Raw genomic sequence first — 72089 nt, forward strand, 5'->3', positions numbered from 1 at the left:
TTTTCTAAAATTAATTAACTCAGTTGAAATTTGTTTCTTTTGAATAATCGATAATTTAAAAGGAAATGATTTCACAGTCCACAATAGAAGAAGTTTTCGGACTATACCCAGACAAACTAAATGCATATAGTCTAAAGGCAACTTTTTATTAGATCAAAATTAGGAATATTACACAAAATAGTCTGCTCAATTTGATAATTATCATTATATGCCAAATTTCTGAAATTTTCGTCAGTTCTATGTTCTTCATTTCGATCATAGGGAAAACACACACAATTTGTATCATCTACATATTCTCCTTTTATAACACATTTAGTACAACTATAATAACCATTGTAGTATTTAACTTTTAAAATATAAGACTTCGCAGGTGCATTGCATATTATAGCTTTTACTCTAATATGAAATAAAGTGTTATTTAACATAATACCATTATTTATAAAATATGTTACTTCATCACAGTTTGTTGAAGCAAATTATTAGAATTCTTTGGTTTACCTTCACCACAGTAGATTCCGATAAGAAAAACTTGTTTTGTAAGAAAATCGGAACATAAGATAGATCACAAACTTTTTTCACTAGAATGCCCTAAAGAAACACTATCTATGTTAAACATCAGATTTACAGTGCGTGTTTCAAATCCTAATTCTAAATATTTTTCAATTATCGTAATCATTGCTTCTTTTAATCCTAAGTAACAGTACTGCCCGTCATCCATTGTAGAAATAATAGTCGTACGAGGTGTTTGCAATAACGTTCGAGCATCTTTTTGAAAAGGAACTTCTGTATATTTGCGTAAAATTTTAAGCAAAGCAGTAATTGCTGCAAGCGGAATTGTAGAAACAAATTCAACTGCCCAATTTGAAATTTCGTTAACAAATTCTTGTCGACACTGATCTTCGGAAAAATTATCATCGTTCAAATCATCGTTCTCTAAATCTCTACAGTCCAATATTATACTTTCATTTTCATCGAGAAAAGATACGTCATTGTTTATATCTTCTGCATAATTGAATGATTGTGGTGATGACGCTCTTTCATTTGCTGGAAATATTATGTCAACGTCGTTTATTTTTCAAAAATATATTATATATAAATATATATGCCTATTACAATGTAATATATAATACGTGTGTGCGTTTTTATATTCAAATATATTTATATTCATAAATAATGTGTTGAGTTTTAAAAAATTATACTTAAAAAAATACTCTTTAGTTACATATCATATTCAAAATATTTCAAATAGTTTAATAATTATATTAACAAAATATATATATTTTATTTAAAAATAAAAAATAAAATTACTATATAAGTGCAATATATAAAGCGTTTATTTTCACAGCAAAATTAATTAACTATAAATAACAGCTTTAAAGTTATATATTTAAAATTATTTATAATTAAAAGAGTTTTTACTATGAAAATAGTTTGTAAAAATAAATAACTTAACCAACTTACATTCACTTGTATATTGAACTGATTCATTGTTAGTTTCATTAATAGATTGTAAATTGCATAATTCATCATCATATGTTTCAATATTACATTGATCATAATTAGTAGAATTATTTAGCTGTTGTGGCAATTTTGTATGTACTCCTCTTTTCAAAGATAAGCATTCATTATGAATCAAATGACGAATAAGTCTTTTAGAATAAGAACATTTACGATTCATATCTATATGTTAGAAATACAGGGAAATATTTTAAATTGAATGAAATACAATTAGAATTATTAAAAAAAGATATAACAATTTGAGAACAATAATCTGAAAACACAAAATAATATTTAACAATTGCGTAATTAATTGTGTGATAAAAACAATAATTATTTTAGAAAATAATATAAGATTTATCTGATTTCAACACAAATGATTAACTCAATAGACATATTATTATGATATAGATATATTATATAATAAATTAACAATATAAATAATAAATATATATATATATATAATATATATATATATAAAATATATATATATATATATATATATATATATAAATAATAATAAAACAAAATGCAACATTATTACACAATAGCGATTTATTCATAATTTTTAATATCTAGCACGTAGATCTCTCTCATCATTATTGTCAGATTCATTTTTATTAATTACAATTCGTTCTATTACAAACAAGACACAAAAATCAGAATAACAAACTCATGTATCACTCATCATATTCGACTTATTATATTAGTAATTTTCAAAAGCAACAATGATTTATCAATAAGTATTTATTTAGTCGATCACTCTTACAAAAATTATGATTTTAGCTACTCGAAATTTTTATTATATTTTAATTATAAAGCAAATATATATTTTATTTACAACATTCTTGCAACAAAAGAGAAAACAAGAGATAATTAAAAAAGCTGGTATGTCCGCAGAATTCGATCTTGCGACTTATACTTTAGAAGTCTAAAAGTACACACTCACCGATAGGAATGAAGCTCTTGTTCCTGGAAAATTCTCGCTTTGGTTAATCTCCGTAAACGCACACGAGACTTTGCACACTTTCATTTGGGAACTTTTAGGTTAATAAAAAATGACGCATGACAATGCGACAAGAGAGTGCAGGATCACGATCGAACATGTGATTGGGAGAGCCAATCATATGGCTGTTGCCAGAATAACGGCGCCGGCGCGCGTAATCACTTCGCGCGCCATAATAAAAATGCGCGACATTAATTGTTCCGGAACCGTTAATAACGCTAAATTCTGTTACAATGAAAATTTTCTCCCGTCTTGAAAGGAAAGTACGTCAGAATTTTCATCGTTTATTAATTATTTTTAATTTATTTGTATGTAAAATCTTTCATAAACATCATATAAACGTTTCAAATGTTACGTTTCTATGTTATGTTTCTTAGATGTTATAATGACGTTTCAGTATTACTTAGAAACTTTCTTGAAACTTTGAAACGTTCCTGCAATATTTCTCTTGAGTTTTGTGCTGTGTGGGGAGGAGGGAAAGAAGGAAAAGGAAGGAGAAAAGAAGATAGAAGAAAGCGGGTGGACGGAAGAGGAAAAGCGGGGGGAGAAGGAAGAAAAGAAGAAGAAGAGAGAGGGAGGAGAGAAGAGGAGAGAGGAGGCGGAAAAGGAGGAAGGGGAAACTTGGAAAAGTGGAAGAGGAAAAAGAGCAGTTTGGAGTGGAGATTGGATCGTGCGAGAGGAGGAACAGGAGAGAAAAGAGAAAAGCGAAAGGGGGTTAGTGGAGAGGAAGAAAAGATAGTTGAAGCGGGGGTAGAGAGAAGAATGGAAAGAGGAGAGAAGGGGGACAGGAAGAGCAAAGGAAAGGAGGACGGAGGATTAAAGAAGGAAGGAAAAGAGGGTAAGAAGGGAAGAAGAGAGAGGGAAGCGGAAGGGGAGAGCAGCGTTCGATGGATGGTGGTAAAAGAGGGAGAAGAGGATGAGAAGGGGGAAGAGATAGAGGGGGGACAGAAAGAAGAGAGAAGGAGGAGAAAGCGTGGAAGAAGATGGAGGAGAGAGCAGAGAGAGAGTAAGGAGGAAAAGAGAGAGGAGGGAGTTGGAGAAAAGAGAGAGAGAGGAGAGAAAGAAAGAAGGGAGGAGGAGGAGAGGAGGAAAAGAAGGAAAACGAATAGAGAGAGAGGACCAAGAAGAGAGGAAGAGCATAATGGAGGGTATTGTAAGGAGAACGATAGGAAAGGTGGCAAGGATAAGGAGGGTGGAAGAAAGAAAAAGGGAAGGTGGAACGTGGATTTTGTTGGTAGAGATGGAAGAGAAGGAAGACAAGGAGGAGATACTAGAACGAGAAGGGGAGATAAGGAGGAAGTGGGGAGTGTGAGTGGATGAGGACTTGATAATGGAGGAAAAAAGAATGAGGTTGAGGATCGAGGAAGCGGCAAGGAAGGAGAGGGCAAGAGAAAGGAGTGTGATTACAACGAACAGGGAATTGAGGGTAGAGGGGAAGTTGTGGAGATGGATAGAGGAGGAGAAGAGATGGAAGATAGAAGAGGAGAGGTAGAGAAAAAGAGAAGGGAGATGAGATGTTAGAGGGTAAGGAGGCTAGAAGACAGGAAGAGAAGGCTGGGGAGCAGGGGCAAGGGAGCGGAGGGCTGGAAAGCAGGGAAGAGGCGAGAGGATAGAAGAGAGAAAAGGAGACAAACAGAGAGCAAGGAGGGTTGGAGAGAGAGGAAGGGGACGGAGAGAGCGGAAGGAGAGTCGGAGAAAAGAGGAGAGAAGAGGGATAGAGGACAAGAGACAGAGGGATGGACGGAACGTAAGGAAAGAGGGAGGAAAGAGGAAAGAAGAAAGAAGAAAAGGATGGCAGAGGGGAAGGGAGAAAGGTTAAAAGGTCAGAGGTGAAAGGGTGGAGAGAACAGAGGGGGAGTCAGAGAAACAAGAAGGAAGAAAGAAAACGGAAAGCGGGAAGAAAGGGGGGTGAGAGAGGGAGAGGAGATGGGAGATAGAGAAGGGAGAGAGAAGGAGAGGGCGTGAGGGAGGGAGTGGGGAACAATCTGTAATGTTGTATAATGGCCAGGCTCGCAGAGAAGAGGAATGAGGATAGATAACAAGAGGAGAGGAGAAAGTAGCGGGGATATAGAGAGAGGGACAGGGATAAAGTTTGATAGTTGTGATTTGTATACAGGGTGTCCCATGAAGATTGAATCAACGTTCGTGAACAGGTAAAGCGCATTAAACTGAACAGAAAAGTCCTGTACCATTTTGCGATTTTTGGAATAATTGTGGGATAATATTTTCTTGCTATCTATTAAATAGTTAAACTATCCCGAAAGAAAAGGGACACTAATCAAACGGAAAATTAAATCACCTCAAAAAGAAACCTCGCGATAAAACTGCACACACACTAATGTCTTAATGTCTTCCTTTTTTTTTTTTTTTTTTTTTGCCATTTAATTGTCGCGGACTTATGTCGCGCTCTCATGTATGCATACGCGCGTCGCGCATTTCGCTGCCAATCATGCATCAATCATACGTACACACCAATCACGCGTACATAAAACAAATGCATTTTCTCTTTCTCTCACACACACACACACACTTTCTCTCACATAATTATTGAGAAATTAATTTACAAAGATCGGCAAATCCGGCGCGAGTATCAGCTCGCTGCAAAAAAGATGGCGAGAAGAACGGCCCTAAGGACGGTCGCTAAGCGCGCGCAGCGTAAATAGACGCCATTGCCTCGCGGTTATCAGGGGCATAGACGAGAAGCGTTGATAAGAACAATAGATTAGCGATTATTATTTAGCGGTGGGCCGTTTTTCTCGCCATCTTTTTTGCACTGGGCCATCCTTCTCGCCATCTTTTTTGCGGCGGACTGATTTCGCGCCGGATTTGCCGATTTTTGTACATTAATTTCTCAATAATTATTCCGAAAATCGCAAAATGGTACAGGACTTCTATTCAGTTTAATGCGCTCTACCTGCACACGAACGTTGATTCAATCTTTATGGGACACCCTGTATATGTATATATGTAAGGATGAGGAAAGAAGAAGGAGGTTTGTAAGGGGTTTGGTGGTCTCCGAAAAACACTATGTACGAGTTGAAAACCCCGAGGGGACTCAAATAAGCTCTACTACTACTACTACTATTTTCAATATCTTGAAACATATGCTAATAGAAAAATAAATTTGTGTAATATGTATACTTTTTCTACTTCCAATCGAAAAAATTTTTTGATGTATATTTATTCGAATTATCAATTAAATATACATATTAATTAAATCTAATATAAATCTAATCAGTTCTAACGTTATTAAAATTTAATAATCAAAAATATTCTGAACTAAATGCTGGCTGCGTATAAATTCTTCAGAATCATATTCTGCTTTTATATTCGTTGCTTAAGACTCACCTTTGTATCTTAATTTTACATAAATCTTATATGTACATGCAAAAGTATGGAGAGATGAGATCATTGAAAGATAAATATTTTATATTTTATATTTTTTATTTTTATATTTTATCTACTTACGAGATTATTCAAAACTCTCAAGTAGTGTTACAGTGGGGATTCTAAGCCATGGGGCGTTGAGGGGGGTGCGGGGGCGGGGGTATCTGGGAGGCGCGAGGGGTCTGATATTAGGAAAAGGGGGGTGGGGGGGGTCCTACACACGTTCGAAAGTAGATCTGTTTATCTTTGCGGTTGATTTATAGCCGGGGGTATTTTAGAAGTCGTAAAACCTTTTTTCTAGTTTTATGATCATTTTATGGTCATTATATCATTAGGATTTTAAGCGCCGGCGTTCGGCAGCTTTGTACCCTCGCGGAAAATCTCCCATGAAACTGGAGCGAAACATGTTCCATAATTTTTAGGGAAAGAACTGCAACTGCAAGGTGTTTATCTTTGTAGTTGATTTATAGCCGGGGGACATTTTAGAAACCATAAAAGTGTTTTTTTCTTTTTTTTCTAATTTTTATGTTCATTTTATGACCATTAGAATATTATGGAAAAAAGAGATTTTAAGCGCCGGCGTTCGGCAGCTTTGTACCCTCGCGGAAACTCTCCCATGAAACTGGAGCGAAACATGTTCCGAAATTTTTAGGGAAAGAACTGCAACTGCAAGGTGTTTATCTTTGTGGTTGATTTATAGCCGGGGGACATTTTAGAAACCATAAAAGTGTTTTTTTTTCTTTTTTTCTAATTTTTATGTTCATTTTATGACCATTAGAATATTATGGAAAAAAGAGGTTTTAAGCGCCGGCGTTCGGCAGCTTTGCACCCTCGCGGAAAATCTCCCATAAAACTGGAGCAAAACATCTTCCGAAATTTTTAAGGAAAGAACTGCAACTGCAAGGTGTTTATCTTTGTGGTTGATTTATAGCCGGGGGACATTTTAGAAGCCATAAAAGTCGTGGGAAAGCAATAGAAATTTTTGGCCAACGCTGCGACGAACATGTCGGAACGTTTTTATAGATGCAAAAGCGTTGACGTTCGGTAGGATGTGTTAAGACAGCATTAGGCGAAATATAAGAAGAATGAGAGCCCCGTCAAACCATAGTACGATTTGAAAGGGCATAGAGGAAGCTGTGGAAAAAAAAAAAAAAATTGAGTGGTTACTATCAGGCATTAGAATTGTTAGTGACAGTGAATAGTGAATAGTGAATAAATGGAAAATATTAATTTCGAAGCGATAATAGACGAGTCGTCAGACGAAGAGCATGCGTTGTCGGACGATAGTAATTATATTAGTGATTGCAGTAATACCGATTTTGACGACAACGTAGTAGAAAATGAACAACTCCGTGCGCAAAATCAACGTAAGATTTGCGCCATACACTTTTATTATTCAACGGGTGGTGCTCTAGCTCTCTGTGCTTCGTGTATGGACACCTTTCGAGATGACATCGGATTAATATACGAAATACGGAGACATAAAGTTACATCGCCCGATGAGGTGGATATGCGATGGTGCAGTAGCTGTCAAATTTTATTACATATAATAATGTCGCGTAATATGTGTTATGTTTGCACACCAAAATAGAGAGAGAAAAAATGGAAAACGTGCAGCAGAAAGAACGCGACTTGTTGGAGCGTTCCAACCAAGTCACCACATTGGGTGAATATTTTGGATGGCTGCAGCATTGCGAGGAGTTTATCGAAGAGCTTGAAGAACGCAGCCGTGTCAAGCGTCCGCGACTCTCAATCGGAAATAGACAATCTTTGGTGACAAGAATTGCGCGACTCGAGGGTGCAAAAACTCGATTGCAGAGACAGTTTATACCCAGTGGTGGTGATTATAGTAGTGAAAATAACTCGGAGAGACTCATATGGCGAGAGATTGATACGGCGTTTGAGAGCCGCATCTTGACTGGTGCGGTTATAAATTATAATCACATCGAACCTCGTCAATTTTTGGAAGATGCGAGTGACATTGTGCTCGAGCACGTGCGAGACGTTATGCAAAAACATAACAGTGTGAAAGTGAATACAGTGTTTAACGGCGAGTTTGTGGCGGGCGATAAGCATGCCAATAAATCAATCAATACGAGAAACTGTGAACTCTTACATACATCCGATTTACGCGAGTGGTATGAGCGGCGAGTCGTCGAGCCAATCCTTGCATCGCTCGAAGAATTTCAGGAACGCGATAGCGGATGGGCATTATCGCGTATACTAAATTTGACTGTAAATATAAATAAATATAATCCTATGCGCGCCGGATGTTACGTGCAATTATCGCAAAAGATAATAATGAAACGAGCAGTGGTTAACGTGCAATCTAAAGACAATGCATGTTTTGCGTGGGCGGTAGTGGCTGCTCTGTATCCAGCTGAAAGATGTGCACACCGACAATCATCGTACCCGCATTATACAACAGTACTAAATCTCCAAGATATTGAGTTTCCAGTCACTCTTAATCAAATTAAAAAATTTGAAATTTATAATGACATTTCAATCAACGTGTACAGTTTTGAAAACGAAAACATTGTCCCTATTCACCTTACGGAGCAAAAGAGAGACAAGCACGTCAACTTGCTCTACGTGCAAGATGCGCAAGATATCGGACATTTTGCATGGATCAAGAATCTATCTAGACTTGTTAGTATGCAACTCAGCAAACACAAGACTAAAAAATATATCTGCGATCGGTATGTATATTTAATAAAACTGTCTAAAAATATTTAAAACAAGGATATAAAAATTTTAACTTTTATTTTACAGATGCATGCACTATTTTCACTCGGTCGAGAAATTGCAATCACATACAGTAGACTGTGGAAAGATGAACGACTGCGCTATCCGATTACCGAGCGATAAGGATAAGTGGCTCGCATTTACCAACTACAACAGGAAGGAGCGACTACCTTTCGTCGTGTACGCCGACCTGGAGTGCGTTTTGGTGAAAAAAGAAGAAGAAAATTTTTATCAACATCACCAAGTATTTAGTATGGCTTATTATGTACATTGCTCGTACGATAATTCGTTATCCGCGTATCATTCTCGTCGCGAAGCCAATTGCGTTGCATGGTTCACCGACGAACTTAAAAATTTGGCGCAACATGTAGAAAATATTTTAACAACCAATGTCCCCATGGTAAATTTAACGCAAAATGAATGGAAAGAATTTCGAAGTGCGACTCAGTGTCATATATGTGAGAAACCATTCGTAGAAGATGATACGCGCGTACGCGATCATTGTCATTTGACCGGGCGGTACAGAGGTCCCGCGCATTCAAATTGCAATCTAAATTACAAAGAATCTTTTTGCATTCCAATAGTATTTCACAATTTATCTGGTTATGATTCTCACTTTATAATCGAGGAAATAGCCATAGCGTTCGAAGGGGGAATCGATTTACTTCCGATAACAAAAGAAAAATATATTTCATTTACAAAACATGTTAAAGGTACGAAAAACAAACCAGGAAATCACATTAAATTACGTTTCATAGATTCATATAAATTTCTCACAACAAGTCTCGACAAATTGGCGTCTTTTCTGAGCAAGGATAAACTCAAAATTTTACAATCGGAATATAAAAATTTATCCGCCGAAGATTTCAATTTATTAACAAGAAAAGGTGTCTTCCCGTACGAGTACATTGACTGCGTAGATAAATTGCAAGATGCGTGTTTACCATCACGAGAATCATTTTACAGTTCCTTGACAGGTAACACAGTATCTGAGAGCGATTACGCGCACGCTGAGATTGTGTGGAAGCGATTCTCCATTCGAACGCTAGGCGAATATAGCGATCTGTATTTAAAAATCGATGTTTTGTTATTAGCAGACATTTTTGAAAATTTCCGAGAGAGTTGTATCAAGAGTTATGGGCTCGACCCCGCGTATTACTATACTCTTCCCGGTTACACGTGGGACGCCATGTTAAAGTATACGAAAATTATATTTGAATTACTCACAGACATTGACATGGTTATGTTTATCGAACGAGGTATACGCGGTGGTCTGAGTCAATGTTCCAACAGGTACGCGCGTGCTAATAACAAGTACATGCAGTCGTATGACTTATCAAAACCATCAACGTACTTGATGTATTTCGATGTTAATAATTTATACGGATGGGCAATGTGTCAACCATTGCCCTACGCCGATTTTCAGTGGGTCGATAATGTTTCCAATTTTGATGTATCATCGATCGCGCTCGATTCGTCTACAGGCTACATCCTCGAAGTCGATCTTGAGTATCCGCAGCATCTTCACGATTCGCACACTGACCTACCGTTTTGTCCGACACACGACAAACCACCCGGCAAGCGCGAGGGCAAGCTTCTCGCAACCGTATACGATAAGAAGCGTTACGTGATACACTACCGCAACCTGCAGCAATGTTCACGTCACGGTCTTCGTGTTACAAAAATTCATCGTATATTACAATTCACTCAATCTCCGTGGCTCCGTACTTATATAGAACTCAACACAAAATTTAGAACACTGGCAAAAAATGATTTTGAAAAAAATTTGTACAAACTAATGAATAATGCAGTGTTTGGCAAAACGATGGAAAATGTGCGCAATCGCGTAGATGTTAAACTTTTAACAAAATGGGACGGAAGGTACGGCGCAGAGACATTGATTGCAAAACCAAATTTTCATAGCAGAAGCATTTTTTCGGAAAATCTAATCGCTGTAGAATTACGTAAACTCGAGGTGAAATTCTACAAACCAATTTACGTAGGTATGTGTATTCTCGATATATCCAAGACATGTTTGTACGAATTTCACCACGATTATATGGTACCAATGTATCGGGAGAGATGCAAAGTCATGTACACTGATACGGATAGTCTTATATATCACATTGAGTGCGACGATGTGTACGAGAATATGAAACGCGACATCAGCAGATTTGATACGAGCGACTATGCGATAGACAATGCGTACGGTATACCGCTCGTGAATAAAAAGGTACCGGGTCTAATGAAGGATGAAAACAACGGTACCATAATGACTGAATTTGTCGGGCTAGAGCAAAAATGTATGCGTTGCGCGTGGATGGTAAGAAGGATACGAAAAAGGTAAAAAGCATCAAGAGTAACGTTGTTGCGAGAACGATAACGTTTGACGATTACACGCGGTGTTTGAACGAAGAGATTGAAATAACGCGTAGTCAATCGTGTATAAGATCAAAATTACACAAGGTATACACCATTTGCGAAACAAAAATTGCTCTAAGTCCGTACGACGACAAGCGGTATATCGTACCTACAACTATTGATACGTTACCGTGGGGACATTATAAGATATCTTTATAAAATATAATGTGTGTATGTGTGTGTGTGATTTTTTTTTTTTCTTGTATGTATATTTCATATTTTATATATTGTAATGACTATTGGAAAGGATCTATTAATAAAGATTTTGTATATTTCAAATATTTCATATATTTTTTATATTGAATACATTGTATTTCTTATAAAATTAAATTACATGATCCTTATGTACCCAAGAATTGTGCGAGCTATCAAATCCCAACCATTTCACGTAAACCTCGTCACCCCTCCTGCGCAGTACTTTCTCCACGAGATACACATCTGGATAATTCGCGCGATGCAACTCGTGCTCGTAAAATGCTCCAGCGATAGATTTTTTGCGATAATCCTCGAGTAGATATGTTACGGGATTAGTATGTTGCACTTTAACAATCTTAAACACCTCGGTTGTCCAATTTGGCGTGTAACCCTTTTCGAAAAGTTTTTTGTATTTGCTAACGCGTACCAGGTCACCTACTTTAAACTTTGCAAAAGCAGCAATTTTTATACTGTTGTATACAGTATTTAAAAGTCTATCAGCGATCGTGGGAGTAACATCGATAGGTCTCATATTGATAGTGCGATGTTTTCGCGCGTTATATTCTGCAACGAGTCGGGATAGCGCGTCAATCCACTTGTAAGTTCCGTTCAGCGTAAACATCTTCCACATGTCGTTCTTCAGCGTGCGATTGAATCGCTCGACGACAGACGCCTTCAATACCGAATATGTGGAATAGTGATTAATGTTATGTTTCCGTATAAGCCGTTGCACATCGGTATTGTAAAATTCCTTCCCGTTATCAGTTTGTATGTTTTTCGGGCATCTCTTGCTATCTCGAATTATTTTGGCGATTGCATCAGCCGTCTCCCTTCCACCTTTACTCTTGAGTGGTGCAGCCCATGCATACTTGCTCAACACATCGATGACGGTGAGTATGTAGTGGTAACCTTTGTTGAAACGAGAATACGGACGCATCTCGACGATGTCGGCTTGCCACAGATCATCGTATCCCCGCACTATGACGTGTCTTCGGGGAAAATTTTTTCTCGCTGGCGCATGCAATTCGTTCACCAACTGTCGTCTCTCCAAACTATGTTGATTCTTTGCTTTGTCAGTTTTTCTCGATGTCCGTTTGTTGTTCACATTTTTTTCACTCATTTTCGTTTATCGCCTTTAATAGCCGTTCTTGACCTGTTCTTGACCTGTTCTTGACCTGTTCTTGACCTGTTCTTGACCTGTTCTGACCTGTTCTTGACCTGTTCTGACCTGTTCTTGACCTGTTCTTGACCTGTTCTGACCTGTTCTTGACCTGTTCTTGACCTGTTCTTGACCTGTTCTTGACCTGTTCTTGGCCTGTTCTGACCTGTTCTTGACCTGTTCTGACCTGTTCACCGCCGTCCTTCACCCATTCGAAAATCGTTCTTGACCCGTTCGCAGCCTTTTTCACAGTCGTTTTTGACTCGTTCGTAGCCGCTTCTGACCCGTTCGTAGCCTCGTTCAGACGTCTTTTGACCGATCGTAGGAGTTCTTGAGTTGTTTGTAACCTTGAGTGTAGCCGTTAAGAACGTGTTCGTAGCCTCGTTCGCAGCCCTGCTTGAGATGCTGATAGCCTCGTTCGAAGCTGTTGCAGCTGCTGCTGCTAGGTCGTTCACTGCCACTGCCACTGCCACTCATTGTAGTTTAGATAGCAGTTCGATAATTCTTCGTAGCTGTTCGATAATTGTTCGCAGCCGTTCTATAATCCTTCGTAGCTGTTTGATAACCGTTTGATAGCCGCTCCTAACCCGTTCACTGATGCTCATTTAGGTTTGATAGCTGTTTCTGAGTTAGCGTTAGCCGGGCGTTGAAGTTCGTTTAGCACAATCTGTATTGCTCGCACGTCCTTCTCAAGCGAAATCAGCTTCTCGTCTGATTCTTTCTGTTGATTCATTAATCTTTTAACGCAGGACTCCACGTACAGTTTGTTGACGGCATCGGTGTCAGCCTCTGGTTGCGCTACACGGCGAATCTTACGTGACCTTGCATCGAAGTCTGTAACGACGCGACACAAAGCGTTTTCGGGCACATAACTTTTTACCAATCTATCCCAAGAACCGTTTGTGCCGGTTGCATCATTTCTTGGATCGAATAATCCAAATTTGTTGATAGGCATTTTTTCTGATGCTTCGTAAAGTGTCACGCAACGCTGATCGACTGATTAGTTTTGTCGAGACACCATTTAATTTATAATAATTCCTGCTTCACGAAGTTCCTCGATGATCGACTGGATCTCGTTGTCGTGAGCGTTGTGACCAGCTTGGCGCGAAGCGTTGAGCAATCGTAGCCGATCCACTAGTTCGTTGGGATCGTCCCAGTGCACGTAATCAATCATATTGTTGGTTAGCGTCATAGCGCGAGGCATAGATATCTCCCCTCCAAATTTTGTATTTTTCGATTCGAGCGACATCAACGGTGCAATTATATGTTTGTACTTGTACCCCCTGTTACCCTTCAAATGGCCCTGCGCATCATAATCGCGTCTATGCGCGTTCGTCACCAATAATATGCTCTTGTATTTTTCCAAATCGTCCCCCCTCGTGTAAAGTTCGTCATCGGGAATTCTCTTGAAGATCAGCTCGTACAATCCTGGCGTTCCAATGTACCGCACGTCGTCTATGATAATAGAGTCATCTTTGTTGATGTTGAATTGTTTGTTGCCGAGTCGCAGTTCATTCTTTCTGTCAAAATAGATTCCATACACATGATCAATCTCGTGATTTTTGTCGCCACTAAACAAAGCGCCTAAGTACTTTTGCCCAAGTGGCCCAAAGTACTCCCGCAACGTTTCTTGAACTTCCGGCGTTTGTAACTTGTTTCGAACAAACGATGATTCGAGCATGTTGCCCGAGATTTCGAAAACATCTTCGTTTACGCTTGTTGGTGCGGTTAACGACGTAGAGGCTATCGACGGTTCATACAGTAAAACGTCCGATCGTTTCCTTTTTTTCGGTGTCGCATCTTCCTCTTCCTCTTTCTCTACCTCCTCATCTTTAGCCTCTTCCTTCTCATCCTCCTTGTATCGCTTGATTTTAATCTTTGCGCTACTCTCCGACTTATTTTTCACCGCGAACGAGTTGTCGACAATCTTTTGCAGCGGCTCGATAATAGGTTTAAAATGGGTCTTGACCGCGATATCGTCATCGATGTTACCGATCTTCAAAGCGCGATGTTTCTTGCGGATCGATTCGCTCGTTTTCGCAATCTCCTTCGCCATCTTTTCACGCTCGCGAATATTATCGCTCCCAGCCATATCGATAGAGAGTGTTGAACGCTCGCGTTTCACCCCTCACGACAGAATGTAGGCAACGACTAATCATTTTGTGGTATCGCAAACACGTTAAATCCGTTTCTGTATCGCCCGTTTGTAAGCAAGCTATCCTTGTCTATCACGAGAAATCCATACTTTTGCTGCCAACAAGTACGACATAACTCACTGAAATCCTCGTATGACATGTCGGTATTCACGTGATCGTTGTACACGTGTTTCAAGTTGGTGCCATCCTGTTTAAACAAGATTAGCAGGTTCGCATTGTCGCGTAAAAGATGTTTCGGTATTCTCGCGTATGTCTGGCAGAGATAGAAGCAGTCGACGTTCGAGTGGCGTCCCATTGAGAAATATTCTCTTATCGTATTTTGTTTGTCGCACGCCACGTCATCGAAAACGAAAATCGAGTTTGGACGTGCTTCGCTCGGTGGAATGACGTCACTGTTATTGGAGAATGTAAAATAGCCGATTTCATCGATCGACGTTAACAAATTCTCCAAATATTGATATTTTGGCTGTTGCAGTGACTTTGAATACACGTACACATTTTCAAAGCGGACGCCGTGCGGGCTTTCTATCAAACTAATCAACACGTTAGTTTTACCGCAATTCGAGGGGCCGCAAACGATTGCGCGTATAGTATTCGGCAGCATCGTACCGTGTCTACGCATCTCCGCATTGTCACCCATCGAGCGTAATCTGACGTCGTAATTCGTCACGCGTATCGCGAAAGGTTGTCGCACGAATTTCATTTTCCCACTTCCGATTCGGATCGCACGCCTGTCTATTTATAGCTGCGCGGAACTACAAAGTGTTCAGTAACGAAAAAATGTTTGTCCTGCTATCAAGTCCTTACGATATTCTCGATTTGAGTGCCAAACAGTTACAGTTTGTATCTAAAGCAGTTTTATTGCGAATGTGTGGCAATCACGTCCACTACGTGTGGGACAAACTTCCGGAATACATAAAGGCGGATTCGGAGGTTCAGACCTATCGTCGCTGTTTCGAACATTACAATCAACCGTGGCAACAAACGCACATTGACGGTCCAGCGCCAATGATAAAAGATTGTCGTGAATGTCAACGCAAATAAGCAGAGGTCTATTAAATCGTGCAATAAACGCGCTTCCTATCGAATTACATATTCCTGGATACCAGTTTTGCGGTCCGGGCACGCGGCTAGAAGAACGATTGGCTAGAGGTGATCGAGGTATCAACCCATTGGACGCAGCGTGTCGTGAACACGATATAGCGTACTTTCGGAGTAACGATCTTGCCGAAAGACACGCGGCGGATAGGATACTCGCCAAAAAGGCGCAAACTCGCATCACTGCGAAAGATTCGTCTCTCGGTGAGAGAGCCGCAGCCACAGCTGTCTGGATAGCGATGAAAACCAAAACGAAGTTCGGTATGGGTCTAAAGACGAAAACGAAGAAAAAGATGGTGAAAAAACGAATACTTCCGGTAGCGAAACGCGGGGGTGTATTACCGATTCTACCAGTGTTGGGCGCTCTCGGATCTCTGATTGGTGGAGCGGCTGGTGTAGCAAAGATGGTGAACGATAGAAAAGCTACACAACGTCAGTTTCAAGAGATGCTACGTCACAATCGTGCCATGGAAGGTCGCGGATTGTATCTCGCACCATACAAATACGGACGAGGAGTCTCAATGAAAAAGAAGAAAAAAAAAAAACGTCAAAGAGACGCTAAAAATGCCAGAGGGCGTAACTACCAATGTACAATTGCTGCAACTAGCAAAACGTATGCACATTCCATATTTTAGAGGTGTTTTTATGCGTAACTCATTACCGAACGGTGGTATATATCGAAACGAGAGCGGGATCATAAATTTGGATAACGCTAAAGGCTCGGGTACTCACTGGGTAGCGTATGCAAAGAGGGGGAATTGTGCTATATATTTTGACAGTTTTGGCAATCTTCGACCGCCGAATGAATTGGTGCGATATTTAAATGTGACAAAAATAGAATATAATCACACATCCTATCAAACTTATAATCAAAGCATCTGTGGACAATTGTGCTTGCAATTTCTCCGAACGGTCGATGCACGCGAATTTAAAGGCATACATTGCGCTATTTAACTTAGTATTCGTTAAACAGTTTGGCCAACATGTCTATGACATTCACGCTGACTGGAAAGAGCAGCGTTCTCGCGGCAAACTACTTTCCCAACGTAGATTTAAGCGACGGTGAATACGAGCTTGGTCTAGCGGATTTTGAAAGTTATCACACAATATCGAACGTGAATTCCTCGAATAATAAATTTTACTTTGGCAAAGACGATGCGGAAATTACGATTCCCGAGGGATCGTACGAGCTGCAAGCGATACATGAATTTTTGAAACATACAATTTTACGAAAACGTTCGCAACACACAGTTCGTGATGGTGATAAAAAACACACTGACGACGATAACTTTGAGCCTGGAGAATGGCCTATAGTGCTCCGCGCTAATTACAATACGATGAAGAGCGAGATCAAATGCGCCTACAGATTAAATTTTAGCAAGCCTAACAATATTGGATCGCTGCTAGGATTCTCGAACCGTATACTGCAGCCGCGAAAATGGTACGAGTCGGACGTGCCGATTAACATTATCAACGTGAACATTATCCGCGTCGAATGTAATGTGACCGCGGGTGCGTACAACAACGGCAAACTCGTTCATACGATACACGAATTTTCACCGAGGGTACCACCAGGATATAAGATATCGGAAACACCGGCGCACATCATTTACCTACCGATCATCGTGCGGTGCATTACGGATTTAACGTTACGCGTTGTCGACCAGGAAGGACGATTACTCGATTTTCGAGGAGAAGAGATCACCATTAGATTGCATGTACGGCGGCGGCGGTAAAATTAGCGTGTGATGCTCGTGTTGAACGGATCGAAAGACGTGAGAGACAATACAATCTTTACGACGTCAGCGACAACAACATCGACATTTGCTAATATCCAATCATCCGGCACTAAGAAAAAGAAATTGAACGCATCAAACGTTGCGTTTTTACAATCTTTGGGATTCGTGGTGCGAAACATTTAAACGATGACTGACATTCTCGACATCGCGGATGAGCCAATTTTTGACGATCGCATCGTCAAGATTGAGACTCACTCCTATAACCCATTCGCCAACACAACGTTCAGATACAGTGATGAGATAAGAATACCCATACAACAACAGGATCTGTATACATTGCCGTACGAGAGTTTCTTATACATCGAGGGAGAATTAAAGATAAAGAAGCCAGCTGGAGGATTCAATGTGGTACTGCAAAATAATTGCGTTGCATTCATGTTTGACGAGATTCGATATGAACTCGATGGTGTGGAGATTGATCGAAATAGAAACGTGGGAATAACAAATATGCTCAAAAACTATGTAACAATATCATCCGATAGAAGCGTGATTATGAGAAATGCTGGCTGGAGTGAGCCAACTATTGTGGATGGACACTTTAATTTTTGCGTACCACTCTACATGTTATTGGGATTTTGCGAGGATTACAGACGCATAGTAATTAACGCTCGTCACGAATTGATCTTAATACGATCGCGCAATGACAACAATTGTCTGCTTGGAGCTTCGACGCTGGAGCCTGTGATCAACATATTCAAGATACAATGGCGAATGCCACATGTGTTGTTGAGTGAAATTAAAAAGCTGTCTATGCTGCGCGCTCTGGAAAGCGGACGCTACCTCAGCATGGGTTTTCGCTCGTGGGATCTGTACGAGTTTCCGCTGTTGCAGCGTACAACCAAACATTCGTGGGCCATTAAGACCGCGACTCAGCTGGAGAAACCACGATACGTTATCTTTGCTCTGCAGACAGGCCGGAAGAATGTTATGTCCGAAGATGCGAGTAAATTCGACGACTGTAAATTAACAAACGTGAAACTCTATCTGAACTCGGAATGTTATCCGTACGATGACATGAATCTGGATTTCGATAAAAACAGATGGTCGATTCTGTACGACACGTACGCGCGTTTCTGCAAAAACTATTATGGATACGAGTACCTCGAACCGAGTCTCACTGTCTCACTGTTTCTACAGTACGGTCCGTTTGTGATCATCGATTGTTCTCGACAAAACGAATCGGTCAAGAGTGCAACCGTGGATGTGCGATTGGAATTTGAGTGTAAGGAGAATGTGGCTAATAATACGACTGCGTACTGTCTCATCATACACGATCGCGTAATCCAGTACAACCCGTTGACCAACGTTGTGCGCAAAATTACCTAAGTGTTTGCGACAATAATTTAGAGAGAGAGGGAAAGCTGGATATAAATCCGAGTGTTACGAGATGGTTGTCATTCTTCTTAACTGACGAAAAGAGATCTCATCATGTCTGTACCAACGTTTGTCGATCTGCAAGGATTTGTCGTTTCGAATAAATTCATCGCAAAGGAGGTGGCGGTGCTGAGAAGAGGAACTGTTCTCGCACACTACATTTTTCGGAGTCCTATACCATGGCATCTCCTTACAAAATCCGAAAAGTGTCAAGCTTCATGGTTGATGGCGAATCATCATGGACTACAATGGGAGGATGGAATCGTTGCGTACAGCATGGCGAAACGATTGATTACAACAGCTGTAGTTGAAGAAGAAGATGATAAAATGCAGTGTATCGTATACGTTAAAGGATGCCAGAAACGAGAATGGCTTGCTAATATGCTCGGCGACGATGCGAGAGAAAATTTAATCATTGAGACCTTGGATGCTAATTACGACGATATCGAATCTCTAAATAATCTAGATGTTAAAAATACTATACGATGTGAAAAACATGTTAAGAATTGCTCATTACAAAATGTATTCAAAATATTTAACTGGTGGTCGCAACGCCAGAAAGAATTGCAAGATTTGGAAAAATAAAATATTTAAACACTAATATGTTTTATTTCTTATTCCCCCTCCTCATTCCCTCCCTCCCTCCCTCCCTCACGAGTCATTTAAGAATTCTTTTTATCCGAGTATCGTCTCTCTCTCCCTTCTAAAAATTTCAGAGCACTAAAGTATTCTAGAATCTCCCACCACATTTACCACTAATCTCCTACTACTTTGAAAAAACGGGATGTCACGTATATTTGATTCTTCATATTCGATTCTTCATACGGTCAGTGTTGCGTTAACCGTTCGTGAAAGTGGTCCACTTTTGAAATCTGGAAATATGTACTACGTCGAAAGAAGCAGTGGCGGCCCCAGCAGAAGCGTGAATAATTACGTACCGAATCGTTATGAAACTTCATTGTTTGAGAACAAATGTGACAAGTAAGTTTTTGTTTAACTTCTTTCTATTTTTTCACAAATTGTTTTTAAACTAATTTTTTTTTTTTTTTATTTTTCTACAGCATTTCGTTGAAGCGTCGTGCGATTCGTATACTAAGTAGACGATACGCATTGACAACCACAGAATTCAAATTCCTTGAAATTGGTATCAACGTGGGTACACCGAGTTACGTGGAAATTGTCATAGGAGATCATCAAGGAAAGGAACTGGTATTATCTCTCGAAACGTGGAAGGGACTCTACGAGCAACGTCGCAATATTCACGATTTACTGCGAAAGGACTCTAAAGATACCTATAATTTTATAAGCGTTGGACCGCTAACAGTGCGAGTTCATACGATTAACGATACTAAACTTATAAGTCTCGAATCTTTAAACGTACGCATGATGATGATTGAACCGACGTTACACCGTATGTTTAATCTCGATCAATGCATCGATGTAACCTTTGATCGATTGGTTAGAATCACCGAGACAGTCGATACTAAGTTTACACAATTCTCCAATATCGCGTCCACTATAACGGATAATAAAAAAGTGTCAAATGTAATATGCGCCAGCGACGCCTTCAATAAACATCAACTCGTCGATTGCGAACTGGTAGCTTTAGTTTTTAGTCACAATATGTAATAAAAAAAAAAAAAATATATAAAAGAGAAGAATAAAGTTTTTTTAAATTTAAATCATGATATAATTTACTCGCACGCATTTCCCATCCGTGCTTCCTCCCACCCGTAAACAGTCCCAGTTCTCATATGTAGCTCGTTGCGGGAATGACGTCATGCTGGGAAGGGAGATGCGAAGCTAGGGACCGCGAGAGAGTAAGCGCTAGGAAAGAAAGAAATAGCGCGAGGCGAAGGAGAGCGAGAGAGTAAGCGCTAGGAAAGAAAGAAATAGCGCGAGGCGAAGGAGAGCGAGAGAGTAAACGCTAGGAAAGAAAGAAATAGCGCGAGGCGAAGGAGAGCGAGAGAGTAAGCGCTAGGAAAGAAGGAAATAGCGCGAGGCGAAGGAGAGCGAGAGAGTAAACGCTAGGAAAGAAAGAGATAGCGCGAGGCGAAGGAGAGCGAGAGAGTAAACGCTAGGAAAGAAAGAGATAGCGCGAGGCGAAGGAGAGCGAGAGAGTAAACGCTAGGAAAGAGATAGCGCGAGGCGAAGGAGAGCGAGAGAGTAAACGCTAGGAAAGAAAGAGATAGCGCGAGGTGAAGGAAAGCGAGAACGCAAACAGTAATTATTTTTCTTTTTTCTTTTTATAATTTTTTTTCTTTTTTTTCTTTTTATTATTTTTTTTTTTTTTTCCTTTTTATTATTTTTTTTCTTCCTTTTTATTATTTTTTTTCCTTTTTTATTATTTTTTTTCTTCCTTTTTATTATTTTTTTTTTCTTTTTTTTCTTTTTATATTTTTTTTTATATTAAATATTAAGTTATTATATCTAATTATATCTAGTATATGAAGGAAGAAGGATGGGATAGATGAAGGAAGCGCAAGCAAGCAATTATATGTGTTTTAACATAATTTTTTTTATTTAAAAAGTGTGTGTGTTTATTTACAAAAATCTGTGTGTGTGTGTGTGTGTGTGTGTGTGTGTGTGTGTGTGTGTGTGAATTTAAAAATAAAAATAAAAAGAAATAGATATAAAAAAAAAAAAAATATATATAAGAGATTGCACGCCGATGGTCGAGCGGTACGGCACGACGGCGACTGCTGCTGCGAGGCGCTGGAGGGGATGACCGGGCGGTCGTGGTGGCGTCCAGGTAGGGCTCCTGCATAACAGAAAAAAAAAAATTTATTAATATTTTCATAATTTGAAAAAGAATACTTACACATCAAGGATTACTTACAATTACTGATCAGAATCAGTATCAGAATCTGGATCATTATCGATAACATGTTGTAGATACAACATGTTATCGATATGTTGACGGATTTCCCGATGGATTTTTTGTAACTGCTCAGGACATGCTTGCCGATTTCCGCCTGGTAAACAGCAATTCTCGCAAGGCTTTCCCCTTAGTCTGTTGTTTTCATTCGTCCATATATAACTTTGTAGTTTAAAGATCACTGTTGAGGAATTTTTTATGTCAAGTTCGCGATTTCGTTGAAACTCCACCACCGCATTCAATAGTTTTTCGGTCACCATTTTTCACAGCACTTAATCCTAGCAAATGTCTACAAAAGTTTATTGCTGCGCACAAAAACGGCACACATTACATGCTATTACTTGGCACAGTGAGTGTCCACAATTATTACACGAGTTCCAACCGTGATAAATATATTGTCCTGTTTCATGTTTATACACAATTTTACCTTGTGTATATAAATCTTGAACTTCGATGAAACATCCCGAACAAAATTTTTCACTATTTTCCTCGTCGTTGTCATACTTTTTTACTTCGTAATAAAATATTATGTTACACATTTCCTGCCGTTCAGTTATAATTCGTAAATCTGCACGCACTAACGGCACTACTTGTTCATTCAAATAGTCTTCCGGATCACTCTCATAATCAGAGTCATTTACTATTTCCACTTCTTCATCGCTGTCGTCGATAATAACCACATCTTCATTGTCTTCATTGTCTTCGATGACAATCACATCTTCTATATCCATTTTAGCACTAAATCGAAAGACACTCGACGACTGTTGAATACGTTTTAACGCGGAGACAGATTCTCAAATTCGAGCAGCCGAATGTTGGCGCTGGTGCGTTGCATTCTTTCCTTAAAAATTTCGGAAGATGTTTTGCTCCAGTTTTATGGGAGATTTTCCGCGAGGGTGCAAAGCTGCCGAACGCCGGCGCTTAAAATCTCTTTTTTCCATAATATTCTAATGGTCATAAAATGAACATAAAAATTAGAAAAAAAGAAAAAAAAACACTTTTATGGTTTCTAAAATGTCCCCCGGCTATAAATCAACCACAAAGATAAACACCTTGCAGTTGCAGTTCTTTCCCTAAAAATTTCGGAACATGTTTCGCTCCAGTTTCATGGGAGATTTTCCGCGAGGGTACAAAGCTGCCGAACGCCGGCGCTTAAAATCTCTTTTTTCCATAATATTCTAATGGTCATAAAATGAACATAAAAATTAGAAAAAAAAGAAAAAAACACTTTTATGGTTTCTAAAATGTCCCCCGGCTATAAATCAACTACAAAGATAAACACCTTGCAGTTGCAGTTCTTTCCCTAAAAATTATGGAACATGTTTCGCTCCAGTTTCATGGGAGATTTTCCGCGAGGGTACAAAGCTGCCGAACGCCGGCGCTTAAAATCCTAATGATATAATGACCATAAAATGATCATAAAACTAGAAAAAAGGTTTTACGACTTCTAAAATACCCCCGGCTATAAATCAACCGCAAAGATAAACAGATCTACTTTCGAACGTGTGTAGGACCCCCACCCCCCCACCCCCTTTTCCTAATATCAGACCCCTCGCGCCTCCCAGATACCCCCGCCCCCGCACCCCCCTCAACGCCCCATGGCTTAAAATCCCCACTATAACACTACTCTCTCAAAAAATACTGTTTATACATTGTTATAATAATTAACATAAAAAAGAACGATCAAATTCTGTTTTCAATCTGTGATTGTTGTATTTCTCATAAAATCCGATTCTCTTTTAGAAATATCTTTTCTTTGTTTTCCTTTTCCTAGTAATTCTTTTTACTCTTGACTGTTGCCAATCGTAAGTTGGTAAAAAAATGGAGACAATATGCGTTTTAATTATTCAAAAATTGAATTGATATTCATTTTAACTCTTGCTAACTATAGTACAGTTTATCTTTTGCTCATAAGTTTCTCATTAACCAAGGCAGATTTAAGGCACACACACATATAATTATCATTTTAATTATTTATTTTCTTATGATGTTCCCAGTGCTCTATCTTTGAAATATCACCGTCTGATTGATCACACGAGAAATAAAGGAAATAAGATGCGAGGAATATATTTGTATGTTCCGAAATAAAAAAATCACGTAACATGTTTACATATACAATATATATTTTCTCAATAATGTTGAACGTATAATATGTGTAATCATTTTCCCAATTTATCAACTTTTTATATTCTTACATAATATCCGTGTTAATTTTAAACGGCTATTTGTGATTAATTGGGATGAATTTTATATAAAACGGACGAGAAGGACAAAGTAGTAAATCGGCCTTTAACTGCAGATTTTTTAAATAATCTACAGGTTCCAAGTAAAAATTGTGCACTAAAGATGCTATTGTAGCTTTCAACTCCAGCAGAGCGAATCGTTGACCTATTATACAATTCAAAGTTTATCGACACTATCAAAAATTATCGACACAAGCAGAAACGAAAATAACAATTTACCTATACAATTCCTCGGTCCTGCGCTAAATGGTATGTAGGAATATGGATGACGATTCTGTATTCTCTCGGGCAAAAATCTATCCGGATCGAATACTTTTGGATTTGACCAAAAATTGGGATCTCTGTGAACTCCGTAGATATGAAGATGTATGATCGTTCCAGCAGGTATGACATATGATTCTGAAAAGCGTATTATAAAATTACAAAATATTGAAATTTCCCTAAATGAAAATTTTTTTTAAAAAAATGTACATAATATTATATTTTTAAAATGTTGAAGCATTTAAATTTATTTTACATTGGATAATATATACTTTGTGTATGTAACAATATACAACAAAAAGTGGATTACATAATTTTATATGAAATTTGTATGAATCTGAATCATATAATAAAATTACAAAATATTGAAATTTACAAAAATACGAAATAAAAAAAAATAAAATGTACATAATATTGGTATTTTTAAAATGTTAAAGCAATTTAACTTATTTTACGTTTGATAATTTATACTTCGTGGTATGTTATATGTCCAGAAATATATACAGCAAAAAAGTAATGCATTACGTAATTTTACATCTTCGGCAGCTTTTCGAAATATGAAAAACACGCTGGGATACAAACGTAGTGTTTCCTTTAAACATCTCTCTAAGTATAATAAATTTTGCAACGCTTTCATCGTTAGTTTCCCTCCGTTCTCTTGCATCACGGTATTGACTTCAACCCTTACACGTTCCTGTATCACCGATGACATTTAAAGTGTATTGTTTAATATTCTGGTTTTTATGTACGTACATATAAATAAATTCTTAATGAAATCAATTTTTCTTAAAATCAAAATAAATTTTTTATATTTATTTGAAAAATACTTTTTTTCCGATATATATGTAGAAACTAATATAAAGAGTGTCTCAAAATTAAATGTCAAAACTTTAGGACTGTAAAAGATAAATTAAGAAAAGAAGTCTTTTAATGATTTGCTCGTTTTTGCTTCGTTTTGAAGAAATGCGTAAAAACCCATGTTGGAATGTTTAACGAAATTAGAATATCTGGCATATTGTGGCAGATGGTAATTAATTATTTGCTTGTAGACTTCTGATAAACAACTGTAATTAATTCATAATAGAAAGGCAAAAATATAAACATAAATTAAATATAAATTAAAGTAAGCAGATTACAATAAAGAGCAGTCTAATCAATGATATTCAATATTCCCTAAGGTCAATATTCTCTAAGGTCAACTGTGATTGGTTAATTTCTTGTGGTTTACGTAGAAGACTCTGCGGTATCGCGTATATATTTATAATCCTCTAACTTTATTTTAGAAAGATTTTAATTTACTCTCTTTTTTAATCTTAATATTTTATTACTTTTATTTTATGATATTTTTTGATAAACGTAATAATTGTAGTATTGTTTTATATTTTTGGTGAAATCTTTTTTTTAGTTTTTTCCAAAACGAAGCAAAACTGAGCGATATTCTGCACTCGAACTGTTGACATTTAATTTCAAGGCATTTGGTATATAGAATATATATATTGCAACAAAAATTTGATATCTGTCTTATAGATCTGCATTATAATTATCCGTACAATACTTTGAATAAAAATTGTAATTTAAATAATACATTGCAATAATATTGAAAAAAGTACCTGAATATTTTTGTGTTCAGCTAATACTAATAAAGTAAACATCATAGTCCTCGCTGTAGTATCGTAACCCTGTAATCATCATCATTAATTATTGTATTATTGTATTATGTATAACGTAATACAATCATACATGCTTAAATACACTAAACAAAAAAAAAGATTACTGATACGTACTTCAAACATAAAAGTATCGACTTCTTCTCTAATGTCCAAATCAGTTAATAAACCTTCTTGAGATGCCGCTATTAAAAGGTCCAACATAGCCAGCCGCTTTTTTTTAACTTTTTAGAAATAAAAACAACTATTAGCTCAATCTCATTTTTGCATTCTTTAATTAACATTGTTTTTGTATAAAATTCAAACTCTATTAGAAATAATAATGATTTAATTTTAAGACAGACATATGCTATATCATTACGCGTGATTACGTATGTCTACTACAAATAATACAATAATTTTAAATTTCGCAAACAAACTTAAATTAGTAGCTGGTCTCTTACGTACTTCCAAACTCTTCAACATCATCTATCTCTTTGTCACTTTCAAGGTTTTTTAAGTACCGACCATTGGTGCGTTCGTGATAAAGTTTTCTTTCCGCTATGATCTACAAATACAAATACGATATTAATTTTTAAAAATGATTCTTTGTATTTAATAACAGTAGCATATTGTGCTATAGCATAATATTAACGGCATAATGTGTTATTAATATTTTGAATTAATCATGTAATTTTACGGTACAAAGGTTATGAGATTTATTGTAATATTACATAAAAAAAGAGAAATAAGTAAGTAAGAAAGAGGCAATAGGAGCGAGGAGATGTGAATCAAAATTATAAGTTTTTTATATAGGTGATGTGTCGCAGGTATATTGACATTAAGTACATTAGTAACATTCTATAAAAAGACGGAAATTATAATAAAAATCTGAACGTTTCGATTCGTGTTTTGAATCCTCTTCAGCATAATATATAAAATAAATAAGTAAATTATAAATATATAAAAACGAAATTAATGAGAAAGCATCGCATAATAAAGGCGTAGGCAATGTGTGAACTAAAAATCGTGATCGTATTCGCATGATTAAATGGATCAATGCCTTAGAACCGCTGTACATATTTGTCGCATGTTAGTTGTATAAATTACATATATATAAAACGATCCAACTTGTTCGGCTCTTTTATTGTACGGCTTGCATAATAATCCCGTAAGGCAATTCTCCGAGGTTTCCAGACCGAGGGAGAAATGCAATTAGATTGAGGGGTTAAGTCTGTATTAATAAAATGAATATAATAAATACCTGTTTGTAATAAAGTTATTTACCGCTACTTTGTGTATAATGGTGGTGACTCAGAAAAAGTACCATCGGCATAACCACACGTTAAATATCAGTTGCGCGACATATATACCATAGATTCAACAACACGCAAACGGAATGCATATCCTGTAAGCTTTTTCTGAGTCACCACCATTATACACAAAGTAGCGCAAAGTGCCTTACGGGATTATTATGCAAGCCGTACAATAAAAGAGCTGAACAAGTTGGATCGTTTTATATATATGTAATTTATACAACTAACATGCGACAAATATGTACAGCGGTTCTAAGGCATTGATCCATTTAATCATGCGAATACGATCACGATTTTTAGTTCACACATTGCTTATGCCTTTATTATGCGATGCTTTCTCATTAATTTCGTTTTTATATATTTATAATTTACTTATTTATTTTATATATTATGCTGAAGAGGATTCAAAACACGAATCGAAACGTTCAGATTTTTATTATAATTTCCGTCTTTTTGTAGAATGTTACTAATGTACTTAATGCCAATATACCTGCGACACATCACCTATATAAAAAACTTATAATTTGATTCACATCTCCTCGCTCCTATTGCCTCTTTCTCACTTACTTATTTATATTTAATAATTCGGAGCTTTTTCTATAATCTTAACAAAAGAAGAAAGTGTAAAGGATTAAAATAACATAATTTAGAACGTACTTTTTCCGTAAATCCATGCAATATTTTCAAGATTTTTTTTTGCTTTCTTCCTTGTGGCGATAACGAGAATAACAAATTGTTATAGAACCAAGGCCTAAACGTTCTAAAACGTAATTCAATAAAATTATATAATTCTAAAAATAATATAATTTTGTAACAGCTTTATTTAAAGTCAGCGTAAATATTTAAAGTAAACTATAATTGATTATAGCGAATATAAATAAAATTTATCTATGTTACGAAAATATGTAGAATCTTTTAAAACATTAGCCATTTGTTCTAGCTAAATTAGATTAAAATAGATTCTTTGATGTAAGTGTAATTTCTTTATAAATTTTATTGCTTTACTTTATTAATTTATTTTTCCTAACTACTTAATATTTTAACATTTTCAATATTTTTAACATTTTAAAGATTACAAACAATATTTTGACATTAAACATTTAGCACGTACAATATTTTGACACTAATTGTAGCTTCACATGATTATTAAATAATTAATCTATTTTTCAAATTATATTTATATAATCGTATACATTATCATAACATAAAGAAAAGATCATAGAAATCATACAATTATTTACTAAACATAAATTACCTATAAATTATCAGTTCGCTAATGTTGTTAATCGCATTTCGATACTGTTGCTGGGCCTCGTCAAGGTTTTGCAGAGAGATGCCCATGGCAGTTTCTATGAGTGCATTAATTATATAAAATAAAAATATTATACAATCAAAGATTTATTGTAATATTATATTTCATAGATAGCTTTGAGTATAAAAAAATCAAATTATGCCAAGTCTCGTCCGGATGGATATAATATGTAGTGGCCCCGGCCGCGCTATCCTCAACAGGCTTATTTAATCATGGTGAAATCGAAAAAACCACGCGTCTCCGCTCGACGCCACGGTGCGCGGCGTGGCGCGCAGCACGGCGCTGTGCGTCATTGTTTCCTGTTCGTGCGATTCCTCAACAGCTTGTTTTATTAGTGTGTCTAATTATCATATTTCAGTGTCTTTAGGTTTTATCATAATGTCGAAATCAAAGAAAAGGAAAAGATCGCACTCCAGAGATCGTCTCGCAGAGCTCGAGAAGAAGGTTTCAGAGATCTTCGAGATACTAACGAGTGAGGTTAGGCCACGTATAAGCCCTTCCTCTCTACCTATTCTCCCGTCGATGATGCATCTGGGGGATCGAGGGTCACGTATCCGAACAGAGTCAGAGGACCTGTCTTTGGAGGTCGAGTACGATCACCCATCTTCTGAGATCGACGACCAAACAGGCCCATCTTCTGGTGTGTATGTGAATGCAGGATCTGTATTCGAGAAATACAGGCGGCATGACCGACACAACCAATTTTGCTGAACGCAATTTTACTCTCAACTCTGTTTCGTTTACAGTCGCAGTAAGTATCCCTCTTGTTGACAATAGGGACATCCAGTCCCCGCCGGGCGAATTTGAGATAGTCGAAGACTGCTCAGCGTCGAAAACTGCTTCGAATGAGGTTGTAAATCTCCTGACCCAGGAGTTGTTCGGTTCAGATCTTCAGGAAAGGGAACTTCCTTCCTGAAACGATCTAGTTACTAAGAGATGGCAGGATTTGGTCCACAAGGGCCTTTCTAACGACAAAAGGGAGGCGTTAACCAAAAAATACGCTTTATCAGAAGCGACATCCTTTCTTCGAGCCCCTCAATTAAACTCGGAATGCATAGTAGGTTTGAAAAACAGCTCTATCATCAAAAGAGACGAATATCTTGCACGCAACCATAACCAACTGGGCATCACCTTAAGTGCTTTAGGCGAGGCATTCTCTGAGCTCCTTGGCCCAGTTGTGCAACCCTCGTTGAACAGGAGGCTCGTTTAGCTGTTGCCAAAATAAGCGACGGCGCTAAAATTTTAGCGGATATTTTTTACCACCTTTCTACTTCGAGAAGGGCTCAAATCACCTCGGTACTCAATTTGACAGCCAAAAAGACTGCGGATGGCATTTCGCCAGACGACTTTCTGTTCGGCACTTCCTTCGGTGAGGAGATGAAGAAGGCCTCAGCTATGTTGAAATCCTCCCGAGATATTGTTAAGGCTGCACCAACAATTTCGAAGAAGATTTAGCAGCCGACAAAATTCGCGACACAGCCGGGCCCATCCAGATCAGGAAACGACCGGGCCCCTGCTCGGTCCTTCTTCAGGCCACCAATATCGAAGCGAGTAGGGGCATCGAGCAGCAGCCGCAGAGCGTCGCACCGCTCGAGATCTCACTCGAGGAGGAGGTAATCGGCGAGGTAAAGATCGCAGGCAGACTATCTTTGTTCTTCGTCGAATGAAGGCGCATTACGTCAGATTCAAAGATCTTACAGGCTCCCCTTTGTACAATATCCACCTCCTCAGGAAATAGAATCTTCTCCCCGCTTATCGCAAAGGGAGGAGCAGGTTTGTGTTCAAGAAATTTCCAGACTCGTAAATATAGGCGCAATTGAACGAGTGACAAGTTGTAGGGATCAATTTCTATTCTCATTTTTTTGTTATCCGTAAATCTTCGGGAGTTGGAGATTTATTCTCAATTTGAAGCGCCTCAATAATTACATCCTAGCTCCTCACTTCAAGATGGAGAATTGGAAAACGGTAGTTCATTTGTTTTCTCCGGGAGATTTCCTGGCGTCTGTCGATTTGGAAGACGCTTATCTTCTTGTTCCGATACATCAAGAACATAGGAAGTATCTCCGTTTTCGGTTTCAAAACCAAAAATTTACCAATTTAATGTTCTTCCGTTTAGGCTCGCATCAGCTCCTTACATCTTCACCAAAATTCTCCAACCGGTTCTCTTATCTCTTAGAAAGAGAGGTTTCCTCTCGGTTGCTTATCTGGACGATTTTTTACTTATTGTACCCTCTTTTCAGGATTGTCAGAGGAATGTCAGACTGACGGTCAACCTTCTCCACTCCTTAGGATTTCTCATCAACAAAAGCAAAAGCATTCTTGTGCCATCCAAGTCCTGTCGATTTCTGTCTCATCTTCGATTCGGAAGAATTTGCAATATCAATTCCAGCCGAAAAAAGAAGAATTCTTCTTGAGAGAACAGACTGTTGTTACTACGTTAGTGCAGCATTTGTTTTCTTGCGAGCTACATCGGTTCGCTGATCTGTTTGTCCAGCTGTGCAGTATGGACTTTTGCACACTAAATCCTTAGAGAGAGAGAAGTTTTTAGCTCTAGGGGCAGCGGAAGAAAATTTTGAAGCTAGTATGGAGCTTCCAGATTCCATTAGAAAGGATCTTTTATGGTGGAAATCTATATTTACAAACTCATCCTAACGAAATTACATTAGGTCAGGTCTTTTCACGCTAGAAATTTTTACTGACGCTTCTTTGACAAGTTGGGGTGCCGTCAACATCCAAACACATGGCTTCTGGTCAGCGGAGGACAAGCAGAATCATATCAATTACCTGGAACTTCTAGCAGTTTTCCATGCCTTGAGGTGTTTTGCAGCAAATCTAAAAGATTGTGAGATCCTTTTGAGGATTGATAACGCTACCGCCTTATCTTATATTAATCGTATGGGTTCCATTAGATTCCCTCATTTATCGGATTTGGCGCGAAGAATTTGGGATTGGTACACAAATCGAAACATCTTTATTTATGCTGCCTATATTTCATCTGCTCAAAACTTTGAGGCTGACGCCGAGTTTCGCGTCGTTTCTGAAGAAACTGAATGGACCATAGAAGGAAGTTACTTTTCGAATCCCATTTTGGTCACTTTGATATTGACCTGTTTGCTTCAGGTATCAACTCGAAATGTCCATGCTTCGTTTCTTGGCTTCCTGACCCACTAGCCTACGCGGTCGATGCTTTCTCCTTAAACTGGCGTAACCTACGGTTCTATGCTTTTCCGCTGTTCATATTAATTCTGAGAGTATTACGTAAGATTATTACAGACAAGGCAGAGGGGGTGGTAATTGTCCCTTGATAGCCTGCCCAGCCATGGTTTCCTCTTTTCAATCGTATGATTATTGGCAGTCCAATTGTCTTTAGACTAAACATTAAAATGTTGTCTTCACCTTTTAGGCAGGTTCATCCGGCCTGGAACAAAATTTCCCTGGTAGATGCGAAGTTATCCGCCAGGCCTTCTTAAACAAAGGAACATCACCTTCGGCAATGAATACAACCTTGGCCTCTTTGTCGAACGCCACAATCGCTCAATACTCCAAACCTCTCAGACTATAGTGGAACTTCTGCGTACAGAATCGCACTGACTGTTTCTCCTCACCAGTCTCGCGCGTACTGGAATTCTTAGCTCAAGCTCTCTCATCGGTAGGATCATATACTACTCTTAATTCTTATCGATCAGCTTATTTCTTCGGATGAGGTAGGCTCCCATCCTCTGATGAAGCGATTTTGTCGTGGTGTCTCGGTTCTTAAGCCTCAACGTTTGCGTTACGAATTTATCTAGGATGCCTCTCCAGTCATCGCCCACTTAGCTACTCAATACCCTCATGAGACCCTTTCGTTTGAACTCGTGACTAAAAAGCTAGTCACTCTCCTTGCTCTTACAACAGCTCAGAGAATGCAGACGCTAGCAGCTATTCGGCTCTTTAACGTGATCGTAGCAGAATCTGTAATTATCAAAATTCCGGCTAGACTAAAGACCTCTGGAATCGGAAGATCTCAACCCCTTCTGTCCTTCCAACCCTTCCCAGACAACTCCCAGCTCTGCATCTTTTCATTAATAAAACATTTCCTGATGCGTACGCAAAACCATCGGCGAAAGGACTGCGACGCTTTCTTCATCCCGCTTCGTGCCCCTTTTGACCCAGTTTCTTTTCAAACATTGGGCCGTTGGGTCAAAGCGGAATTAGAAGCAGCAGGAATTGATGTCTCCATTTTCTCCGCGCATTCTCGCCACGCGTCTACCTTTCTAGCAGCCACTAAGAGTATTAGTTTAGAGGAGATTCGTAGGACAGCAGGTTGGACCAAATCTTCCGATATATTTGCTCGATTTTATAATCGACCGATTATTAAAAATGCTTCGTATCAAACCGCCATTCTTCAAGCATCTTGCTCTTGAATAGATTTATTCCTTTATTCATTAATACATGTAATCTTTTATGTTTCTGGTATGTTGGTGTATATATTCCTATAGAACATAATACACTCACCGTATATCACAAATCTGAGCTTTAAATATCTACATATTATATACTTGGCATAATTGAAAAATTGAACGAACTTACCGTGAAGTTCGATTACAATTATGCTGTCTCGTCCGGATGGAGAATCCCTCCCACCCACTTTCCTTATATCAGATTTGCGGCTTTAAAAATATGACGCACAGCGCCGTGCCGCGCTGTACCCCCCCCCCCCCCGTGTACCGTAGCGTCGAGTGGAGAGGCGCGGTTTTTTCGATTTCAGCATGAGTAAATAAGCCTGTTAAAGATAGCGCGGCCGGGGCCACTACATATTATATCCATCCGGACGAGACAGCATAATTGTATTCGAACTTCACTGTAAGTTCGTTCAATTTCTCAATTCTATATATATCTATCTGCATTACAGCATTGATATTTTATATAGGAATAAACTATCTTCTTATCTGTAAGCTATGGTTTTTATTGTGAAGATTATTATGAAGAATAAAATCTTTATAAATAAAAAAAACAATAAGAATTTTACAGCCATCTTACCGCATATCGCATTTAATGTATGCTCGCTAACAAATGATAATAAATCTTTTACAACTATTCCTCCAGCATCCTTCAACGATTTTGTCATGCAATTGCTCTCTTTGATCAAGATATCTACAAACTGATTTAATATATTGAAGTGAAATGTAGGAGTTAATATCTTTCGTCGTGTTTGCCACTTAGTGTCTAAAACAGAAACAATATAACGTAAAATTATACAATAAAAAGTTTTAATAATATTATATAAAATTACATTATCATTCTTACTTTAATGTTTAATTGATCAATTTTTAAATAATATATTAATTATCTTAAATTAATTTTTTTATCGATTTTATCCATTATTATAATCTTTTTCTTTTAAATTTCTTTTAAATTTATTAGTTTTTATAACAAAGAAGTTGTATAAATTTATTATTTAATTGTATAAGTTAATATTTAAGTCTAATTGTAACATTTTATTCGATTTTCTGTGATGGAGACAGATCGATAACAGACTGTGATATAGTAAAGAATACGTACGCTTATATGTTAATTTCATTACGTTACCTGTGCTAGTAAGAAGACCCGTGCCCAACCAAGGAAGTAACGAATCATACACACGACTTTTCTCAATGTGCTTGGTGCTACTTAGTATCGTCTGAAATTACCGAAAACATCTTAAGAAAGAACATCAGTTTATTGTGTCACTTTATCTTAAATACACATAATTTATTAATTATATCTTGAATTTTTATTTAATTTTGGTCGAGTTAATGTTTGTTTCTTTTCATTTTTTAAGAACCTTTTTTTTTTACAAGCAAAAATTTATTTATGAGGCGCAAGATCTTTAAATCTAGCTAAATCGTAATTTTATGTCTTCAAAAAAAATAATCCACAAGAAATTAATTTTTTTTATTACCTCCAAATCATCTGGATGACGGATAGACACAACAGGCATGAAGAAACCCCAGCCTTTCGCAATGGGATAATAATTATCAGCCCAATTAAACATCAGTTTTATTAGCTCTTCTAAAAAATATGTTGTCAATATATAAAATTGTTGAGGAATTAATTTTGTCATTATTTTCATTGTTACTTTTACTCAGATATTGAAAATAGTCTATAATAATAACTAGGAAAGTGGATTACAAATTGATATTGCAAAAAGAAATGCTAAGATAAATAATCTGTATGCAATAAATGTTAATTAGTATTTCAAAGTTGAAGATTTGTGAATTTAACCTTTACTTGCGTGTGCACGAATGACGGATCGTTTGTCAATTAGTGTAAATAAGTTAAAAATTTTATACTTGCCTGTTGAAATTTGGACTTGCAATACATTGCCGAGAATCGGAAGGCCTGGTGGTCCCGGTATGAGATTAATAAGTCGTCCATTTCTTCCATGATGCACATAATAATTACACACCAGTAAAATAAACATAAATAATAACAATATGGTGATAAACATTGTTTCCTGACGTGATATTCTCGACTAGTTAAGCTTTATCTTTTTAACTTCCTGTTTCTATGGTCCTTGGATTGCACGTGTGAAAAAATAAATGATTAGAAGTTAAAGATTAAAGTCGCTAGTATTTAATTATAAACAACGGGTTAATTAAAACGACCTGACTAGCCAAAATCATTTAATTTATTCACACGACGTTTCGACCATATGGTTGTGGTCCTTTTTAAGTGTCACTATAAAGAAAATATATAAAGGATCAAACAATATATGGATACAATTTATACCGAATTAAGCGCAAACAATACAATGTAATGTCATTAAAAAACCAGTCTACTCACACGTAAATTAAGAAGAAAGAATACAATGGAACATGTTTAAAGGTAGAACTTAATTGTGGAATAGTTAAATATTTCACTAGTTAAAATCAACGGTTAATAAATTGAAATAAACGCAAACAACGAGACACGTCATATCAACATGAGTTTTTAAACGAAACTGTTAATTTTTAGAAAGAAAAACAACACATCAAACGATCTTTATAATTTTGTCATAAATATTATTTAAATTTTCAGTGTCTCTTTGTAGGTTAATCGTGGAATTAAATTTCTTGATGAAAAACATTTTAGCTATTTCTCTTTTCTTGATAAATTTTTCATTATGTAAAATAACCGGTTTGTCCCACTCAAACTCATGTCCAAATTCAATTCTGTGTTTACTAACAACTGATTGATTGGTAGGATATAATTTTATATTGTTAAGATGTTTTTTAATACGTGTGCGTACATGTCGTTTTGTTTGGCCTATATAGAGCGCATCGCAATCTTTACACTGTAATTTATAAACAACATCGGTTCTGTTGTCATCATGTAATCTATCTTTACCACGCTTAATCAATGTATTAAGTTTATTAGTTATAGTCATAACCACGTTCAAACCAGCATCAAACATAAGACGACGCGAACAAAAGCTGAAATCATTGACGTAAGGAATTGAAATAAAAAGGCTGTTTTGTTGTAATTTTTTCCGGTCAAAATCTAAATTCTCGCGGTTTTTTAAAAAATTAATCCTCTTTTGGATGTGTTGTCCAATAAGTTTGTCAGGAAAACAATTATTACGGAGCGTTTCATAAACGGTATTTAAATTCTCATTGTTTTTTAAAAAACCGCGTTTTTTATGTGTTTACAACAAAATTGTCATAATTGCATTGTCTGAGAGACAGAAAGAGAGAGAGAGAGAGAGAGAGGGGGAGAGAGTGCGTGCGTGCGTGCGTGCGTGCGTGTAAAAGAGAGTAATGAAGACAGAGAGAATATCATTGAAATATCTTAATCCTATATATTTTATGTATTATAGTTAATAACTTTGAAGAGTTATAAATAATGTGATAATTTTATTTATTATAATAAAAAAATATTATTCGCGTAAATCAAACAAAAAAAATTTTATCGTTTATTGTTTATAATTATGTTTTTATTTATGATATTTAATTTTTTAAGATTCTAAAATAAGATTGCAAATTCTGATCAGTGTTTTATAAATAGTGTAAGATAGCTTTTAATTAAAGCCAATCTGTTAATTAAGTCGTCAGGATGTTTCCACGGGAGAAAGATATTATCGATAATGTTCCGTGAAATATATTTTGAACTTGTATAAAAATAACACTGACTATTATTTAGAATGTTAAACACAAGTATTTATTTATATATAAAAGAAAGTAAAAGTTAACACAACTTTCTTAAAATAATTATAGGACTTTAATCGATTAAAACACGGAAAGGGTCTTAGACACAACCGATCACTCGCGCAGATTTCGATAAAACACGAATCTGCAGCGTGAAATGACGTGACGAACCCTCTTGTTATTTTGTTGTTAAGCAACGTACTTAGAATATATAAATACTATTTAATTTTACCGTGTATACAGACGCATATTAGATACAACATCATACATGATATCTTACAATAGTATCAAAATTAGGTCGAGTAGTATAGTATTTATCTTATTATCTATAAAATATTTCAGTTATTTTAACATTGTTATAATTTTATTTACTTCATAAATGTGTAAAAAGAAATGTTTTTTACGTAATCGCATCTTAATGTCCTCCTAAAGTTTAATTTAAAATTTAGTTCTGTGCAAATTTTTCTGCGTATGTACTTTAAATCTAAAAATATATTTTTATTGCTAAGCAAAGATAGAACTGTTTTCTAATAAACGGAGCTATTAATTAAGCATTCGCACACTTTCATAAACAAAAAATTAATTTGAAAATTTTATGTGCTTTTTATCACGTTTATCAAATTTATTATCATAATATATTGGCCCGTATTCTGAGCTCACATTTATCGCTAAATGTGCCTCTAAATGTGCCTTAGATGACGCGCTAAATGTAGCAGTATTCTAAGCGCACATTTAACAGTGCGCTTAGAATACTGCATTTAGAGGCGGACCGCCATGTTTAGCCTAAAAGCGCAACTTTATGGTGAAAATCTTATTTTGAGCCACATTTATAGCACATTTATGCCATATCGATAGATGCGCCGCCAAATGTGGTCGGAGGCACATATTAGCAAGATAAAAGCGCTCTGTGCGTAACAGTTACGGTATGATTGACAAGTTTAATTGATTTTATCAACGTTATATGATTGATTTTGTTAATAAAATGGATATATATCGAGTTTCTTACAATTGATAGAAATTTTACACAACAATAATTATGATATTTGGGCACTTTAAAAATTTTCTTTATCTTAACAGTGCATCAGTGTGTAAAGCGAAGTATATAAATTGCGAAAAGTTAATACAATAGTACTAAACTAGAAAAGTACATACAAAAGTACAAAATAAATACAAAAATATATACAAAAGTACGAAAGTACATAATCATGGATGTATTTTGGAAGATATTGATCATGCGATTGAAGTTCGGGAAATAAATGCAGTACGTCAATGTGAGTCGCGAGTGTTTCGAAATAGAATAAATGCTTTTGAAATTTATAATGAAGTTGTAAATTTATCTTATATTATGGCGCGTAATTGACCGCGCGACGACCAATCACAGTGCCGCCATAAACGAGCAATTCGCATGATGTATGACATGATAGTCAAAATGTACCTCTAAGCTAAAGGCGCTATAAATGTGCAGTGAGAATATGACGGATTTTAGTCGTATTACCAGAACATTTATCAGCGCCTCTAAAAGTAATCTATAAATGTGCCACTAAATGTACGCTCAGAATACGGGCCATTGTGTTTCCACATACTTAATACATATACAAATTATATAATTATAACGATTGTTTCATAGCATTTTTTCCTTTGTTTATCTAACTGTTAAACATTTGTGCTAAAAGAATATAACACATTTAGTAAGATTATAACAATATGATTATAATAATCAAACAAAGTTAACAACTTGTGTTATTAGAAAAAAAGTTATGTATAAAAATCATGTACTTACACGAATTATATTATTAACCATAGTTCAAATATTGCAATAAAATGTTATAAAATTCTATTTTACATAAATAAATATTACTGAATTACCTGATAAATTCTCTGAAGCGACGTTCAATTGAGACACCGCACTCAAATGTTTAAAATGTATTAAATGAATTGCAAATCTTTTCAAGCAGATACATGTGCTAGTAAAACAAATCTTCGCGAACTGACAATGCACATCTGAGGCTTATACTTATAATATCTCAAGAACGTATAAATATTTATAATAATCAGTGTATTATAATAATAATAATAGTGATCTCATATCTTGAGAGGTAAGTTGAATCGTATTTGATTAAAAACAACACATTTGATAAATGTTTACTTACACTCGGATTGTTTTCATTTTTATATATGTTACAGAAGATATATTCGTAAATAATAAATTCCGAGGAAAAATGGATTTAACATGGTCAGATGTAAACATACATAATTAGATATGAAAAGATCTGACCATATGTGTAATTTTATATGATCATATATATATATATATATATATATATAATATCCGAAAAATGGTGCAATATGATCTTATATGACCATATCTTGAAAATTCTATTTTAATAGAAGTAACATTTCTTATTTTGATTTAGATAACATATCCAAAGCTTATTAAGATAGAAAGAAGACACTTGTGCCACTTTCTTTGTCAGAAATTTTATCTTCTTTTTCTTAACAAATTATAGACTTTTACTTAATGAGCATATAAAATTTGGTATAACAAGTGAGATGAGAAGAATAAAATCTTGATTTCTATGAATTTTGCTTGTCAAATCAACAAATTTAATTTATTACTATTGCTCTGTCGCTCATTTTAGCCAGAACAAAGTTCACTAATATCGACAATCATTGTCTTACAATTACGACAAAATGATAAAATGTCATTATAAGAGTATACAAGGATCTTAGCTAATATTTGTTAAACATAAGTTTTGCATCTACATTTATATATCATTAACCAATGTTATAATAATAATATATCATAATAAGTCGAGTTTATGTCAATAAAAGACTGACGTTGGCAACTACGTAATAATAAAACAAAGTGTCGAATCAACGTTAAAAAAGTTGTTGTGCTAAAGTATGTTGCAAAAATGTATATATTATATTATTGTTTTAATTTGTTTTTCTATATGCAAAAATAAAGTTATAATTTTAAAAATTGCGTCTATTAAAAATAAAAAGAGGGTACTAAAAAATTTAATTTAATTTTTATTTCATTTAACATTGTTCTCAAAATATTAAAAATGTTATATAACAAAGATATAAAATTTATAAAAATTATATATAAAAAAGAGATATCGCAAAAGTAAATTTATTTACAGTAAAATATATTTAATGTAAAAAATACATAATCACTTATTATAGATTACTTTATAGAATGTAACATTATCTTGAATGTATTTAAACATGCTAAAAAAAGAATAATTTGTATTTCTTTTAATTTCTAATCAGCGAAATTTTTTAATTTATATATGTTAGAGCTATCAAGAAAGGGCTGGTTATTTTAACTTTTTAATATGTTTATTCATCAATCACTTATTAGGTAAATATCATACTTAGGGATTAAATTATTACCAAAAGATAATTTTATTCACTACTTTAACCACTGAATAAAATTGCCTTTTGATAATAACAATTTAATTCGTAAATATAAACTTTATCAGTAGATAAAATAACAGTTATTAATATTTATCTACAATAAGTAAATAATTGATGGGTAAACCTAACAAGAAATTGGAACATTTTATAATTGCGGTCATAGTATCTGACAATATTATTAAAATCCGGTAATCTAAAGTACTCTGAATTAGAATCTAATAATAGATTCTACATATTTTACATATTCTGCTTTGTTATTTGCTGCTCGAGGCCTCTGTATATTTCTTGATTTCTTGATTAAATTTTATCTACACGTGAAAGTATTGAAAGATGAGATCAAGGGAAAGATAAATACATTATATTTTATTTATCCACAATATTATTTAGAACTTTCAAGAAAATACCAAATTTATGTGTCATGCAGCATTTAAAACAGAATTTTAAAAAAATTTTAATTTTAAAGTAATTAAAAAAAGCGAGCAAAGTTCTGTTTTTATAAAAAAATCTGTAATATTTATTGTATAGAAAGATAAATTAATAATATTAATATATAATATTAATAATTATATATTATATATTTTAATTATATATGTAATATTTAGTGTATAGAAAGATACATCTCGCGCGATTGATATTGAATAACTTGCTGGGAGCACGGTCTGCTTCAACAAGTGTGGGTCCCAATTAATCAGAGCTCGATTATTCCGAAATTTGGGAATTTACCGTCAAAGTATCGTATGTTTTTACGGTACTTTTGTACAGTTTAAAATATTGCGCAATTTTACTTTTGTGCGGTTTAAACAAATTAAAAAAAGTATGTCTCTCGTATAAAACATTAGATATTGATGATCCTGACAATCTGAGAGGAGGAGAAGGCCTAGGAGAGGCTTATTTGTGTATTAATTATTGTAAATCGCATACACGTATTAATTCAGTTTATTATTTGAATAATTTTAACAAAAGAAATTCAAAGAAAAACTGTTATATAAGTCTTATAACAGTTTTTATTTAAAAAATTATTTTTTTTTTGGATTTTACAATGGTGCAGAGTCGATATCTTTTTACAGAGATGCTACCATGTCATGAAATATGTTGCAATTATTGCTATTAGGTGTCTCTTTCTGCGTGCTGTTATCAGTGGTCGCAATATTTTTAGTTGAAAGTTGTTATAAATTATTAAATGCACTTGCTGTGCTCTCCGCGACTGAGTTGTATTTCTTCGATATATTTATATAAGATAAACAATGATAAAATTCTATTTTTTATTACCGTAAATACATTTATGTTTTAAAATGATCTTTTCTTATTAATTTCATATTGTGTCTATGTAAAAATTGATTAATTATAATTTTTTATATGATCAAAAGTAAATAAATACGTTTTGAGGCTTAATGAAATATTAGCCCACGAAATGTTGTACTTTTTATTTTTATATTAAAGAAAGAAAGAGAGTATACATAGATGCTGTCAAAATTAATACCAAAAATTATTACATTAAAGGATATTTTTCCATATTTTAAAGAGAAAAATATTTATTATAACAAGAGAATTGTTTTTATTTATTAATTTATAGTTATCATTTAAAAATACAAATCTATATTCTTATGTTCTATATATTATATTATAATAGACAACTTTTAAGAAGTTTTAGACATCAATGTTAATCAAATAAACAGGTTTTGGAGGTAGTCCATTATACCCCGCATGAAAAGCATATCACGAAAATTTAGGCTTTTACTAAATCAATAATCTCATCTATTTAAACTATTATTTTATAATAAACATGTGTTTTTTCTTATAGTGGATATTCCAAAGAATATTTTTAGTAAAAAAAGATCGATTAATTCTTTTTTAATATGTTGAAAACTTGTTCAATGCTTACGTTGGCCGTTCTACCCCACGTTCCCCTATATTTGTTTATTACTGTTCGCATCGAATATAAAATTTGGTGATAATAATAATTTCTTGAATATTAAACGCTGTTATAATTTGAATTACATATTTGTATGATACAGACAACTTCAATGTCGCATATTCTAATTTCGTTAAATATGTCAACATAGCTGTTTATGATTTTCTTCAAAACGGAGCAAAAACGAGCAAGTCGTTTAAGAACTTTTTTTCTTAATTTATCGATCTCTCACGCTACCAAAGTTTTGACATTTAATTTCGAGACTCACTATACATTAGTTTCTACATATATACCGAGAAAAAAATGATTTTAAAATAAATATAAAAAATTTATTTCCATTTTATTAAGAGTTATTGATTTTAACCCTCTTGCCGCTCTATTTGATGACAGAAATCGTATCAAAATGGTTAAATTTTTCCTGCAAAGAAAAATATTTACTTTCAGGTTATATTGTATAATAGGTTTTGATGGTGCTAATTTCAAATTTGTGATCAAAATTACAAAAATTCAAAATGGCGGATTTAAAAGTAATAAATTTTAAAATACATGTTTATTTGCGTGAAACTCAGTTTCTGTAGGTTTCTATAAATTTTTGAGAATGATTACTATCTATTCGGCCAATAAACGAGCAAATTGAATTATATGTTCGCGAAAATAATAATATTTATTGTTCTAAATTACATCGTAGTGAACAGTATAGCGTGGAGTCTGTTGGAAGTGAGATGTCTCTTCTAGTAAGGAAGCGTTTTGATAATGCAATGAACACACAAGTAAGTTTTAAAGGGGAATAAAAAAATAAAAAAATGGTAATTAATTGGTTATTTTCGAGATTTTAACTTCATGTAATAACGTCAACGTAATTTTAATATTTTTATAGAATTTGCAACTTTACGCATCCAAATACGCACAGATCGTTGTTGGTGAATAATTGTAATTTCTCGCCCTCAACCGAACAAAGAATAGTGACTTACTAATAACTTGCGATGTTGGAAAAATATTGTAATTCTTGTGTAGGAATTGACTGTTAAATTTATAGTTTTATAATTTTTTGATGACAAAAAGAAAATTATCCACATGCTTTCTGACATTGATTGTAGTTCCCGTCACACGTAATATTAGCATTTGTATTTACGTTCATTATGTATTGAGAAAGACTGCGTACAGTCGAAACGTTTACTACAATGTAATTTAGAACGATAAATATTATTTTCGTGAACATATAATTCAATTTGCTCGTTTATTGGACCAATAGATAGTAATTATTTGTAGATTAGAATAAGAGCGGTAACAATTTATGTATTTATTTATTTTTGAGAATGTTTTGATAGAAATATGTTTTCACTATAATAATTATAATTTATTTTAATTTGTAATTACTTGTTAAATTATTTTATTTATCGCTACGCCATTTTGAATTTTGCAGCAACAAATTTTGCCACAAATTTAAAATTAGATACTCAAAAACTTCCAAAATATCATTCTTAGTTAATATATGTAACTAATAACTGCTTTTTTACATTTTTTTGTACCTTTCAAAAATTCATATTTTTTCACAATATTTAGATGAGCACAACTTTGCAAATAGTAATTTTTACCATTAGTATAACTAATCACTGAAAAGTACAATTCTTTAGCTTTAATTTGCACCTTGGTTCATGTTCCTACGATGTCTGGTTCTTAAGTTATGAAAGAAAATGTTATCCCGAGTCTGACTCGGGGTTAACGGTTTGGGCACAGTCCGCTTACCCCGAGTCAGACTCGGGTTAAACCGCAGGGGGATTAATAAAAATATATTTGTATGCATGTACATAAAAATCAGAATAATAAACAATATACTTTAAATATTATCAACATAGGATCGTCTAAGGGTTGAAATCGATACTGTGATGCAAGAGAACAGAGGAAAACTTACGATGAAGGCGTTGCAAAATTTATCATATTTAGAGAGATGTTTAAAGAAAACACCACGTTTGTATCCTAGCGTGTTTTTCATAGTACGAAACCTTACGGAGGATGTAAAATTGCGTAATTAACTATCTTTTTGTATGAGTTGCCCTCCGCTACTGCGCATCAGCGTCGATGAGTGACAAAAAGCTTTTATTTTAAAGCAACGGATTTGTAGATATTTGTAGGTGGAAATGTAGATTGTAGATAAATCCCTTGCTATAAATCCGTTACTTATCATTTAATGCAACTTTAATGTATCTTAAAAATGGAAAGAATATGCGTTTTAATTTAAGGCATATAATTATCAATTTAATCATTTATTTTCCTATGATGTTTCCTATGACTGCTCTATCTTTGAAATATCACCGTCCGATTGATCGCTCGAAAAAGAAGAGGAGATGCGAAAAATATGTTTGTATGTTATAATATAAATACTTATATTATATTAAATTGTTTAGCTCTTTAAGCCTTATGACACTATGTAAAAAAAATTAATTTTTTTGCGGGTTATTTTTTTTTGAAGACATAAAATTACGATTTAGCTAGATTTAAAGATCTTGCGCCTCATAAATAGATTTTTGCTTGTAAAAAAAAAGGTTCTTAAAAAATGAAAAGAAGGAAACATCGGTACTCGATCAAATCTAAATATTAATTTGAGATATAATTAATGAATTATTTGTGTATCTAAGATAAAGTGACACAATAAACTGATGTTTTTTCTTAAGATGTTTTTGATATTTTCAGACAATACTAAGTAGCACCAAGCACATTGAGAAAAGTTGTATATATGATACGTTACTTCCTTGGTTGGGCACAGGTCTTCTTACCAGCACAGGTAACGTAATAACATATAAGCGTACATACTCTTTATTATTACAGTCTGTTATCGATCTCTCTCCAGCAGAGATAATCCAATAAAATGTTACAATTAGACTTAAATATTATCTTATACAATTAAATAATAAACTTATACAACTTCTTTGTTATAAAAACTAATAAATTTAAAAGAAATTTATAAGTAAAGATTATAATGATGGATAATTTCGCTGTGATACACGTATTCTCAAGCAAATAAAGCAGTAATATTTTAATTAAAAATTATTAATTAAATTATAAACACTATCACACGAGGGTACGTAATATACTTTTAATAAATTATTTTTATTTCCCAATCCATAAAGCTTTAATTATAAACTAAATTTTATGTTAATATTTGTTAATTTTTTTACAGTTTTATCAAAAAAAGTTTTATAAAAAAGTTTAAAGGATTATAAATATGAATTTTGCAATAAAACACACACACAAAATAAATTTAAGATAATTAACTCTTACTCCGTATTGTTATTTTTGGCACCTTCTAACCGTACAGATAGGTCAACGTATTTTCGATAAGTTTATATTAATAAACTTATCGAAAATACGATGTAAAAGTGTTTTTAAAAAATCTGAAAAAATTTATATACTTTCTTTGAGCATACTAAATAAAGACTAAAATTAGAAATTTGAAAAATAATATACTTAAATATTATTTTATGATTATTCGTTTTCGAAAAATTGACGTTGTTAGAAAAATCACGGACAAAAATGACCTTTTAATACGGAATAAGTGTTAATATATTGTTTAAAATTGATCAATTAAACATAATAATGTAAGAGAAAATGTAATTTTATATAATATTTTTAAAATTTATTTATCATATAATTTTATGTTATATTGTTTTTCTTTTAGGCACTAAATGGCAAACACGGCGAAAGATATTAACACCTACATTTCATTTCAGTATATTGAATCAGTTTGTTAATATCTTGATCAATCGTTGAAGGATGCTGGAGGAATAGTTGTAAAAGATTTATTATTATTTGTTAGCGAGCATACATTAAACGCGATATGCGGTAAGATTTCTGAAGAATTCTTATTGTTTTGTGTTATATATAGAAATTTTATTATACATATAATAATCTTCATAACAATCATTCTCCACAATAACCGATATTTTTGTTTTATATAATCAATGCACTCATAGAAACTGCTATGGGCATCTCTCTGCAAAACATCGGCGAGTTCCAGCAACGCTATCGAAATGCGATTCATTATGGAACTGATACTTTATAGTAACTGATACTTATTATAGGTAACTTATATACATATAGTAAATAATTGTGTGATCTTCCTTTATGTTGTAATTATGTAATATATGTATACAATTTGAAGAATAGTTTAATTATTTATTTTTTAGTCATGTGAAGGTACAATTACTATAAATTACTATAAACAATTAGTGTAAAACCGAAATTCTGTTTACCGGCTATTAGTAATCCAAATATTGTACGTGCCCGACTAAATGTTTAATTTCAAAATATTGTTTGCAATCTTTAAAATGTTAGAAATATTGAAATCATTAAAACATAGAAAAATTAAGAAAAATGAATTGTGCAATAAAACTAACAGAGAAATTTCCTTTGATCAAAGAATCTATCTTAATCTAAAATTTAGCTAAATGGTAAAACAATGGCTAATGTTTTCGGAAATACTACATATGTTTTTCGTAACATAGTATAAATTTTATTTATATTCTCTGTGATTATTTAAAGTTTACTTTAAATATTTATCCTGACCTCAAATAAGTTTGTTACAAAAATATATAGTTTTATTGAATTACGTTTTAGAATTTTTAGGCCTTGGTTCTATAACAATTTGTTATTCTCGTTATCGCCACAAGGAAGAAAGCAAAAAAAATCTTGAAAATATTGCATGGATTTACGGAAAAAGTACGTTCTAAATCATGTTATTTTAATCCTTTAAACTCTCTTTTTTGCGTAATATTACAATAAACCTCATAATCTTCGTACCGTAAGATTACATGATTAATTAAAAATATTAATAACACATTATGCTGTTAATATTATGCTATAGCACAATACCGTACTTGTATGTATAGATCATTGCGAAAAGAAAACTTTATCACGAACGCACCAATGGTCAGTACTTGAAAAACCTTGAAAGTGACAAAGAGCTAGATGATGTCGAAGTATTTGGAAGTACGTAAGAAACCAGCTGCTAATTTAAGCTCAATATCCTATACACCGTTCAGCGTAGGACCGAGGAATTGCATAGGTGAACTTGTTATTTCAGTTCGTGTCGTCAATTTTTGATAGTGTCAATAATAGACTTTAAATTTTGTGATAGGTCAAAAATTCGCTCTGCTGAAGTTGAAGGCTATAATAGTATCTTTGGTGCACAATTTTTACTTGGAACCCGTAGATTATTTAAAAAATATGCAGTTAAAGGTCGATTTATTACTTTGTCCTTCTCGTCCGTTTTATATGAATTCCAATATTCATCCCAATTAATCACAAATAGGCGTTTAAAATTGACACGGATATCATGTAAGTATATGTATTAGAAGATGAATTGCAAAAATAATGGAAAATTATTACGCATATTAGACGTTCAACATTATCAAGAAAATATATATTGCATATGTAAAAATGTTACGTGTTTTCTTGTCCAGGAACACACAAATGTATTCCTCGCATCTTCTTTCCTTTATTTCTCTTGCGATCAATCGGACGGTGATATTTTAAAAATAGAGCACTGGGAACATCATAGAAAAATAAACAATTAAATTGATAATTAAATGCCTTAAATTAAAACATATATTCTTTCCATTTTTTTGCCAACCTATGATTAACAACAGTCAAGAGTAAAAAGAATTATTAAAAAGAAGAACTATTAAAAAGAAAAGAAGGAAAAGTTATTTCTGAATAAGAGTCGGATTTTGTGAGGAATATCCATACCACAATCACAAATTGAAAACAGAAGTTGCTCGTTCTTTTTTATGTTAATTATTACAACAATACATAAACAATATTTTTTTGAGAGTTTTAAATAACATCTTGAGTAGATAGAATATAAAAATAAAAAATATAAAAGATAAAATATTTATCTTTCAATGATCTCATCTCTCCATACTTTTGCATGTACGTATAAAATTTCTCTTTTTTTAATTAAACTTAAGAGACAAAAGCGTGTCTCAAGTAAGGAATAACAAAGAATATGATTCTGAAGAATTATATACGCAACCAGCATTAGGTTCAGAATATTTTTGATTATTAAATTTTAATAACGCCGAAACTGATTAGATTTATAATAAATTTAATTATATAAATTAATGATAATCACTCTCGAAATAGAATACTGACCTGAGAATAATATAATTGTGTTTATGAGTATTAACATAAATTCAATTCAAGAATAGCAACAAGCTTTTTTGAAAACAATTTGCGGTGATACATTACTAAATGCGCGGATTGTTTTCGCTTTTATTTACTAAACTAAAGATTTGCTGAAGAGTTAAAATGTTCGACTACATACATTTTTCTCGTGAAAATTAATAAAAAATTTTTAAATGAAAGATTGATGATTTCTCAAATTTATTAATAATTTTTTGGTATGAAATAGTAAACTATTAAATTTTGAACAATTTTACAACGAAAATGTTAAAATTGAATACATATCGAATATATTAATTTAATGAATTTTGTGTTATTGTACGTGCTTTTTCCCTTTTGTGTAATTTTTTCCAATAGATAATCAATGGAATTTTATAATGGATATAAATTTTAAAATAGATATATTTTAAAGGAAAAGAAAATATGTAATATTTTTTTCAGAAGAATAAAAAAATTAAGAAATATGAATTACGTTCAAAAAATTCAGAAAACAATTATAAAAAAAAATTATAGTAAAAATTAAAAATTAAAAATTTAATTTAATGCACAAAAATTATAAAAAAAATATAGACTTAATTGTGTAAGATAAATTAAATGATAAGTAACGGATTTAAAGCAAAAGGGATACATTTATCTACATTTCCATCTACAAATATCTACAAATCCGTTGCTTATCGTATTTGTCTTTAAATTATCACTGAAAGAAAACTTTAGCACGAACACACCAATCCTTGAATGTGACAAAGAGACGGGGTTAAATGATGTTGAAGTGTGGATGTAAGTGATCAAAGCTTCTAATTTCAATTCAAGTTTGATTACACAATCTAATATTATAAATTATTCTATTAATGCTAATGTAATTATGCACATAATTACAAGTAATGATGCAAAACTTGTCTAGGTTAAAAGTAAATCATTATTTTTAATAAAGTTTGAATTTTAAACAGGAACAGTGTTATATTGTATAATTAAAGCACGACTTACAAAAATAAAGTTTATATTATTTTATTAATAGTGGCATCTCGAGAAGGATTTTTAACTGATTTGGACATCAGAAAAGAAATCGATACTTATGTTTGAGGTACGTATCAGAAAATTTTTAAAATTTTTAAATTTGTTACGTCCTGTCGGCTCCACGTTTTTCCTCCCACGAAATGAACAATAATCGTCCGATCGGTCACAAAAAAAAAACGGGTCGCGCAATAGAAAAGAACCGTTATTATCAAATAATGTTTAGACCTACTAAAAACGATATCTAAACAAATACCGGAAGGGATCAATAACGAAATCCTCTAAACAACGAAACAGACAAACACAGCTGCATAATCTTAAGAAAGAAACAAATAATGCCGCTACGCACTGTCGGCTCCACGTTTTTCCTCCCACGAAAATGAAGCAATAATCGCCCGACTAATCATAAAAGGGATCGCGCGACGAAAAATATGTTTTAAACATTGAAATCGATGTTCAAAGAAATGACCGAAAAGGACCAAAAGCAAGATCCCCTAAATAAATAATGGATAAAAACAGCCGCATAATCCCAAGAGATAACCAAATGAAGAATCTCCAAATTTCCTAAGAGGCCGTACAGAGCCCACCAATCAGCAACAATCAAAAATAAGGAGGAGAAGGATCTCACCGAACGACAGCTTTTACACATCAAAATCTCAAAAATACTCCCGCCCAAATTGTTAACACGCCCTCAAGATTTAATATAAAAAGGGAAGACTCGCGCATTACGATCAATCCAAAATTTAAAATCAGTTGACAGTACAACATCAGATTCATTCGGCACAGATTTTTCGGTCGTTCGCTGACTCAAGCAATTTGTCTACACTACGGGAGTTCCGTTTACGTCTTAAAACCTATTAGAGTCAGTGCTCAACAAAGACCACCCGCCGAGTAAGACCACAACTGGAGCCACAACTACACCAGCAGCTAAAACGCAACCAATCTGCCTAAGTAGTAAGTTTAATTTCCTTCTCTTTTGTTTTTTTTCTCTCATCGTCTCCTTTCTCCTTTATTCAACCCTGTTCTTTTACTAAGTATGTCTAAAATCGCGCCGATCCGCCGATTCTCGCGAGCCAACCGAGACCATAGATCGGACGACACGACCGTGTGCGAAATCGCACCGTAACACATATTATATTTTCGTAAATCTTTATTATTTTTTTTTTCTTATTATAAACCATTGTAACAAATACCAACCAGAGTAAAATCTTTAGAATCGCACTCCTTCCGCCTCTCTTCTGGTTGATGACCTCCGTACTTATGTAACACCCGCGATCCACACACACTCATACAAATAAATTTAAGGCGGATTTGATAATTTTCAATAAAGTTATATGTATAATGGTAGGGATCAATTGAATAAATGTTAATTTAAAAATTAAATGATCGGTAAACTTATTTAACTCCCTCACTCCCTCCACGCGAAAGATCACACAAGGTCCCGTCCCACGTAAAAGAGATTCGATTCTCTTACCAAAAAGAGACCACCGAGAGAGAGCGTTCGCATAACAGAGTAATAACGACACCCGTCGTTTACCTGTTTGCTAACCTGCAGCTCGCTCGACCGAGTCACTCGTCGATAAGACTTTTGACATCGGAACAATTCCTGTTACGCCCTTCCTTTGACTCATCCTTTGTACGGGCCTAGACATAACAAATTTATATATATCATTATTTAAGGAAGAATGATATACACATATATATGACAATTACAGAATCATGATACTACAGCGATGAGTATGTTTTCTTTTTAAACATGTTATAATAGACAAAAATTTAATTTAATTTGCCTTATCATTTTAAGAATACAATATTATTTACATTTTGTTTTTTAAAAGAATTCTTATTCTTGTAAATTTTAATATTTCGAAAATTTTATATTACGCTTTTCAGAGTCACGTAGTACCTGCCGGAACTAATTTACATCTTAATATCTGCGGAGTTCACAGAGACTTTTTTTATTGTTTTTGTATATGTTCAACATTATAAATAAAATATACATTGTAAACATGTCGCGTAATTTCTTATCTTAAGACACACAAGTGTGTTTTGTCTCGTGTCTCCTCACCTTCATTCTTTGATTGATCGCGAATGATGATATTTCAAAGAGAGAGAACTGAAAAAAACAAGAGCTCACTATTAAATGTTTAAACGTAATTAGCATGTCCATTTATTATATAAAATGTTTTTCCAAATAAATGTATTTTAAGTCTAGAACCTGATATTACACATTTATGCGATTAACGAAAATAAACACGGACAAGATACTTTTGTGAAAAATAATATAAATATTACAAATTTTTTGATAAAAACCGAACTTTGCTCGTTTTTTTTAATTAATTTAAAATTTTTTAATTCTTTTTTATAATTCTGTTTTATTTGTTACATCGATATAAACTTGGTATTTTCTTGAGAATTCTAAATAATATCGTGGATAGATAAAATATAAACTATTTATCTTTCGATAAACCATTGATCTCTTGATACTTTCATATGTAGATACATAAGTATAGAATTTAATCAAAATCAAAAAACATACAAACCCTCAGCGACAAATAACAAAAGAGAATATGGAGAATGTGTAGAATCTATTAGTCTATCTAATTCAGAGTATTTTAAATTACCAAATTTTAGTAATATTGCCAGATACTAACCAATTATATAGAATGTTCCAACTTTTGGTAGATTTACCCGTCAATTATTTATTGCAGATAAATATTAGCAACTATGGTTTTATTTTTTGATAAAATTTATCTCTACGAGTTAAATTATTATCTAGAAATATTTTTATTTGCTGATTGAAATAATGAGTAAAATTATCTTTCGGTAAAAAATTTAATAAGTAGATATGATATTTACCTAATAAGTGACTGACGAATAAATCTACTATAAAATTGAAACAATCGGCTCATTTTTGATAGCTCAAATAAATACATCAACAAATTTTGTTGATTAGAAATAAAATAAAAGTTATACATATTATACAAATTAATTTTTTTATTAGCATGTTTCAATACATTCAAGATATTCCGATAAGGTAATCTACAATACGTGATTGTGTATTTTGCGTTAAATATATTTTACTTTAAATAAGGTTACTTTTGTGATATCTTTTTTTAAATATTTGTTATAAATTTATAATATTTATAATATTTGTTATAATATATAAATGTAAATATATTCTTTATAAATATTGTATATAAATTTTATATGCTTATTATATAAAATTTTTAATATTTTAAAAACAATGTGAGGTAATAATGTTAAATAAAAAATATAAAATTTTAGAGTGCTTGTATCTTTTTATTTTTAATAAATACAATTTTAAAAATTATAACATTATTTTTGCACAAAAAAGCAGATTTAAACAATATTAGGTATATACATTTTAACACTACACGTTTCCACAACAATTTTCTTGACGCTGACTTGACATTTTGTTTTATTATCGCATCATTTTCAACGTCAGTCTTTTTTAATGACACTAACTTGACTTATTAGATTAATCATATATAAGAGCAAATGCAAACTTAGTTTAATAAACATTAGGTAAGATCCTCGTAGTCTTATATAATATTATGCTATAATTTCGTGCGATTGTAAGATAATGATTGTCGATATAACCAGTGAACTTTGTTCTGGTTTAAGTATGCATACAGCAATGTTAATAAATTAAGTCTGTTGATTAGACAAAAGAAAAAAAATTATAGGAATCAAAATTTTATTCTTCTCGTACTACTTATTGTATCAAACTCGTATACGCTTATTAAGTAAAAGTCTATAATTTGTTAAAGAAAAGAGAGATGAAGTTTTTGACAAAGAAAATGACACAAGTGTATTTCCCTTATTTTAATAAATTTTGAATATGTTATCTAAATAAAAATAAGAAATGGTACTTCTATTAAAATAGAATATTCAAAAATAACAACATAAACGAGTATTGTTCGTGGATTTTTCTAAGAGTAATTCATAGTGAGATACTAAACTGCTCAATGCACGTCCTGGACTGATTTTTATATACTAAATCTTCGAATTACTGAAGCGTTCGACAATATACACTTTTCTATGAAAATAAAAATTGGTTAAAGAAAAATAAAATTGTGTTTGTAACATATGTGTGTTATATTTTTAATTTCAATGTTAGTATTTTTTTTTTGAAAAAGATTTTAAACAATAACAATTACTATGTTAAATTAATAGTTCTACAATTACTATTTGAAATGGTTCCACAATTTTTATCTTCCCAAATAAAAATATGCATAAGAATGTATGATTTTAATATTAAAAACAGAGTGAGAGAGAGAAACAGTTTGAAGAATGGTATTTTTTTTGCGATAGAGGGTACAGGGAGAGATATAGGCGGAGCTCTTCCCCTGTCCACACATTTATTTTATAAAAAATTTTGAAAACATATCAAGGTTAAGATCATTGAGACATTTATTTTATAAATAATTTTGAAAACATATCTCAAGATTAAGATCATTGAGACTAAAATTGTTTTTCTAAAAATATTATTTCAAAATTATATATTTTAAAAACAAACAGACGTCACAAAATTCAAACAAAGTGTAATTTAGGAATGTACCCTCCATAACATATATAAAAATGAAAAAACCCGATTGTAAGTATATTTATCAAATGTGTTGTTTGGTCTTTAATCAAAATGGGATTATTCAACTTGCCTCTCAAGTATGAGACTCTGATTATTGTTAATACGCTCTTGAGCAAGAGATATTATAAGTGTATGCTTCAGATGTGCATTGTCAGTTCGCGGAGATTTGTTTTACTAGCACATGTATCAACTTGAAAAGATTTGCAATTCATTTAATACATTTTAAACATTTGAGTGGTGTTTCAATTGAACGTCGCTTCAGAGAATTTATCAGGTAATTGAGTAATACTTACTTATGTAAAATAAAACTTTATAACATTTTATTGCAATATTTGAACTAGAGTTAATAATATAATTCGTGTAAGTGCATGATATTTATACATAATTTTTTTTCTAATAACACAAGTTGTTAACTTTGTTTGATTATTATAATCATATTGTTATAATCTTACTAAATGTATTATATTCTTTTTGCACAAATCTTTAAAAGTTAGATAAACAAAGGAAAAAATGCTATGAAACAATCGTCATAATTATATAATTTGTATATGTATATTAAGTATATGGAAACACAATATGTTTATATGTGTAACGTGATAATAAATTTGATAAAAATCACATAAAATTTTCAAATTAACTTTTTGTTTATGGAAGTGTGCGAATGCTTAATTAATAGCTCCGTTTATTACAAAACAATTCTATCTTTGCTTAGTAATAAAAATATATTTTTAAATTTAAAGTACATAGGCACAAAAATTTGCACAGAACTAAATTTTAAATTAAACTTTAGAAAGATATTATGATGCGATCACTTAAAAATTTCTTTTTATACATTTATAAAGTAAATAAAATTGTAACAATGTTAAAATAACTGAAAAATTTTATAGATAATAAGATAAATATAATACTCGACCTAATTTTGATACTATTTATGAAGCACTGCTCAGAATTTGCAATCCTATTTTAAAATCTTAAGAAATTAAATATCATAAATAGTAACATAATTATAAACAATAAACGATAAAATTTTTTTGTTTGATTTAAGCCAACAATATATTTTTCATTATAATAAATAAAGTTATCATTATTTATAACTCTTCAAAATTATTAACTACATAAAATATATAGGATTAAGGTATTTTAATGATATTATCTTTGTCTTCATTACTCTCTTTTACACACACACACGCGCGCGCGCGCGCGCTTTCCCTCCCTCTCTCTCTTCCTTCCTCCCTCCCTTCCCTTCCCTCTCTCCATCCCTCTCCCTCCCTCCTTCTCTCTCCCTTTCTCCCTCCCTCTCTCCCTCCCTCTCTCCCTCCCTCTCTCTCCCTCCTTCTCTCTCTTTCTCTGTCTCTCTGTTTCTCAGACAAGGCAATTATGACAGTTTTGTTGTAAAACAAATATAATTTATTTTTTCATACGTGCAATGCAAGAACCATAAAAACAGGAAATTAAAAAAATTAAGCTTAACTAGTCGAGAATATTACATCAGGAAACAATGTTTATCACCATATTGTTATTATTTATGTTTATTTTACTGGTGTGTAATTATTATGTGCATCATGGAAGAAATGGACGACTTATTAATCTCATACCGGGACCACCAGGCCTTCCGATTCTTGGCAATGTATTGCAAGTCCAAGTTTCAGCAGGCAAGTATAAAACTTCTAACTTATTTACATTAATTTACAAACGGTCCGTAATTCGTGTACACGCAAGTAAAAGTTAAATTCACACATCTTCTATTTTGAAATACTTATTTAGCATTTATTGCATTATTCATCTTAGCACTTCTTTTTGCAATATCAATTTGCAATCCATTTTCCTAGTTATCATTATAGTCTGTTTTCAATATCTGAGTAAAAGTAACAATGAAAATTATGACAAAATTAATTCCTGAACAATTTTATATATTGACAACATATTTTTTAGAAGAGCTAATAAAACTGTTCTTTAATTGGGCTGATAACTATTATCCCATTTTTAAACTCTGGGGTTTCTCCATGTCTGTTGTGTCTATCCGTCATCCAGATGATCTGGAAGTAATACAGAAAATTAAATTTTTTGTAGATTATTTTTTTTGAAGACATAAAATTATGATTTAGCTAGAAAAACTTTGAAAAACTTTGGCTTTATAAGTAGATTTTTGCTTGTAAAAAAAAAAAGATTTTTAAAAAATGAAAAAAAGCAAATAACATTGACTCGACCGAAATTAAATAAAAATTGGAGATTTAATTATTAAATTATTTGTGTATCTAAGATAAAGTGGCATAATAAACTGATGTTCTTTCTTAAGATGTTTTCGATAATTTCAGACGATACTAAGTAGCACCAAGCACATTGAGAAAAGTCGTGTGTATGATACGTTAATTCCTTGGTTGGGCACGGGCCTTCTTATCAGCACAGATAACGTAATAAAATTAACATAAAAGCGTACATATTCTTTACTATATTACAGTCTGTTATCGATCTGTCTCCATCATAAAAAATCCAATAAAATGTTACAATTAGACTTAAATATTATCTTATACAATTAAATAATAAACTTATACAACTTCTTTGTTATAAAAACTAATAAATTTAAAAGAAATTTACAAGTAAAGATTATAATGATGGATAATTTCGCTGTGATACATGTATTCTCAAGCAAATAGCAGTAATAATAACGACAGCAGATATTTTAATTAAAAATTTTAAATTAAATTATAAACATTATTACACGTGCGCACGTAATATACTTTTAATTTTATTTCTTAATCCTTAAAGCTTTAATTACAAATTAATAATTAAATTTATGTTAATATTTGTTTCAACAATTCTTTCAGTAAAAGTTTTATAAAAAACAGTTTAATGGATTATAAAAATGAATGTTGTGATAAAAAAATTAATTTAAGATAATTAATATATTATTTAAAAATTAATCAATTAAACATTAAAGTAAGAATAAAAATGTAATTTTATATAATATTATTAAAACTTTTTATCGTATAATTTTACGTTATATTGTTTCTGCTTTAGGCACTAAGTGGCAAACACGGCGAAAGATATTAACACCTTCATTTCACTTCAATAAAATCAGTTTGTGGATATTTTGATTAAAGAGAGCAATTGCATGACAAAATCGTTGAAGGATGCTGAAGGAATAGTTGTAAAAGATTTATCATCATTTGTTAGCGAGTATACATTAAATGCGATATGCGGTAAGATGACTGTACAATTCTTATTGTTTTGTCTTATTTATAAAGATTTTATTCATAATAATTTCCATAATAACCATAGCTTACAGATAAGAAGATAGTTTATTCCTATATAAAATATCAATATTGCAATTAAAATAGATATATATAGAATTGGATTTTTTATACTCAAAGCTATATATGAAATATAATATTACAATAAATCTTTGATTGTATAATATTTTTATTTTATATAATCAATGCACTCATAGAAACTGCCATGGGCATCTCTCTGCAAAACCTTGGCGAGGCCCAGCAACAGTATCGAAATGCGATTCACAATATTAGCGAACTGATAATTTATAGGTAATTTATGTTTAGTAAATAATTGTATGATTTCTATGATCTTTTCTTTATATTATGATAATGTATACGATTATATAAATATAATTTGAAAAATAGATTAATTATTTAATAGTCATGTGAAGCTACAATTAATATAAACAATTAAAGTCAAAATATTGTACGTGCTAAATGTTTAATGTCAAAATATTGCTTGTAATTTTTAAAATATTAAAAATATTGAAAATATTAAAATATTAAATAGTTAGAAAAAATAAATTGAGCAATAAAATTTATAGGGAAATTACATTTACATCAAAGAATCTATTTTAATTTAATTTAACTAAAACAAATGGCTAATGTTTTAGGAGATTCTACATATTTTCGTAACATAGATAAATTTTATTTATATTCTCTATAATCACTTACAGTTTACTTTAAATATTTACGCTGACTTTAAATAAAGCTGTTGCAAAATAATATTATTTTTAGAATTATATAGTTTTATTGAATTACGTTTTAGAATTTTTAGGCCTTGGTTCTATAACAATTTGTTATTCTCGTTATCGCCACAAGGAAGAAAGCAAAAAAAAATCTTGAAAATATTGCATGGATTTACGGAAAAAGTACGTTCTAAATTATGTTATTTTAATCCTTTAAACTCTCTTTTTTGCGTAATATTACAATAAACCTCATAATCTTTGTACCGTAAGATTACATGATTAATCAAAAATATTAATAACACATTATGCTGTTAATATTATGCTATAGTACAATACCGTACTTATGTGTAGATCATTGCGGAAAGAAAACTTTATCACGAACGCACCAATGGTCGGTACTTGAAAAACCTTGAAAGTGATAAAGAGATAGATGATGTTGAAGTGTTTGGAAGTACGTAAGAGACCAGCTGCTAATTTAAGCTTGCTCAATCTAAAATTATTGTTGTAGTATTTGTACAAAACATACGTAATAATATAGCATATCCCAGATAGCCAAGCGTGATTAATCATATTAAACAGACTAATGCATTGCATATGTTGTTATACGTTTGCTGTACGTTTGCTAACATGAGAATACATCCGCAATATTAAATATAACAACATGAGTATTTATATATTACGCAATTAGTTGACGAAATTTTGAGTGCAAATAATCAGCGAACTGAAACGTTATGTTATCAGCAACATGACAACAACTAATGAAATTATTTTTTCTATAACATCATGATGGCAACAACACAAATATAATGACAAGATAAAGATATTGACAAGATATTGGTGTTAATATGTTGCCATCAATTTGCTGTTCTTAGAATTAGAAATCATGTGAGCTGAACCCGCCATAATGCTGTCTCACCTTGTCTCTAGTTTTTCAAAATTAGTTGTTGCAACAGTTGTCGACAACATGATTCCACAATCAGGACATTTGGCTATCTGGGATGTTTGTCGTAAAATTAAATCATTATTATTTCTAATAAAGTTTAAATTTTATACAAGAACAATATTAATTAAAGAAGGCAAAAATGAGATTCAGCTAATAGTTGTTTTTATTTCTAAAAAGTTAAAAAAAAGCGGCTGGCTATGTTGGACCTTTTAATAGCGGCATCTCAAGAAGGTTTATTAACTGATTTGGACATTAGAGAAGAAGTCGATACTTTTATGTTTGAAGTACGTATCAGTAATCTTTTTTTTTGTTTAGTATATTTAAGCATGTATGATTGTATTACGTTATACATAATACAATAATACAATAATTAATGATGATGATTACAGGGTTACGATACTACAGCGAGGAATATGACGTTTGCTTTATTACTATTAACTGAACACAAAGATATTCAGGTACTTTTTTTCAATATTATTGCAATATATTATTTAAATTACAATTTTTATTCAAAGTATTGTACAGATAATTATAGTGCAGATAATTATAGTACAAATATCAAAATTTTTGTTGCAACATATATATTCTATATACCAAATGCCTTGAAATTAAATGTCAACAGTTCGAGTGTATATAGGAGATCGACAAACTATGAATAAAAACTCCTACAAAATATCGCTCGGTTTTGGAAAAAACTAAAAAAAAAAAGATTTCACCAAAAATATAAAACAATACTACGATTATTATGTTTATCAAAAAATACCAGAAAATAAAAGTAATAAAACATTAAGATTAAAAAAGGGAGTAAAATTTTTCTAAAATAAAGTTAAAGGATTATAAATATTAACACGATACCACAGAGTCTTCTACGTAGACCACAAGAAATTAACCAATCACAGTTGACCTTAGAGAGAAATATTGAATATCATTAATTACTGCCCTTTATTGTAATCTGCTTACTTTAATTTATATTTAGTTTATGTTTATATTTTTGCCTTTCTATTATGAATTAATTACAATTGTTTATCAGAAGTCTACAAACGAATAATTAATTACCATCTGCCACAATATGCCAGATATTCTAATTTCGTTAAACATCCCAACATGGATTTTTGCGAATTTCTTCAAAACGAAGCAAAAACGAGCAAATCATTAAAAGACTTCTTTTCTTAATTTATCTTTCACGGTCCTAAAGTTTTGACATTTAATTTTGAGGCACTCTTTACATTAGTTTCTACATATATATCGAAAAAAAGTATTTTTAAAATAAATATAAAAAATTTATTTTGATTTTATTAAGAATTATTGATTTCATTAAGAATTTATTTGTATGTACGTACATAAGAACTAGAATATTAAACAATACATTTTAAATGTCATCGGTGATACAGGAACGTGTAAGGGTTGAAGTCAATACCGTGATGCAAGAGAACGGAGGGAAACTAACAATGAAAGCGTTGCAAAATTTATCATATTTAGAAAGATGTTTAAAGGAAGCGTTACGTTTGTATCCCAGCGTGTTTGCCATACTTCGAAAAACTGCCGAAGATGTAAAATTACGTAATGCTTTACTTTTTTGCTCTATATATTCTGGACATGTAACATACCACGAAATATAAATTATCAAACGTAAAATAAGTTAAATTGCTTTAACATTTTAAAAATACCAATATTATGTACATTTTATTTTTTTTTATTTCGTATTTTTGTAAATTTCAATATTTTGTAATTTTATTATATGATTCAGATTCATACAAAATTTATATAAAGTTATGTAATCCATTTTTTGTTGCATATTATTACGTACACGAAGTATATATTATCGAATGTAAAATAAGTTTAAATGCTTTAACATTTTGACAATATTATGTACATTTTCTTAAAAGAAATCTTCATTTAGGTAAATTTCAATATTCTGTAATTTTATAATATGCTTTTCAGAATCATATGTCATACCTGCTGGAATGATGATACATCTTCATATCTACGGAGTTCACAGAGATCCCAATTTTTGGCCAAATCCAGAAGTATTCGATCCGGATAGATTTTTGCCCGAGAGAATACAGAATCGTCATCCATATTCCTACAAACCGTTCAGCGCAGGACCGAGGAATTGTACAGGTAAATTGTTATTTTCGTTTCTGCTCGTGTCGATAATTTTTGATAGTGTCGATAAACTTTGAATTATATTATAGGTCAACGATTCGCTCTGCTCGAGTTGAAGGCTACAATAGCATTTTTGGTGCATAATTTTTACTTGTAACCTGTAGATTATTTAAAAAATCTGCAATTAAAGGCCGATTTACTACTTTGTCCTTCTCGTCCGTTTTATATGAAATTCATCCCAATTAATCACAAATAGCCGTTTAAAATTAACACGGTTATCATGTAAGAGTATAAAAAGTTGATAAATTACAAAAATGATGGAAAATGATTACGCATATTATATGTTCGACATTATCAAGAAAATATACATTATGTATGTAAACATGTTGCGTAATTTTTTTGTTTCGGAACCCACAAATGTATTCCTCGCATCTTTTATTATTTTGAGTGATTAATTTCGAACGGTGATATTTTAAAAATAAAGTACTGAGAAAATGATAAGAAAATAAATAATTAAAATGATAATTATATGCCTTAAATTTGCCTTGGTTAATAAGAAACTTATGAGCAAATGATAACAAACTATACTATAGTTATCGAGAGTTAAGATAAATATCAATTCAATTTTGAATAATTAAAACGCATATTGTCTCTATTTTTTTAACAACCTACCATTGGCAATAGTCCAGAGTAAAAAGAATTACTAAGAAAAGGAAAACAAAAAAAAGGTATTTCTGAAAGAAAGTCGGATTTTGTGAGAAATACTACTATTACAGATTGAAAACATAATTTGTTCCTTCTTTCTTATGTTAATTATTAAAACCATGCAGAAATAGTATCTTTTTTTAAAGTTTTGAACAATATCATGAGTAGATAAAATATAAAAATAACAAATATAAAATATAAAATATTTATCTGTCGATGATTTCGTCATTCTATATTTTCGTATGTACATACATATAAAATTTAATTAAAATTAACAGACAAAGGCGAGTTTCAAGCAACGAATAACAAAGCAGAATATGATTTTGCTTTTAATAAGAATTTATACATAGCCAGCATTTAGTTCAGAATATTTTTGATTATTAAGTTTTAATAACGCCAGAACTGATTAGATTTATACTAGATTTAATTGATAAGTATATTTAATCGATAGCTCGAATAAATATATATCAAAAAATTTTGCCGTTTGGAAATAGAAAAAGTAAACATATTATACAAATTTATTCTTATATTAGCATGTTTTAAAATATTGAAAGTGTTATATTCCATTGAAGTGATTTAATAAATGAATTTGTATATTCTTAATTCTTTATATTATAATAATATATTCTGAATATATTATAATATATTTTGAATTTGTATATTCTTAATTCTTTATTATTTTTTTATATTTCTCTTATATAACTTATATATCTCCTTATATAACGTCTCTGTATCTTCGAAGTGACAAGTGTATTTCCCTTTATATCTTTATTATATAAAATTTTTATAATATTTCAAAAACATGTTAAAATTGTATAGTGCTCGTGTCTCTTTATTTCTAATAAACGTAATTTTCAAAAGTTATAACATGTTTTTTGCAGAAAGAAAAGTAGATTTAAACAATATTATTATGTATACATTTTAACACTACACTTTTGCACAACAATTTTTTTGACGCTGACTTGACATTTTGTTTTATTACCGCATCGTTTTCAACATCAGTCTTTTTTAATGATACGAACTTGACTTATCAAATTATAAATGCAAATGCAAACTTAGTTTAACAAACATTAGCTCCTTGTATTCTTATATGATATTTTGTTATCATTTTGTTGTAAATATAAGATAATGATTGTCGATACTAACAAGTAAACTTTGTTCTGGTTTAAATATGCGCAGAGCAATGTTAATAAATTAAGTCTGTTGATTAGATAAAAGAAAAAAATTTATAAGAATCAAAATTTTATTCTTCTCGTACTACTTATTGTATCAAACTCGTATTCGCTTATTAAGTAAAAGTCTATAATTTGTTAAAGAAAAGAGAGATGAAGTTTTTGACAAAGAAAGTGACACAAGTGTATTTCCCTTATTTTAATAAATTTTGAATATGTTATCTAAATAAAAATAAGAAATGGTACTTCTATTAAAATAGAATATTCAAAAATAACAACACAAACGAGTATTGTTCGTGGAGAGTAATTCGAAGTGAGATACTAAACTGCTCAATGCATGTCCTGGACTGATTTTTATATACTAAATCTTCGAATTACTGCAGCGTTCGACAATAAGTAGTGTTATAGTGGGGATTCTAAGCCATGGGGCGCTGAGGGGAGTGCGGGGACGGGGGTATCTGAGAGGCGCGAGGGGTCTGTTAGGGAAAGGGGGGGAAGAAGGGTCCTACACACGTTCGAAAGTAGATGTTTATCTTTGCAGTTGATTTTATAGCCGGGGGGTATTTTAGAAGTCATAAAACTGTTTTTTTTTCTAGTTTTATGATCATTTTATGATCATTAGAATATTATGAAAAAAGAGATTTTAAGCGCCGACGTTCGGCAGCTTTGTACCCTCGCGGAAAATCTCCCATAAAACTGGAGCGAAACATCTTCCATAATTTTTAAGGAAAGAATGCAACGCACCAGCGCCATTATGGAAAAAAAAAAAAAAAGATTTTAATCGCCGGGGACATTTTAGAAGCCATAAAAGTCGTGTGAAAACAATAGAAATTTTGGCCGACGCTGCGACGAACATGTCGGAACGTTTTTATAGATGTAAAAGCGTTGACGTTCGGTAGGATGTGTTAAGACAGCATTAGGCGAAATATAAGAAGAATGAGAGCCCCGTCAAACCATAGTACGATTTGAAAGGGCATAGAGGAAGCTGTGGAAAAAAAAAAAAAAATTTGAATGGTTACTGTCAGGCATTAGAATTGTTAGTGACAGTGAATAGTGAATAAATGGAAAATATTAATTTCGAAGCGATAATAGACGAGTCGTCAGACGAAGAGCATGCGTTGTCGGACGATAGTAATTATATTAGTGATTGCAGTAATACCGATTTTGACGACAACGTAGTAGAAAATGAATAACTCCGTGCGCAAAATCAACGTAAGATTTGCGCCATACACTTTTATTATTCAACGGGTGCTCTAGCTCTCTGTGCTTCGTGTATGGACACCTTTCGAGATGACATCGGATTAATATACGAAATACGGAGACATAAAGTTACATCGCCCGATGAGGTGGATATGCGATGGTGCAGTAGCTGTCAAATTTTATTACATATAATAATGTCGCGTAATATGTGTTATGTTTGCACACAAAAATAGAGAGAGAAAAAATGGAAAACGTGCAGCAGAAAGAACGCGACTTGTTGGAGCGTTCCCAACAAGTCACCACATTGGGTGAATATTTTGGATGGCTGCAGCATTGCGAGGAGTTTATCGAAGAGCTTGAAGAACGCAGCCGTGTCAAGCGTCCGCGACTCTCAATCGGAAATAGACAATCTTTGGTGACAAGAATTGCGCGACTCGAGGGTGCAAAAACTCGATTGCAGAGACAGTTTATACCCAGTGGTGGTGATTATAGTAGTGAAAATAACTCGGAGAGACTCATATGGCGAGAGATTGATACGGCGTTTGAGAGCCGCATCTTGACTGATGCGGTTATAAATTATAATCACATCGAACCTCGTCAATTTTTGGAAGATGCGAGTGACATTGTGCTCGAGCACGTGCGAGACGTTATGCAAAAACATAACAGTGTGAAAGTGAATACAGTGTTTAACGGCGAGTTTGTGGCGGGCGATAAGCATGCCAATAAATCAATCAATACGAGAAACTGTGAACTCTTACATACATCCGATTTACGCGAGTGGTATGAGCGGCGAGTCGTCGAGCCAATCCTTGCATCGCTCGAAGAATTTCAGGAACGCGATAGCGGATGGGCATTATCGCGTATACTAAATTTGATTGTAAATATAAATAAATATAATCCTATGCGCGCCGGATGTTACGTGCAATTATCGCGAAAGATAATAATGAAACGAGCAGTGGTTAACGTGCAATCTAAAGACAATGCATGTTTTGCGTGGGCGGTAGTGGCTGCTCTGTATCCAGCTGAAAGATGCACACACCGACAATCATCGTACCCGCATTATACAACAGTACTGAATTTACAAGATATTGAGTTTCCAGTCACTCTAAATCAAATTAAAAAATTTGAAATTTATAATGACATTTCAATCAATGTGTACACCATCGAAAATGAAAACATTATCCCGATACGCCTTACGGAACAAAAGAGGGACAAGCACGTCAACTTGCTCTACGTACAAGATGCGCAAGATATCGAACATTTTGCATGGATCAAGAATCTATCTAGACTTGTTAGTATGCAACTCAGCAAACACAAGACTAAAAAATATATCTGCGATCGGTATGTATATTTAATAAAACTGTCTAAAAATATTTAAAACAAGGATATAAAAATTTTAACTTTTATTTTACAGATACATGCACTATTTTCACTCTGTCGAGAAATTGCAATCACATACAGTATACTGTGGAAAGATGAACGACTGCGCTATCCGATTACCAAGCGATAAGGATAAGTGGCTCGCATTCACCAACTACAACAGGAAGGAGCGACTACCTTTCGTCGTGTACGCCGACCTGGAGTGCGTTTTGGTGAAAAAAGAAGAAGAAAATTTTTATCAACATCACCAAGTATTTAGTATGGCTTATTATGTACATTGCTCGTACGATAATTCATTATCCGCGTATCATTCTCGTCGCGAAGCCAATTGCGTTGCATGGTTCACCGACGAACTTAAAAATTTGGCGCAACATGTAGAAAATATTTTAACAACCAATGTCCCCATGGTAAATTTAACGCAAAATGAATGGAAAAAATTTCAAAGTGCGACTCAGTGTCATATATGTGAGAAACCATTCTCGCATGATACGCGCGTACGCGATCATTGTCATTTGACCGGGCGGTACAGAGGTCCCGCGCATTCAAATTGCAATCTAAATTACAAAGAATCTTTTTGCATTCCAATAGTATTTCACAATTTATCTGGTTATGATTCTCACTTTATAATCGAGGAAATAGCCACAGCGTTCGAAGGAGGAATCGATTTACTTCCGATAACAAAAGAAAAATATATTTCATTTACAAAACATGTTAAAGGTACGAAAGACAAACCGGGAAATCACATTAAATTACGTTTCATAGATTCATATAAATTTCTCACAACAAGTCTCGACAAATTGGCGTCTTTTCTGAGCAAGGATAAACTCAAAATTTTACAATCGGAATATAAAAATTTATCCGCCGAAGATTTCAATTTATTAACAAGAAAAGGTGTCTTCCCGTACGAGTACATTGACTGCGTAGATAAATTGCAAGATGCGTGTTTACCATCACGAGAATCATTTTACAGTTCCTTGACAGGTAACACAGTATCTGAGAGCGATTACGCGCACGCTGAGATTGTGTGGAAGCGATTCTCCATTCGAACGCTAGGCGAATATAGCGATCTGTATTTAAAAATCGATGTTTTGTTATTAGCAGACATTTTTGAAAATTCCGAGAGAGTTGTATCAAGAGTTATGGGCTCGACCCCGCGTATTACTATACTCTTCCCGGTTACACGTGGGACGCCATGTTAAAGTATACGAAAATTATATTTGAATTACTCACAGACATTGACATGGTTATGTTTATCGAACGAGGTATACGCGGTGGTCTGAGTCAATGTTCCAACAGGTACGCGCGTGCTAATAACAAGTATATGCAGTCGTATGACTTATCAAAACCATCAACGTACTTGATGTATTTCGATGTTAATAATTTATACGGATGGGCAATGTGTCAACCATTGCCTTACGCTGATTTTCAGTGGGTCGATAATGTTTCCAATTTTGATGTATCATCGATCGCGCTCGATTCGTCTACAGGCTACATCCTCGAAGTCGATCTCGAGTATCCGCAACATCTTCACGATTCGCACACTGACCTACCGTTTTGTCCGATACACGACAAACCACCCGGCAAGCGCGAGGGCAAGCTTCTCGCAACCGTATACGATAAGAAGCGTTACGTGATACACTACCGCAACCTGCAGCAATGTTCACGTCACGGTCTTCGTGTTACAAAAATTCATCGTATATTACAATTCACTCAATTTCCGTGGCTCCGTACTTATATAGAACTCAACACAAAATTTAGAACACTGGCAAAAAATGATTTTGAAAAAAATTTGTACAAACTAATGAATAATGCAGTGTTTGGCAAAACGATGGAAAATGTGCGCAATTGCGTAGATGTTAAACTTTTAACAAAATGGGACGGAAGGTACGGCGCAGAGACATTGATTGCAAAACCAAATTTTCATAGCAGAAGCATTTTTTCGGAAAATCTAATCGCTGCAGAATTACGTAAACTCGAGGTGAAATTCTACAAACCAATTTACGTAGGTATGTGTATTCTCGATATATCCAAGACATGTTTGTACGAATTTCACCACGATTATATGGTACCAATGTATCGAAAGAGATGCAAAGTCATGTACACTGATACGGATAGTCTTATATATCACATTGAGTGCGACGATGTGTACGAGAATATGAAACGCGACATCAGCAGATTTGATACGAGCGACTATGCGACAGACAATGCGTACGGTATACCGCTCGTGAATAAAAAGGTACCGGGTCTAATGAAGGATGAAAACAACGGTACCATAATGACTGAATTTGTCGGGCTTAGAGCAAAAATGTATGCGTTGCGCGTGGATGGTAAGAAGGATACGAAAAAGGTAAAAGGCATCAAGAGTAACGTTGTTGCGAGAACGATAACGTTTGACGATTACACGCGGTGTTTGAACGAAGAGATTGAAATAACGCGTAGTCAATCGTGTATAAGATCAAAATTACACAAGGTATACACCATTCGCGAAACAAAAATTGCTCTAAGTCCGTACGACGACAAGCGGTATATCGTACCTACAACTATTGATACGTTACCGTGGGGACATTATAAGATATCTTTATAAAATATAATGTGTGTGTGTGATTTTTTCTTGTATGTATATTTCATATTATATATATTGTAATGACTATTGGAAAGGATGTATTAATAAAGATTTTGTATATTTCAAATATTTCATATATTTTTTATATTGAATACATTGTATTTCTTATAAAATTAAATTACATGATCCTTATGTACCCAAGAATTGTGCGAGCTATCAAATCCCAACCATTTCACGTAAACCTCGTCACCTCTCCTGCGCAGTACTTTCTCCACGAGATACACATCTGGATAATTCGCGCGATGCAACTCGTGCTCGTAAAATGCTCCAGCGATAGATTTTTTGCGATAATCCTCGAGTAGATATGTTACGGGATTAGTATGTTGCACTTTAACAATCTTAAACACCTCGGTTGTCCAATTTGGTGAGTAACCCTTTTCGAAAAGTTTTTTGTATTTGCTAACGCGTACCAGGTCACCTACTTTAAACTTTGCAGGAGCAGCAATTTTTATACTGTTGTATACTGTATTTAAAAGTCTATCAGCGATCGTGGGAGTAACATCGATAGGTCTCATATTGATAGTGCGATGTTTTCGCGCGTTATATTCTGCAACGAGTCGGGATAGCGCGTCGATCCACTTGTAAGTTCCGTTCAGCGTAAACATCTTCCACATGTCGTTCTTCAGCGTGCGATTGAATCGCTCGACGACAGACGCCTTCAATACCGAATATGTGGAATAGTGATTAATGTTATGTTTCCGTATAAGCCGTTGCACATCGGTATTGTAAAATTCCTTCCCGTTATCAGTTTGTATGTTTTTCGGGCATCTCTTGCTATCTCGAATTATTTTGGCGATTGCATCAGCCGTCTCCCTTCCATCTTTACTCTTGAATGGTACAATCCATGCATACTTGCTCAACACATCGATGACGGTGAGTATGTAGTGGTAACCTTTGTTGAAACGAGAATACGGACGCATCTCGACGATGTCGACTTGCCACAGATCATCGTATCCCCGCACTATGACGTGTCTTCGGGGAAAATTTTTTCTCGCCGACGCATGCAGTTCGTTCACCAACTGTCGTCTCTCCAAACTATGTTGATTTTTTGCTTTGTCAGTTTTTCTCGATGTCCGTTTGTTGTTCGCATTTTTTTCACTCATTTTCGTTTATCACCTTTAATAGCCGTTCTTGACCTGTTCTTGACCTGTTCTGACCTGTTCTTGACCTGTTCTTGACCTGTTCTGACCTGTTCTGACCTGTTCTTGACCTGTTCTTGACCTGTTCTGATCTGTTCTTGACCTGTTCTTGACCTGTTCTGACCTGTTCTTGACCTGTTCACCGCCGTCCTTCACCCATTCGAAAATCGTTCTTGACCCGTTCGCAGCCTTTTTCACAGTCGTTTTTGACTCGTTCGTAGCCGCTTCTGACCCGTTCGTAGCCTCGTTCACAGACGTCTTTTGACCGATCGTAGGAGTTCTTGAGTTGTTTGTAACTTCGAGTGTAGCCGTTAAGAACGTGTTCGTAGCCTCGTTCGCAGCCCTGCTTGAGATGCTGATAGCCTCGTTCGAAGCTGTTGCAGCTGCTGCTAGGTCGTTCATTGCCACTGTCACTGCCACTCATTGTAGTTTAGATAGCAGTTCGATAATTCTTCGTAGCTGTTCGATAATTGTTCGCAGCCGTTCTATAATCCTTCGTAGCTGTTCGATAACCGTTTGATAGCCGCTCCTAACCCGTTTACTGATGCTCATTTAGGTTGATAGCTGTTTCTGAGTTAGCGTTAGCCGGGCGTTGAAGTTCGTTTAGCACAATCTGTATTGCTCGCACGTCCTTCTCAAGCGAAATCAGCTTCTTGTCTGATTCTTTCTGTTGATTCATTAATCTTTTAACGCAGGACTCCACGTACAGTTTGTTGACGGCATCGGTGTCAGCCTCTGGTTGCGCTACACGGCAAATCTTACGTGACCTTGCATCGAAGTCTGTAACGACGCGACACAAAGCGTTTTCGTGCACATAACTTTTTACCAATCTATCCCAAGAACCGTTTGTGCCGGTTGCATCATTTCTTGGATCGAATAATCCAAATTTGTTGATAAGCATTTTTTCTGATGCTTCGTAAAGTGTCACGCAACGCTGATCGACTGATTAGTTTTGTCGAGACACCATTTAATTTATAATAATTCCTGCTTCACGAAGTTCCTCGATGATCGACTGGATCTCGTTGTCGTGAGCGTTGTGACCAGCTTGGCGCGAAGCGTTGAGCAATCATAGCCGATCCACTAGTTTGTTGGGATTGTCCCAGTACACGTAATCAATCATATTGTTGGTTAGCGTCATAGCGCGAGGCATAGATATCTCCCCTCCAGATTTTGTATTTTTCGATTCGAGCGACATCAGCGGTGCAATTATATGTTTGTACTTGTACCCCCTGTTACCCTTCAAATGGCCCTGCGCATCATAATCGCGTCTATGCGCGTTCGTCACCAATAATATGCTCTTGTATTTTTCCAAATCGTCCCCCCTCGTGTAAAGTTCGTCATCGGGAATTCTCTTGAAGATCAACTCGTACAATCCTGGCGTTCCAATGTACCGCACGTCGTCTATGATAATAGAATCATCTTTGTTGATGTTGAATTGTTTGTTGCCGAGTCGCATTTCATTCTTTCTGTCAAAATAGACTCCATACACATGATCAATCTCGTGATTTTTGTCGCCACTGAGCAAAGCGCCTATGTACTTTTGCCCAAGTGGCCCAAAGTACTCCCGCAACGTTTCTTGACCTTCCGGCGTTTGTAACTTGTTTTGAACAAACGATGATTCGAGCATGTTGTTCGAGGTTTCGAAAACATCTTCGTTTACGCTTGTTGGTGCGGTTAACGGCGTAGATGCTATCGACGGTTCATACAGTAAAACGTCCGATCGTTTCCTTTTTTCGGTGTCGCATCTTCCTCTTTCTCTTTCTCTACCTCCTCATCTTTAGCCTCTTCCTTCTCATCCTCCTTGTATCGCTTGATTTTAATCTTTGCGCTACTCTCCGACTTATTTTTCACCGCGAACGAGTTGTCGACAATCTTTTGCAGCGGCTCGCTAATAGGTTTAAAATGGGTCTTGACCGCGATATCGTCATCGATGTTACCGGTCTTCAAAGCGCAATGTTTCTTGCGGATCGATTCGCTCGTTTTCGCAATCTCCTTCGCCATCTTTTCACGCTCGCGAATATTATCGCTCCCAGCCATATCGATAGAGAGTGTTGAACGCTCGCGTTTCACCCCTCACGACAGAATGTAGGCAACGACTAATCATTTTGTGGTATCGCAAACACGTTAAATCCGTTTCTGTATCGCCCGTTTGTAAGCAAGCTATCCTTGTCTATCACGAGAAATCCATACTTTTGCTGCCAACAAGTACGACATAACTCACTGAAATCCTCGTATGACATGTCGGTATTCACGTGATCGTTGTACACGTGTTTCAAGTTGGTGCCATCCTGTTTAAACAAGATTAGCAGGTTCGCATTGTCGCGTAAAAGATGTTTCGGTATTCTCGCGTATGTCTGGCAGAGATAGAAGCAGTCGACGTTCGAGTGGCGTCCCATTGAGAAATATTCTCTTATCGTATTTTGTTTGTCGCACGCCACGTCATCGAAAACGAAAATCGAGTTTGGACGTGCTTCGCTCGGTGGAATGACGTCACTGTTATTGGAGAATGTAAAATAGCCGATTTCATCGATCGACGTTAACAAATTCTCCAAATATTGATATTTTGGCTGTTGCAGTGACTTTGAATACACGTACACATTTTCAAAGCGGACGCCGTGCGGGCTTTCTATCAAACTAATCAACACGTTAGTTTTACCGCAATTCGAGGGGCCGCAAACGATTGCGCGTATAGTATTCGGCAGCATCGTACCGTGTCTACGCATCTCCGCATTGTCACCCATCGAGCGTAATCTGACGTCGTAATTTGTCACGCGTATCGCGAAAGGTTGTCGCACGAATTTCATTTTCCCACTTCCGATTCGGATCGCACGCCTGTCTATTTATAGCTGCGCGGAACTACAAAGTGTTCAGTAACGAAAAAATGTTTGTCCTGCTATCAAGTCCTTACGATATTCTCGATTTGAGTGCCGAACAGCTACAGTTTGTATCTAAAGCAGTTTTATTGCGAATGTGTGGCAATCACGTCCACTACGTGTGGAACAAACTTCCGGAATACATAAAGGCGGATTCGGAGGTTCAGACCTATCGTCGCTGTTTCGAACATTACAATCAACCGTGGCAACAA

At 34.0% G+C, this 72089-nt stretch overlaps 4 protein-coding genes, 1 long non-coding RNA gene and 2 pseudogenes across 9 annotated transcripts; 6 read left to right on the top strand and 1 right to left on the bottom strand.

Annotated features, from left to right (window-relative positions):
* The first annotated feature begins 7492 nt into the window (after nucleotides 1-7492).
* Nucleotides 7493-9357, top strand: LOC140673485 (uncharacterized). The gene has a single exon (XM_072906469.1). It carries the CDS (start codon nucleotides 7493-7495, stop codon nucleotides 8624-8626), a length of 1134 nt encoding a protein of 377 aa, XP_072762570.1. The 3' UTR covers nucleotides 8627-9357.
* A 10000-nt stretch (nucleotides 9358-19357) lies between these two features.
* On the top strand, nucleotides 19358-20512 carry LOC140673260 (uncharacterized). Its single transcript, XM_072906114.1, has 2 exons — nucleotides 19358-19818; nucleotides 19899-20512. The coding sequence occupies exons 1-2, from the start codon at nucleotides 19622-19624 to the stop codon at nucleotides 20464-20466; spliced, it is 765 nt and encodes a 254-aa protein (XP_072762215.1). The 5' UTR covers nucleotides 19358-19621; the 3' UTR covers nucleotides 20467-20512.
* A 3310-nt stretch (nucleotides 20513-23822) lies between these two features.
* On the bottom strand, nucleotides 23823-38643 carry LOC140673317 (cytochrome P450 4C1-like). 5 transcript variants are annotated; one of them, XM_072906215.1, is made up of 13 exons: nucleotides 38504-38643; nucleotides 34809-35027; nucleotides 34414-34523; nucleotides 34062-34152; nucleotides 33513-33698; nucleotides 28437-28530; nucleotides 27839-27941; nucleotides 26334-26433; nucleotides 26004-26110; nucleotides 25830-25898; nucleotides 24745-24913; nucleotides 24178-24357; nucleotides 23823-24103 (listed from the first exon to the last, which is right to left on the bottom strand). In XM_072906215.1, exons 2-13 carry the CDS (start codon nucleotides 34960-34962, stop codon nucleotides 23937-23939), a joined length of 1530 nt encoding a protein of 509 aa, XP_072762316.1. In that variant the 5' UTR covers nucleotides 34963-35027; nucleotides 38504-38643; the 3' UTR covers nucleotides 23823-23936. The 5 variants fall into 5 exon arrangements, with proteins under 5 accessions (XP_072762316.1, XP_072762313.1, XP_072762317.1 ...); XM_072906212.1 differs by having other exon boundaries at nucleotides 34809-35192; nucleotides 38504-38637; XM_072906216.1 differs by having other exon boundaries at nucleotides 34809-34891; nucleotides 38504-38631.
* On the top strand, nucleotides 28872-30125 carry LOC140673446 (uncharacterized; annotated as a pseudogene).
* A 7943-nt stretch (nucleotides 38644-46586) lies between the features above and the next one.
* On the top strand, nucleotides 46587-47242 carry LOC140673332 (uncharacterized). The gene is made up of 3 exons (XR_012048044.1): nucleotides 46587-46688; nucleotides 46859-47034; nucleotides 47107-47242. It is a non-coding gene; the product is annotated as an uncharacterized lncRNA (long non-coding RNA).
* Nucleotides 47243-53906: 6664 nt separating this feature from the next.
* Nucleotides 53907-61918, top strand: LOC140673322 (cytochrome P450 4C1-like; annotated as a pseudogene).
* Nucleotides 61919-63174: 1256 nt separating this feature from the next.
* On the top strand, nucleotides 63175-65242 carry LOC140673178 (uncharacterized). Its single transcript, XM_072905901.1, has one exon. The coding sequence runs from the start codon at nucleotides 64107-64109 to the stop codon at nucleotides 65238-65240; it is 1134 nt and encodes a 377-aa protein (XP_072762002.1). The 5' UTR covers nucleotides 63175-64106; the 3' UTR covers nucleotides 65241-65242.
* The last annotated feature ends 6847 nt before the right edge of the window (nucleotides 65243-72089 follow it).

This window comes from Anoplolepis gracilipes, chromosome 14, assembly GCF_047496725.1.
Source record: "Anoplolepis gracilipes chromosome 14, ASM4749672v1, whole genome shotgun sequence".
Lineage (NCBI taxonomy): Eukaryota > Metazoa > Arthropoda > Insecta > Hymenoptera > Formicidae > Anoplolepis > Anoplolepis gracilipes.

What these genes read in the sequence shown, in the direction of transcription:
- LOC140673485 (XM_072906469.1), top strand. Translation starts at nt 7,493, where the DNA reads ATGGAAAACGTGCAGCAGAAAGAACGCGACTTGTTGGAGCGTTCCAAC.
- LOC140673260 (XM_072906114.1), top strand. Translation starts at nt 19,622, where the DNA reads ATGTCACGTATATTTGATTCTTCATATTCGATTCTTCATACGGTCAGT. An exon ending in TTTGAGAACAAATGTGACAA is followed by an intron (nt 19,819 to 19,898) that starts GTAAGTTTTTGT and finishes ATTTTTCTACAG; the next exon opens with CATTTCGTTGAAGCGTCGTG.
- LOC140673317 (XM_072906215.1), bottom strand. Translation starts at nt 34,962, where the DNA reads ATGTTTATCACCATATTGTTATTATTTATGTTTATTTTACTGGTGTGT. An exon ending in AGCGAACTGATAATTTATAG is followed by an intron (nt 27,942 to 28,436) that starts GTAATTTATGTT and finishes ATTACGTTTTAG; the next exon opens with AACGTTTAGGCCTTGGTTCT. An exon ending in TGCATGGATTTACGGAAAAA is followed by an intron (nt 26,434 to 27,838) that starts GTACGTTCTAAA and finishes TTGTATTTGTAG; the next exon opens with ATCATAGCGGAAAGAAAACT.
- LOC140673178 (XM_072905901.1), top strand. Translation starts at nt 64,107, where the DNA reads ATGGAAAACGTGCAGCAGAAAGAACGCGACTTGTTGGAGCGTTCCCAA.